Consider the following 72,089-nt stretch of genomic DNA (forward strand, 5'->3'; position numbering starts at 1 on the left):
GCTTTAGTTGCTCACAGTCTGCTGAGAGTGTCAGACACTTAGACAATCTGAACACAATAGAAGGAGGTGCAAAGTGCTATGGAGGCTTGAAAAGGAGTATTTGTTCTAGTATGGAGGTCTGGGAGGTCCTCATACGGGAAGTGAAAACTGTTTGAGCCATGAATGAGGAGTTGGGCCATTTTACAGATGAGGAACCTGAGGCACAGAAGTTAAATAAGTTGCCAAGATCACTCAGCTAGGAAGTGGGAAGAGAGGATTGGAGCCAGGATTCTCTACCTCTAAATATAGAAATCGCTGCTTAACTTCACTGTCTCAGGCATAAGATGAGACCATCTGAGTTTACCTCAAAGAATTGAGGAAGATTTGGTATTAGCTTTGGGTCTATAAAATTTGAGATCCACAGAGTTGGTGATTGTGAACTTGGAGAAGTCTGATAAAGAACCCCAGGACGTGACCTGGTTTTTATAAAGGAAATATTTCAGACAAATAAGGCTTAAAGAATAATAAGATGAATACTTGTGAACCTACTGCCATCAAAAATATATATATTACCAATACAACTGAAGTCCTCTGGGTATCCTTAATCACATCTTACTTCCTGCACTTTCAGAAGTTACTACTACCTGGAATGTGGTGTTTATTATTCCTAAGCATTTTCTTCATACATATGTGTCCATTATATATATAGATATATACAGATATATGGAGACATATATGGTTATTTTTTAGTTTTATTTTTACCTCCTTGGGAGCTCTTATACGATATATATGGTTATTGTTTTACCTGTTTTTAAACTTTATACGTGGTTTTTGATTGAGAGTCTCCCAAACAACCCCTGTGTTCAGGTATTTGCTAGAAGGAGCCACGCGACTCAGCATATATGACTAAGATTTATTCTTCGATATAATAAGGACACATCTGGATCATAAGGGAAAAGGACACTGGCAGAGTCTGGAGGAATCCATTTGCAGGCTTTCTTATGCTCTTCCTCCCATGAGGGATTGCAAAGAGCTTACTTTGCCCCAGCAACAAAAATGCAGCAACACGTGTGTAGTGTTTCTGTCCAGAGAGCCCATTAGAGAGTACCCACAGTTTATTGAGGTTTGGTCATGTGGGCACCATCTGCCTAGCACATAATAAAGACTCCTAGAAAGCAAGCAGGTATCCAGCATAAATCATACTGCATTCAAACAGTCTGCATAGTCAACTACCCTTTTCAGTTAACTGGTGACTGGGAACACTTTGAGAGCCAAGTTTCCAGACACCAGTCAAAAAACACCAACTTTGCAAGCAGACCTTTCTAAGGATAACCTGTTAGGCCTGCTATGGTAAATCTGCACAAGTACCGTTCTCTCTGTATTGTGCAACTTGCTTTTTTGTTCAATATTTTGTTTGTGAAGATAATTTAGATTGATACCTGTAGCTACAATTTATTCTATTTCACTGCTGTATACTGTTAAACATGACAGTTTACCCTATTAATGGACATTTAGGTCTTTCACTATTAAACATTTGCTGCTATGAACATTCTTGTATGGACACATCTAATACAGGTAGTGGGATTCCTTGGTGGGAGAGGATATAAATTTTTACTTTTCTAGGTATTGCTAAATTTTCCTCTAAAGTGACTGTACCAATTTACATTCCTTCTATTAATGAAGGAAATACAAGATTGGAATAATTGGGATAGTTGTGTTATCTTTGTGAATAGATTTTAAAATACTGATTTAGATTTTTAAATAGTTGTAAGACTTCACATTTTCCATATCTTAGTTTGGTAACTTTTTCTAAAACTGTATTAACTGTATCTAGATTTTCAAACTTAATGAATAAAGTTTGTTTAATATTATTATTTCTGATCTCTGTTGTATCCCTGCTTATAGTCTCCTTTTCATTAATATCATTTATAACTTTTAAAAATGAGTTTCCAGAGGGTTTGTCCGTTTTATTAGATATGTCAAGACTAATATTTGCTTTTGTCAGTCCCCTCTATTTTACTTTGCTTCTTGTTTCATTTATTCTGTTCTTATTTTCATCATTTCCTTTTCTACCTTTTTGGGATTTATTCTGTTCTTCCTTTTCTACATTCTTAAGTTAGATCCTTAACTCTTTACTGTTTTGTTGTTCTTATCTCCTGGTATAGGGTCTTTATTTGAGTTCTCCCAGAGGCAAGTTCTGAGACCAGGACCTGAGGGCGTAGTATATGTGAGAGATGCAGGGAGTGCCATAATGAGGTGGGAAAGTAGGAAGGGAAGAAAAGGTGAGCAATAAGGGTGTAGCTTTTAGTAGCTATTGATAATTGCTGTCTAGATTCATTAAATTCATTTTGTCATTAAAGGACAAAATGATGAAATTCTATCATTCATTTGGCATTGGTCAGTTAATTATTTTATGAAGGAGAACTTTTCCCCATCAACTATTTAGTTACCCAGAAATACGGTTTGTACAGGAAAGGCAGAATAAAAAGCTGCTTTCCTTAGCAAACTCTGAGGTGACCAAAGTGACATTTTTCTCCATATGTCAATATGAACTTTCTTTGCAGTCCTTGTTCTTTTTGATGTTCTAATTTTTCCATATTTGGCCAGTGGAATCACCTTCAAATTGATTCTTATCTTCTTTTGACATGACCTGAAATAGTCTTTTATGGCTTTCTTGCTTTCTGTTAAGATGTTCTAGGCTAATCTTATAAATTTTCTTCCCTGCACCTAAAATCAGCCATTTTTTCCATGGAACCCTGGTTCCTTTGGGGACAAAATAGTATTTTAAGACCCATTATTGCCGGGCGCCGTGGCTCACGCCTGTAATCCCAGCACTTTGGAAGGCCGAGGCGGGCAGATCACGAGGTCAGGAGATCGAGACCATCCTGGCTAACACGGTGAAACCCCGTCCTCTACTAAAAATACAAAAAATTAGCCGGGCGTGGTGCCGGGCGCCTGTAGTCCCAGCTACTCGGGAGGCTGAGGCAGGAGAATGGCGTGAACCCGGGAGGCGGAGCTTGCAGTGAGCCAAGATGGCGCCACTGCACTCCAGCCTGGGCGGCAGAGAGAGACTCTATCTCAAAAAAAAAAAAAAAAGACCCATTATTTGGGCTTATTACGACTGAGTTGGTCTCTGGTTCTAGGCCTTTTTTTTTTTTTTAGAAAAATACAACAGGTTGTATTGAGGTTGGCACCTATGTTCTTTCAAAGAACCCTCATCATTTTGAGTTCTTTCCTTATGGCACCACGATATTCCAGGCTCATCTTGTATGTTCCCTGCCTCAGCACAGGATTTTTTTTAATGAGAAAAATATCGCGAATTCAAATTTACAGAAGCTTTACATTTTTATGTCCTCTAAGTTAGCAGTCTGTCTTTCCTTTTATTGGCGTTTGTAAAATTTCTTCTTTTTAAAATTGTTATATTTTAGAGACAGGGTCTCGTTCTGTCACCCAGGCTGGAGTGCAGTGGCGCCATCACAGCTCACCACAGCCTCCAGCTCCTGGGCTCAAGGCATCCTCCCACGTAGGCCTTCCAAAGCGCTGAGATTGCAGGCATAAGCCACCAGGCCCAGCCTGTTTCCTTTACGTTGTACTTAGTCCCAGATAAAAAATGACCTTAGATCAGTCCTTTCCTCTTTGGCTGGGGAGAGGGGGGCTTAAATTCCGGTACTGTGAAACAGAAGAATGGACTCAGTGCTATGTGACAAATCTATGTATGTAAATGTGTGTATATATACACACATAAATTATATATATGAATATATTTTCATTTTCATATTTTGCAAGGAGAGTAGCCAATGCTCTGGACCTCTGGTCCTTTTTATAGGGTACCCTCTGAGGCCCGGAACCTTTGCTCAACTCTCAGGCTGTCCAGGGAAGCTTTAGGCGGTGATACCGAGCTACAGACCAATATAAGAGCTCGTGGCTGTGGCACTGAAGAGAGGAGGCGGCCGTTGGGAACTGAGGTGGGCCCAGGGCTTGAGCTGAGCTGGCGAGGGTGGAGGTAGTGCCGGTCCCACGCTGTGGTGGGGACGGAGCTGCGGGCTGGAGGGAGGGGCAGCGCCGAGGGGGCGGGACGGGGAGGGCTCGCGGAGGAGGCCAACGGTTGGCCCCAACCGCCACTGACTACAGCCTGCGCCCGCCTCTTTTCGTTGCCCTTACTTCTTTCCGGCAGTCGACACGCTCTTCGCTTCTCTGGGCTTGTCTCCGTGTCCTCCGTCTCTGTTGTTTCTCCCTCTGTATCCTTCTCTGTCTCCGTCTCCCCAGCCTTGGGGCCGGTGCCTCTCCCGGGCTTCCGCGAATGAGACCTGCGGACCTGCCCCCGCGCGCCATGGAAGAACTCCCGGCGTCCAGCTCTGCCCCGACAGAGACGGAGGAGCCGGGGTCCAGTGCAGGTGAGCGGGGTTGGGAGACAGGAGAGCTCCCCGAGGAGGACTCAACTGTGGGGACAGGTTGAGCAAGACCATCAGCGCTTGGGAAATCCAGCCTTGGATTATTGAGACAGAGCCACCTAGTCGGCTAGGATCTGACCTGGGCAGAGTATTCTTGACTAGTCCTATTTTTATTCGTTCTCACTGAAGCCGAACTTAAACCTCAGCATTATCACTCCAGAGATGAAAGGGAACTGAAACTGGAAAAGCCCTGCTTACCAGAGGTCTCTGGGCGGCAGCAAGAGCCCTGACTTCAGTTTCAACTTAGGAGACCTAGGTCTTGGTCCAGATTTTACTGTGGAGTGGCGTTCAGTAAGCTTTGTCCCCATCCCGGGCCCGAGTTTTCCCATCTATACCATGAGAGGGTTTAGACTACAGATCTTCAAAGGTCCGGCACGTGGTAGGTGCTCCTTAAATATTACTTGTTAGGAGGGAATAAATGAGATAGGAAGGCCTCCTGGGATTCACTGGAGGCTCATTGGGTTAGTTGGAGGCTGTGGAATTACATTATTATAGTCTGAGAAGTAGGCGGTATTATCTCCATTTTATAAGTGAGGAAACTGAAGCTCAGAAGTAAAGTGACTTGCTAGTAAGTGTCAAAGATAAGTCAGACTTAAGAGTCCATGCTGGGCTATACTAGCCTAGTAAGAAAGCGGGGAGGACTTGATGGGAAAGTGATTATATCGAGCAGCAATTAATCATTTGAATTCTCTGCTTAAATGAACCCCAGAGCAGGCCCATATCTGATTCTTTTCTATCGCCAGTTTCCAGCACCTGATTTGTGTGAAACGGTTTGGGTGGCAATGCCAGAATCACCATCTATGTTACTTCTGTCATCAACACGATCAGCATAATTACAAAAATTAATGGCTCTAATTGTTATAGTGATAATAAAGCATAAATGAAATTGTGAGGACATCAAAATTTATAATTAAAGACACCTATTAAAACAGCAGTTTAAAATTTATAAAGCACTTTTGAGTGGTTCTTCATATTGATCCGCTTAGGTAGGTATTATTATCCATAGTTTACAAGCAAGGAATCCAAGACCTAGAGGTTGAGTAACCATCAAAACGTCATGCAGCAAGAAATGGAGCTGAGACATGAATCCAGCCCATGTGACAAGTTGTGCTTCTCCTATGGTGATTATTTCCCTGTTTCCTCTCCATTTCCTTTTTTTTTGAGACAGAGTCTTGCTGTGTCACCCAGGCTGGAGTGCAGTGGTGCAATCTCGGCTCACTGCAACCTCCGTCTCCTGGTTTCAAGTGATTCTCCTGCCTCAGCCTCCCGAATAGCTGGGATTACAGGTGGATGCCACCATGCCCGGCCAATTTTTTGGATTTTTAGTAGAGACGGGGTGTCACCATGTTGGCCAGGGTGGTCTTGAACTCCTGACCTCAAGTGATCTGCCCACCTCAGCCTCCCAGAGTGCTGGGAATACAGGCATGAGCCACCGCACCCAGCCTCTTCCTTTCCTGTTCTGAGCCCTATCCCGCTCCATGCCTATCCTGTGCTCCATTCTTCTTATCACCTGGAGAATTCCTGTTTAGATTTAACTAATAGTCACATGTTGACTGATGATAGTAGTGTTGGTTTAACTTGTAATTAAGGTGTTAAGAGTTTAAAGTATGTTCTCTTTCAGCAATAAAGAGGGATTTAAATGTTTTTAAGAAAGGGAGTTGTAATTGTTATTATTGTCATCCACAGGATTCAAGGAATAAAACTAGAATATACAGTAATTGGTAGTTTAAAAATAATAACTGTCATATATTGCACTCATACTATGTCATAGGCCTTGTAATAGCCACTGTAGTTAAGCATTTTATTTCTATCACCTACTCTACTGAATTGTATAGGGGAGGATCCTGAAGCATAGAGAAGTTGAATAACATGCCCAAGGTCACATAGTCCTGGCCTGGTCCAAATCCTATGTTCTTAACCATTATACCAGTCTGGCTCAGAGACAGATTGTTTGCTTAGAACAAAGCCTGACCCTCCCAGGGAGGAGAGCCTGAATTGAGAGGAGAGAAGTGTGCTCTAGTATTGGGTGAGAAGATGGCCTCCCCTTGCTTATCTTTTGATTCTGCTGTTGAGAGCCTGGGATTGAAATGAAGGGAGGCTTTTCTTCTGGACTCAGCAAGGCCACTCCCCCAGTTCCCCTCATGATACTGAGCCATAATTCTTTTCCCTTCTTCAAGTTAGGAACAAGTGACTAAATATTCATATGCTATTGATAAAAGTTTGTCTTGATTGACACTAGGAAGCTGTAGCCAAAAGCAGTGCAACTTTGCCGTATAGTTCATTGTCCTGAAAGTTTCCTGGAAGATTGGTCTAAAATCATCATGCCATTCCTCTGTCAAAAATTCTTGAGTGGTCTCCCATCTGTGGAATAAACACCTTAATAAGATATCTAAGCTTCCCAGGATCTGGACTGTGCTGACCCCTTCAGTCCCACCTCTGCCCCATCCCTTGCACTCCACCTTACTGTAGTCACACTAAACTACTGAGAGGCCCCAAAACTCACTGTGTTTTCTGTTGCCTATAGGCTTTTCACATCCTTGTCCTCTGCCCTTCTCCTTTTCACCCTCAGTTGGCTAATCCACTGTTCATTCTTTAAGATCTGGCTCACTGATTCAATCAATCATTCAACAAAAATTTGTCGAGTGCCTATTACTTAATAGGCATAGTTGTAGGTGTCAAGGTGGAGCAATAAGAAAACAGACATACTGTTGCCGTTTCTGGAGCTTCCATTTTGTGGTATGTGTTAAACAAATGTAACATAGGAGACATCAAAGTGTGATAAGTGGTGTGGAGAATAGAACAAGGAAAGAAGATAGGCTGGGGCAAAGGAGTTGACAGAGAAACCTTACTGATTGGATGATGTTTGAGCAGAGCTGAAGAAGGTGAGGGAGCGTTATGTGGCTATCTGAAACGAGTGTTCCAGGCAGAGTCTGTGACTATATGAGGCAGGAGCTCTTTTGGCTCAATCATTCTCTCCAAAAATCCTTCTCTGGTGCCTTGATCTGGATAGATGCCACTTTTGTGTTTTTCTACTTGCTGTTGTGTTTACCTCTAAAGTAGCACTTATTACATCATGTTATAATTGTCCACGTATATGTCTGTTTCCGTCACTTGGATTGGGTTTCTTGAGAGCAGGAACCTCTGATCCTTCTCTGTCTTCTCATCACCTATTTTAGGGCCTGACACAGAGGAGGCACCTAGAAATATTTATTGAATAAATTGTTCTTACAGCCTGATAATATTTACAAATGATTTGTAAAATTGGGTTTGGATGACAGTTGGTTTGAGGAAAAAGTAATTCTAAGGCTGCTTTTTGTCTGTCTGGCTTGATTCCCCTTTTGGACCTCTGAGAAGTGGAACACCCGGTTTTCTTTAAGAAGAATACTTGGAGACTCCATTGTGAGCATTATGGCAGGGTAGCCAACCTGTAAAATGGTGGGTAAAATATAACAAAGCCGGCCGGGCACGGTGGCTCATGCCTGTAATACCAGCACTTTGGGAGGCCAAGGTGGGTGGATCACCTGAGGTCAGGAGTTGGAGACCAGCCTGGCCAACATGGTGAAACTTGTCTCTGCTAAAAATACAAAAAATTAGCTGGGCGTGGTGGCGGACAGTTGCAATCCCAGCTACTTGGGAGGCTGAAGCAGGGGAATTGCTTGAACCCAGGAGGTGGAGGTTGCAGTGAGCCGAGCTCACACCATTGCACTCAAGCCTGGGCAACAAGAGCAAAACTCCGTCTCAAAAGAAAAAAAATAACAAAGCCCTTTATAGCTGAATTTGTGAGAAAGTAAGAGAAATCTCCAGGGACCTAGAAACCAAGAGTGAACTGAAAACCAGAGTGGTTAGCTCCTTAATCTGCCCTCAGCTGCACTGGATGTCTCACCTAGAAACTTGGACTTTAATAGGCCTGTTGTTATACCAAATGAAGCTATAGGTCCACATGGGTTAGACTCTAGTGGGTTTTTTTGTTGTTGTTGTTGGTTTTTTTTTTTTTTTTTTGAGACGGAGTCTTGCTTTGTCTTCCAGGCTGGAGTGCAGTGGGGTGATCTCAGCTCACTGCAAGCTCCGCCTCCTGGGTTCACACCATTCTCCTGCCTCAGCCTCCTGAGTAGCTGGGACCACAGGTGCCTGCCACCACACCCGGCTAATTTTTTTGTATTTTTAGTAGAGATGGGGTTTCACCATGTTAGTCAGGATGGTCTCGATCTCCTGACCTTGTGATCTGCCCACCTCGGCCTCCCAAAGTGCTGGGATTACAGGCGTGAGCCACCACGCCCGGCCTGGTTAGACTCTAGTTTTTCACACAGGATGGCATGTGAAATACTCACATGAAGCTAGGTCCCTTGAAAATCTGCACCCTGTGTAGGGTGTATACCTTCTGATAGGGTGGACTAGTATCTTAATTCATTTTCTGTTGCTTTTAACAGAATACCTGAAACTGGGTAACTTATAAAGAAAAGAAATTTCTCACAGTTATGGAGTCCGAGAAATCCAAGGTCCAGAGGCCACATCTGGTGAGGGCTTTCTTGCTGGTGGGGACTCTGCAGAGTCTGGAGGCGGCATAGGGCATCACATGGCAAGGGGGCTGACTATGCTAGCTCAGATCTCTAGTTTTCCTCTTATAAAGCCCCTAATGCAACTCCCATGATAACCCATTCATCCATTCATCCATTCATCCATTCATGAGGACAGAGCCCTTATAACCCTATCACCTCTTAGAGGCCCCACCTCTCAACACTGCCATATCGGGGATTAAGTTTCACCATGAGTTTTGAAGGGGACAAATATCAAACCAGATCTACTAGGAAAAAAAAAAATTCTCCCTACTGACACAGAGAGAAGACAAAGAGATTGCCTTTTATCCTAGGCTTTCGTACAGAAAAAAAGTTTTCCCAGAAAATTCTTAACCATACGCATTCACTCATACAGATACCCAAATGGCCTAGAAACTCCAAGCCAAGAAGTTGACAATAAAAACCACCTCAGGTTGGTAATACCCCCGGATGCTTGGCAAAAACAAATGCAAAACTGCTGTGCTCCAAGATACATACTTGATACAGGCCACATAGAATTCCCACAGGGTCTGGAGTTAATGAAATTCTCATTTGTTAAACAAGAATGTATATTGCTTGCTTTGTGCTATTGAGAGCATATGTTATTCTTGTATAAATAAACATTTGAATATATCTGTGCCCCTCCTCCCCCTTTGCTCTCCAGAAGTGAAATGATGAAGCAGAATTTATATTCAGGCCAGCATCTGGGTATGGACACACATTGAGCTGCCTTCTATCCTTGCAGAGGTCATGGAAGAAGTGACAACATGCTCCTTCAACAGCCCTCTGTTCCGGCAGGAAGATGACAGAGGGATTACCTACCGGATCCCAGCCCTGCTCTACATACCCCCCACTCACACCTTCCTGGCCTTTGCAGAGAAGCGTTCCACGAGGAGAGATGAGGATGCTCTCCACCTGGTGCTGAGGCGAGGGTTGAGGATTGGGCACTTGGTACAGGTGACTCTTCATCCCAGATCTGAGTCTGGGCCTCAGTTTCTCTTCACAAAGCTCAGAGCTCTTCAGGATCTGTGCCTTTTCTCATCAGTACAGGAAAGCCCTGTGTGGGGAGCAGAGGCAGAAAAAACAGCAAAAACAATGGCTCTCACTGAGTGCTTATTGTGTGCCAGGGGCACATTGGGTCCTCACAGCCACTCTGTGTCGTAGGTACTGTTTTCAGTCATATTTTAACAGACAAGGAAACTGAGACTCAGAGAGGTTGCTATTTGCTCAAGGTTATACAGCTATAATAAAGCAGTAGAAGCTGGCTTCAAACTCAGTCAGTCGCTGACTCCAGAGACCTCCACACTTATTTAGATTCAGCTAACGTATGATGTGCCTTTCATTTATATTCCATTTAATCCTCATAAATCAGCCAGGGAAGTAAGCATTGGTAGTCCAGTTTTGCTGATGGGAGATCCTAGTGCTCCAAGAGGTAAGTAACTTGCTCAGGACCACATTTAGCAGATGACAGGGGGATACCAGTAATAACCACGCTTCTACTACTAAATGCTGTATGTGAGTTACGTTTTATTATCCCCATTTTGCAGGAGGTAACCAGGCCTGAGAATTAAGGTCATTTGCTTTGGTCATGCGTCTAGTAAGTGGGAGAACTGGAGTTAGAGCCCTTCCTCTTCAGTAGAACATTTTGACTGTATTTTTAATGAGGAAAGAAGGGTTACTCTTCTTTGGCCTGGAAGCTACAGGGTTATTTCAGACCCCAAATAGGCATATGTCGGAGATATTGTGGATTTGGTTCCAGACCACCACACTAAAGTGACTATCACAATAAAACAAGACACATAAATTTTTTGGTTTCCCAGTACATATAAAAGTTACATTTACACTATACTGTAGTCTGTTAAGTGTGTAGTAGCATTATGTCTATAAAAAAGTACATACCTTAAAATATTGCTGAAAAGTGCTAATGATTATTTGAACCTTTGGCTAGTCAATCTTTTTGCTGGAGTGGGTCTTGCCCTGATGTTGGTGGCTGCTGACTTATCAGGGTGGTGGTTGCTGAAGATTTAGTGTATTACGATTATTATTATTATTATTTTGTAGAAGCATTTCTTACTTACATAGATAATTTCTTAAAATAAGACAATGGGCTGGGCACAGTGGCTCATGCCTGTGATCCCAGAACTTTGGAAGGCCAAAGTGGGAGGATTGCTTGAGCTCAGGAGTTCAAGACTGGCCTGGGCAACATAGCAAGACCTTGTCTCTAATAAAAATAAAAAACATTGGGTGGGTTTAGTGGCACACACCTGTAGTGGCAGCTACTCGGGAGGCTGAGGAGGAGGATTGCTTGAGCCCAGAGGTTCAAGGCTCCAGTGAGCTGCGATTGTGCCACTGCACTCCCGCCTGGGGGACAGAGCAATACCCTGTCTACCCCCAACAAGAAATAAGACAACAATGAAGTTTGCTGAAACAGTTGACTCTTCCTTTCACAAAAGATTTCTCTGTAGCATGCAATGCTACAGAATTTGATAGCATTTTTCCCATAGTAGAACTTATAAATGAATCCTCTCAAACCCTGCTGCTGCTTTATCAACTAAGTTGATGTAATATTTTAAATCCTTTGTTGCCATTTTGACAATGTTTGCAGCATCTTCACCAGAAGTAGATCCCATCTCAAAAAACTACTTTATTTGCTCATCTATAAGAAGCAACTCATTTGTTCAAGTTTTATCATGAGATTGCAGCAATTTAGTCACATCTTCAGGCTCCACTTCTAATTCTCTTGCTATTTCCACCGTATCTGCAGTTACTTCCTCTACTGAAGTTTTGAACCCCTCAAAATCATCATGAGTGTGGGAATCAACTTCTCAATGTCTCTTAATGTTAATATTATGACCTCCCATGAATCATGAATGTTCTGAATGGCATCTAGATTAGTGAAATTTTTCCAGAAGGTTTTCAGTTTACTTTGACCAGATTCATCAGAGTAATCACTATCTATGGCAACTATAGTCTTATGAAATATATTTCTTAAATAATGAAACTTGGAAGTTGAATTGACTCCTTGATCCGTGGGCTACAGAATGGATGTTGTATTGGTGGCCGTTAAAACAACATTAATCTCCTCATACATCTCCATCAGGGCTCTTGGATGACAAGGTACATTGTCAGTGACCAGTAATATTTTGAAAGGAATCTTTTTTCCTGAGCAGTAGGTCTCAACAGGGGGCTGTAAACAGAAGTGCTTCATCCAGGCTTTGTTTTTAGAGCACTGGCAGAGTAGATTTTGTATAATTCTTAAGAGCCCTAGGATTTTCTGAGTGATAAATGAGCATTGACCTCACTTAAAGTCACCAGCCTGTCCTTTGAAGGTTTGAAGCCAGACATTGACTTCTCTCTAGCCATGAAAGTCCTAGGTGGCATCTTTCAGTAGAAGGCTGTTTTGTCTACAGGGAAAATCGGTTGTTTGGTGTAGCCACCTTTGTCAAGTTACCTTAGCTAGATCTTCTGGATAACTTGCTATAGCTTCTCCCATCAGCACTTGCTGCTTCACCTTGCCCTTTTATGTTATGGAGACAGCTTCTTGCCTTAAACCTCATGAACCATCCTCTGCTACTTTCCAACTTTTCTTGTGCAGCTTCCATACCTCTCTCAGCCTTTGTAGAACTGAAGAGAGTTAGAACTTTGCCCTGGATTAGGCTTTGTCTTAAGGGAATGCTATGGTTGGTCTGATCTTTTATCCAGACCTCTAAAGCTTTCTCCCTATCAGCAATAAGGCTGTTTTGCTTTCTTGTCATTCCTGTATCACTGGAGTAGCACTTTTAATTTCCTTCAAGAACTTTTCAGCCTGGCGTGGTGGCTCACACCTGTAATCCCAGCACTTTGGGAGGCCAAGGTAGGTGGATCATGAGGTCAGGAGTTCAAGACCAGCCTGACCAACATGCTGAAACCCTGTCTCTACTCAAAATACCAAAAAAAAAAAAAAATTAGCCAAGCATGGTGGTGCATGCCTGTAATCCCAGCTACTCAGGAGGCTGAGGCAGGAGAATTGCTTGAACCCAGGAGGCGGGGGTTGCAGTGAGCAGAGATCGAGCCACTGCACTCCAGCCTGGGTGACAAAGGGAGACTCTGTTTCAAAAAAAAAAAAAAAAAACTTTTTCTTTGCATTTACAACTTGGCTGTTTGGCACAAGAGGCCTAGCTTTCGGCCTGTCTTGGCTTTCAACATGCCTTCCTCATAAGTTTAATCATTTCTAGCTTTGATTTAAAGTGAAAGATGGGGGACTCTTCCTTTCACTTGAGCACTTAGAGTCCATTGTAGGGTTACTAACTGGCCTAATTTCAATATTGTTGCGTTTCAGGGAATAGTCTGAAGGAGAGGAAGAGAGATGAGGGAACAGTTTGTTGGTGAAGCAGTCAGGACACATAGCATTTATCAAGTTCACCATGTAATATGGGCACAGTTGTCATACTCCAAAACAATTACAGTAGTAACATCAAAGATCACTGATGAAAGATCACCATAACAGATATAATAATAATGACAGTGTTTGAGATATTGTGAGAATTAACCGAAACATGACAAAGACGTGAAGGGAGCACATGCTCAGTTCAGGGTTGCCACAAACCTTCAGTTTTGTGGCAATATCTGACAAATGCAGTAGAGCAAAGTGCAATAAAATCACTTATGCCTGTATTTCTTATTGTTGCTTTCCTCTCTGCCAGGGCTAGCTTAAGTGAGACAAATGAGACAATGGTTTTGAGAGTTTTTTGTAAAAAAATATATAGCTGTGTCATCTCTCTATATCTATATAGTAGGCACTTTAATACTCCTAACCTACCCTGCTTTTTTACCAACAGATGCCTCAAATCTGTCCATTAAATCTTCATATCCACAGCAGATAACCTTCTTCTGCTGTTAAAGTGCACAGTGCAAATGCTATTCTGCTGAACATGGGCCTTGCCATCAATCCCTATCTTTGCTTTTGATAACATTGGCTCACATTTCTCTTGGTGAAGTTTTTTACTTTGTGGGATTTTCAGTTCCTGCTCTTTCACCTTATCTTCTCATGAGTCTTTCTCATGGCCTCCCAGGATCAGACTTCTGCATGTATAACTAGCCTCCACAGACGCCCAGCCCTACAGCCCAGTAGAACTTGGGATTCTAGCTCTTTCCTTTCTTCTAGGACAAGCATTGCCTGTGGTCATCGGTCATGTTGCACTGTTTTTGACCACAGACAGTAGGCTGTTAAGCATTTTTTAAAAATCCTATTTTTTAGATACAACTTCTATGTTGCCTAGGCTGGTCTTGAACTCCTGGCTCAAGCAATTTTCCTGTCTCAGCCTCCTGAGTAGCTAGAACTATAGGTGTACACCACTGTGTCCAGCCTTTTAAATTTTAACTATCTGTCTATCTGTCTGTCTGTCTAGAGACGAGCCCTCTCTGCGTTGCCCAGGCGGGAGTGCAGTGGCTATTCACAGGCTTGATCATTGCATACTACAGCCTCAAACTCCTGGCCTCAAGCAATCTTTTCACCTAAGCCTCCTGAGTAGCGGCGACTACAGGCAGGTGCCACTGAGCCCAGCAAGCATTTTTTATCAGACCACGCCTGTTGCATAACTTCACTACTCAGTAGTCACACACATTCACAAACTTGTCCACTTTAACTCATTCTCTCTTTATTTCATTCTCTGACCTATTTAATTGTAGAATCTTGAAGTTAGAAGAATCATGAGCCCAACTTCTTTCCCAATATAGAAATCTGTATTCTATTGGTAGTTACTAAAATCTTAGTGATTAAGAGCATGGCTTTGGAGTCAGTCAAGACCTGTCATTTATTGGCTTTGTGGCCTTGGATACTTGACTCTTCTCTGTTTCATCAGCTGCAACATATAATTAATAATAGATGCTATATAGTAAGAACTAAACATTTGTCATTTTCCATTAAGGGTCTCCTTGCACAGCTCTTCAGGTGAGCACCTGATTGCTGTGGCCACTGTTTTTTATGTGTGAATGAGATGATCTCTACTTCTCTATAATTACCCATTGGTTTGTTCTGCCTTCTGGGGCAGTCAATCTATACAAAATGTAGATAAAATCTCTTTTTCAGAGAACTATTCTCTGAAGTACCCGAAAGCTGCATTCATGCCCTCTGAGTATTCTGTTTTCTGGGCTAAACAGCTTCAGTTCTTTCTGTAACTTCTTAGGGGACCGTCCTGATTTGGTTTCTGGCCCCTTGAAAATTGTGATTACTGTCCTTGGGATCTGGTCTGAGATAGCAGTGTCCTTTTTTAAAGTAGGATACTCAGAATTGAACTTGGGACTCCAAGGGTAGACCGGCCAGCTCAGCAATGAGGTGAGCTATCCTATCTTGTATTCCCTTTAATGCAATTGAAGGTAAAATAGCACTTTCTTGGTAGCTACATAGCACAATTGACTAATGTTGAGTAGATGGTCAGCCAAAACCTCCAAGTCTTTTTCACATTTGTTGTTCTTTTTTTTAAAAAAAAAAAATTAATTGTAGTAAAATACATCTAACATAAATTTTACCATCCTAACCATTTTTAAGTGTATAGGTCAGTAGTGCCAGGTATATTCAAATTGTGCACCCAATCTTCAGAACTTTTGATTTTTCAAAACTGAAAGTCTGCACCCATTAAACAGCTCCCCATTTCTCCCTCCTCAGTCCCTGGCAACCACTAATCTACTTTCTGTTTCTATAATTTTGACTACTCTAGATATCTCATGTAAGTGGAATTGTATAGTGTTTGTCTTTTTGTGATGGCTTATTTCACTTATATAATGTCCTCAAGTTTCATCCATGTTGTAGCATGTATCAGAATTTCCTTCCTATTTAAGGCTGAATAATATATCATTGTATGTATATACCATATTTTGTTTATTCATTTTTTTTTTTTTTTATGGCAGGGTCTCACTTTGTTGCCCAGGCTGGAGTGCAGGGGCATGATCATGGCTCTGCAACCTCGAACTCCTGGGCTCAAGCAATCCTCAGCCTCCTGAGTAGCTGGGACTACAAGTGTGTGCCACCATACCCAGCTAATTTATTTATGTATTTATGTATTTATTTATTTATTGTAGAAATGGGGTTTCAATATGTTGCCCAGGCTCCATTCATCTCTTGATGGATACTTTGGTTGCTTTTCCCTGTTGGGTATTGTAAATAACATTACTATGAATAAGGGTGTGAAAATATCTCTTTGAGACCTTGCTTTTAATTCTTTTGGACATAAACACAGAAGTGGAATTGCTGGATCACTTGGTAATTTTATATGTAATGAGAAACTGGCATGCCATTTTCCATAGTGGCTACACCATTTTATATTCCTACCAACAGTACACAATGGTTCTAGTTTTCCACATCTTCACCGACATTTGTGATTTTCTGGTGTGTGTGTGTGGTAGCTGTCCAAATAGGTGTCAGGGTGATACCTCATTGTGTTTTTTAGTTGTATTTTCCCATTAATTAGTGATGCTGAACATGTTTTCATATGCTTGTTGGCCATTACATTTGTTCTTGTTTTTCTTTTTCTTTTTTTTTTTTTTTGAGATGGAGTCTTACTCCGTCACCCAGGCTGGAGTGCAGTGGCGTAATCTCGGCTCACTGCAACCTCTGCCTCCTGGGTTAAAGCAATTCTCCTGCCACAGCCTCCCAAGTAGCTGGGACTACAGGCGTGTGCCACCATGCCTGGCTAATTTTTTTTGCATGTTTAGTAGAGACAGGGTTTCACCATGTTGGCCAGGCTGGTCTCGAACTCCTGACCTCAAGTGATCCACCCACCTTAACCTCCCAAAGTACTGGGATTACAGGCATAAGCCACAGCACCTAGCCTACATTTGTTCTTTAATCAGTTTAGCCTATGCAAATTTTTAAGCCACAACCTGTTTTATCTCTGTCAAGCCTCAGTTTGTTTTATATGTCCCATTGCTCCAGCTAGTTGAGATCATCTTAGATTCCAAGGCTTTCATGCTATGTTTACTCTTTTTTCTACCTTCATGTCAACTGTATGTTAGATATATCTGGCTCAAATAATTTTCTTCTCTCAGCCACTAAGAAGTTTAGAAGACTAAACTTCTGACTTCTCCAAAACTAGACTGCTTAATAAGTAAGCTGACTTGATCACATATCTCTGGCATGTTTAGTGTGCTCAGGGCACTCTGGTATAGAATGGGCTGTCCCAGAGATCTTGAATTCCCTGTTGAACTAGCTTAGTTCAAGGATAGAATGGTCTTTTATCAAGAAGACTGCGAGGGGACTCTTCCGTGGGATGGGAGTTAGCACTAGATAACCCTTATGGTCCATTATGGCTTTGATTTCTTGTTTGTTTTTGAAACAGGGTCTTGATCTGTCACCTAGGGTGGAGTGCAGTGATTGATCATAGCTCACTGCTGCCTCAAACTCCTGGACTTAAGTGATTCTCCTGCCTCAGCCTTCCAAGTAGATAATGTAAAAATTATCTAGACCCAGATCATGTAAAAAAAATTGTTTTGTAGAGATAAGGACCCACTATGTTGCCCAAGTTGATCTCAAACTCCTGGCCTCAGGCAAATGGCTCTGAGAGTCTATGATCTGAGCCTGCTTAATCTGTTTTGTCCATTTATACAGAAATTAATTTTTTAAATTTATTTTTTGTTTTAGGTAGTTAATACATTTCATATAGCTGAAACATAAAAATAGTATAAAAAGATATATATCTCATTTCCATTCCCCTACCTCTTATAGGCAATCACTGTTTCTTGTTATCTTTTCAGTACTGCTTCATACAGAAGCAAAGCAAAACAAGTATGTACTCTTAATAGCCCTTTTAAAAACTTTTAAAAATGTGAAGTTATAACATATACAGAAAACATAAAACATAAATGTCAAATGCATAAAACATAAATGTCAGCTCAATGAGTTATGACAAAGCCAACACTTGTGGACTCATATATAGAACTCACAACTAATATTCCAAGAAATAGAATGTCGTCAGCATCTGAGAAGCTTCTCTTATGGCCCCCCCCTTCCCAAAGGAGAAGTTGATTATATTAAGTTGATTTATTGCCCTAGAGTTTAGTTTTGCTTATTTTTAATCTATGTATTCTTTTGGTCTGGCTTTTTTTGTTCAGTATTCTTGAGATTTATCCAAATTGTTGTGTGTAACCCTAATTTGTTTTTCATTGTTACACAGTATTCTGTCGTATGAACATACCACAATTAAGTGATCCATTTTACTGTTGTTGGATACTTGGGTTAGTTATTATAAGTATAGAGTATACTGCTATGAATATTCTTATACATATTTTTGGTACTGTGGGCATACATTTTGTTGGGTATGTAGCTAGGAGTGGAATTATTGGCTCATGTGGTATGTGTATGTTCTACCTCAATAGATAATGTCAACCAGTTTTCTAGAGTGATGATTTTAAGGGCTGTTCTGCCTCAGTTCCATCCTTATTCCTTGGATTTGGCCCTTTAAGGTTCCATCTCAAATTACATGACAGTTTACCAGGCCTTCAAGTTTTGTCCTGCTCCATAAGGTTGTCAAATGACTTGCTCAGCTTCTCAGCCTTTCAGTTACTTCTTTGAGAATTACTAGGATACCCTAAGGGGAAAAGGGACCAGACAACCTCTCTGAAAGAACTTAGCCTGTAATTCTTCATTCTTTTGTTTGCTCTCTGGTGCTTTCAGATATTTTGTTTTTGTTTAAATATTTTATCTATCTTTTCAAGTTCTTAGTGGAAGGATTGGTCCAATTATTTAGTTTGCTGTAACCAGAAGTCCCTTTCCTCCACATTTCTGATGCAAAAAGTAGCATACTACATACATTATTCTGTATTTTGCTTTCTTTATTTAATAATATATTATGAAAATCAGGCCAGGCGCAGTGGCTCACGCCTGTAATCCCAGCATTTTGGGAGGCTGAGGCAGGCGGATCACCTGAGGTCAGGAGTTTCAGACCAGCCTGGCCAACATGGTGAAACCCCATCTCTACTAAAAATAGAAAAATTAGCTGGACGTAGTGGTGCAAGCCTGTAATCCCTGCTACTCAGGAGGTTGAGGCATGAGAACCGCTTGAACTCGGGAGGCAGAGATTGCAGTGAGCTGAGATCGCACCACTGCACTGCAGCCTGGTTGACAGAAAGAGAGACTCCATCTCAAAAAAAAAAAAAAATTATGGAAATCTTTCCATATCACTATATATGGAAAAAAGGTCTTCCCCCATGTATTGCATGTTCATTTCACCCATCCTCTATTGACGAATATTTGAGTTGTTTGTAGTATTCTGCTACTTCAAGCAATGCTGCATTTGAATAATCTTATACATACTTAATTTGATGAGCAGATATATCTTAGGATGAATTCCCAGAATTGGGCATGATGGGAAAGGATAAATGTATTTGTAATTTTGATATATGTCCTACATACAGGTTGAACCATTTGCACTTCAATCCACATACGAAAGTGCCAGTTTCTTCACATTTGCCAACACAGTATTGTCAAGCTTTATGATTTTGCTAATTTGATAGATGTAAAATGTTATGTCAATTTAGTTATTTTGTTTTATTTTTATTTTTGGAGATGGGGTTTTGTCATGTTGCCCAGACTGGTCTCGAACTCCTGGGCTCAAGCTATTCTAAAGTGCTGGGATTACAGCATGAGCCACTGTGCCTGGCCATTGTCAGTTTAGTTTTAATTTGCATTTCTCTCTTATGAGTGAAGCTGAACTTTTTTTTCTCTTTCTGTGAGTTGTCTGATCTTGCCCTTTGCCCATTTCTGTTGGATTCCTGGAAATTTTCTTACCAATTTCTACTATTGTTTTGAAAATATGTTAGGGAGATTAGACCTTTCTTTATTTGCAATATGTCTGATTAGGCATTATCTCATTGTATCCTTGTAATAACTCCTCTGTGAGGATGTTATTAAATTTTCCATTTAACTGATGAAGAAATTGAGGTAAAGTAAGATTAAGTAACTTGCCCATAGTCACAAAATAAGTGATGAAAGCATGGTTTGAACTAGGTGTCTCTGAATCTATGCTTGAGCTTTCAACAAAAGTTATGAATTGCCTTCCCAGTGTAGTACAGGAAGGAAAAAAATTTGTCTTAAATTTCCCTTTATTTGCTTAAAATTTCTGTATTTGTTTGCCTTGATTTTCTTTTCTTCCTTTTCTTTTTTCTTTCTTTCCTTTCCTTTTTTCTTTTTTCTTTTTTTTTGTCTTTCTTTCTTTGTAAAAATATTTAGCTCCTATTATGTACCAGATGCTGGAGAATCAATATTAGTAACTAATAGTATAAGCCCTCAAAAGGCTCATAGTCTAGAAAAGGAAGACAGTCATAAAAAGTTACAATGTTATACAATAAATTTATTAGGGGAGGAGAGTGAGTTTCATGGAAGGCTTTATAAAGGAGGTGACTTTTGAGTTGGGTATGGAGGATAATTTGGAAATCTAGATGAAATGAGGAAGAGCATTCCAGACAGAGGAGACAGCTTGTACAACATTTAGCATTGTCTCTTTCCAGCTTTGTAAGTTATCCTGTAATATCCGAGAATTTAGTGAGTAGTTAGGCCTTCATGATTTTATAGATTTCAATATCATTTATTTCTTACTTATGAAAAATACTAATACTTTTAATGAGCTTCACGTTTTCCTTTTAGTATCTCACTCCTACTTTCTCCCTTCTTCTTGTCTAGTGGGGGCCCCTGAAGCCACTGATGGAAGCCACACTACCTGGGCATCGGACCATGAACCCTTGTCCTGTATGGGAGCGGAAGAGTGGTTGTGTGTTCCTGTTCTTCATCTGTGTGCGAGGCCATGTCACAGAGCGTCAACAGATTGTGTCAGGCAGGAATGCTGCCCGCCTTTGCTTCATCTACAGTCAGGATGCTGGATGTTCATGGAGCGAGGTGAGGGACTTGACTGAGGAGGTCATTGGCTCAGAGCTGAAGCACTGGGCCACATTTGCTGTGGGCCCAGGTCATGGCATCCAGCTGCAGTCAGGGAGACTGGTCATCCCTGCATATACCTACTACATCCCTTCCTGGTTCTTTTGCTTCCAACTACCATGTAAAACCAGGCCTCATTCTCTGATGATCTACAGTGATGACCTAGGGGTCACATGGCACCATGGTAGACTCATTAGGCCCATGGTTACAGTAGAATGTGAAGTGGCAGAGGTGACTGGGAGGGCTGGCCACCCTGTGCTGTATTGCAGTGCCCGGACACCAAACAGGTGCCGGGCAGAGGCTCTCAGCACTGACCATGGTGAAGGCTTTCAGAGACTGGCCCTGAGTCGACAGCTCTGTGAGCCCCCACATGGTTGCCAAGGGAGTGTGGTAAGTTTCCGGCCCCTGGAGATCCCGCACAGGTGCCAGGACTCTAGTAGCAAAGATGCACCCACCATTCAGCAGAGCTTTCCAGGCAGTTCACTGAGGCTGGAGGAGGAAGCTGGAACACCGTCAGAATCATGGCTCTTGTACTCACACCCAACCAGTAGGAAACAGAGGGTTGACCTAGGTATCTATCTCAACCAGACCCCCTTGGAGGCTGCCTGCTGGTCCCGCCCCTGGATCTTGCACTGTGGGCCCTGTGGCTACTCTGATCTGGCTGCTCTGGAGGAGGAGGGCTTGTTTGGGTGTTTGTTTGAATGTGGGACCAAGCAAGAGTGTGAGCAGATTGCCTTCCGCCTGTTTACACACAGGGAGATCCTGAGTCACCTGCAGGGGGACTGCACCAGCCCTGGTAGGAACCTGAGCCAATTCAAAAGCTATTAATTGGCTTAGGACCCAATTTCCATAGATGCAAATGGCAGTTACAGCCAGGTTAACAGAAGCTACTGAAGTCTACAGAGAATCAAAAAATTTAATATTCTGTTCCCTACCTTTTTTCACTTCTCCCCCTCCAAAGACCAAAATGAAAATTTTGCCTTAGCTACTGCAGTGGAAAGAGCACTGAACTAGGAGTTGGAAGACCAGGATGTGGTCCTGGCTCTGCCACTGGCTTGCTTTTGGACCTTGGATGTGTCACGTGAACTCTCTGGACCTCACATTTCCATCTGTAAAATGAGAGTATTGGTTCTAAGATTTCTCATCTTCTCATCCCTAGGACAAGCATAGTGCCTGCATGCTTCATGATCAGTAAGTCCTGGCTGCATAAAGGACTCTGATGTCAAAATGGAAACCAGGGGACTTATCTTTTCACATGACTTACCCCTCATCCAAGTGTGAGGTTACAAGCAGGTGTCATGGCAGGAAGGAAGACCAGATCTGTATGATTTGTTCCATTTTTAATAACAAAAATATCCACACCCTTTTAATAATGCTTAGAGCTCTGTAGGCTCTCTATCCTAGAGGAATTGAGCAAAACAGAAGAATCATGAAGGCTCCTACCTTCTACAGCTTTGTAGTTCTGCTTACCTTCTCTTCCTCATCCAGAAAGCATCATTTTCTAGGGAGAACAATGAGAATCTCAATGCCAGTAGTACTGGATAATAGCGCCTATTGCTTCTGGTGGCATTACCCTGATGATGGCCTGAAGTTCATTTATTAGGGTGGTTCCCGATGGGAAAAGGACATGGATTAGGACTTTAAAACATTGGACAGAATTTCCCACAGTCTCTGCCCTCAAGGAGTTCACCAGAACTCCTTGAGCTAGAAGAGCTCAAGGGGCTAGAAGAGCGAGAAAATTCAAGAAAATAAATGTAGCTGGTGAGAGAGTTTGTAGATGTTGGGCTATATGTTGGGGTGATGGTAGCTCCTGATGTAATTTTCTTAGTTGCATCTTCAGTATGCCTGGAGTCGTCTGTCCAAGGCTTGTCCAGGCTTCTGGGTTTCCCTCAAGTTTGTTTTTCTTAGGATATTGTCCTGGCCCAGCTACTCCTTTACCTGTGAGAAGATCTTCACCATTAGGAAGATCTCTAGACCCCCAGATCTCAGAATCAGGCCTATTTGTGTAGGCCCATGGAAATCACTACTTGTGAAGTAGGGATGCCTTTTTGTCTAATGGTTTTCGTGCTGAACCTAGTCCATGCTGAGTCTCTCAGATGATACCACGTTGGTTGTTCCTATCTTAGATTGTTTCCCCCATAGCCTGTTATTGCAACAGAAATTCTATCATGAGAGATTTATTTTTTTGTCCCTATTTTAGGAGTCTAATGCTTAAACTGGTATCAACTAAATATATTTGGTGTTGTATAATGACCACAGAGAACAAGTCTTAGTCATGAAATATAGCCTAGGAGGCTAGGGGTTACAGTTGCACTAGTAGGGTAGAGAGAGTCCTACAGGATAAAAGTGGAGATTAACTTTACCTACTTTAGCAGATTGCTTAAGCCATGGCTTAGAGTGGCTTTTAAAAATCCCCTTAGCCTCTCCTACATTTGCCAAGGTAATCTTCCCAATACACAATTATTCACTCATGTATACATTTATCTAAATATTTCTTGAGTGCCTAATACAAGGTACTTTCTACTGCCCTTCCTTGGCTCTAAATCATTTGTGGTTCTCCATTGTCTATTATAATGTAAAGATGTTTACATTTAGCCTGACATGTAGGACCTTCCAGCTGTTGGGTGAAATAATGCACACTTTCCTCTACTTCCTTATATGAGGCCCACTGTCAGGGAAAACCTCTGTCAAGTTGGCAGGTGGAGGGTGGTGGAGGTCTAGGGATGGGCAGGGTTGGTGCAGGGAGGAATTGGGGAAGGGGAGAGGATTAAAAGGGCCGCCCCCTCCTGAGTAGTAGAAACTCCTTGTTCAGCAAAGCTTTCCTGAACACTGTACTGCAAGTGGATAGGAATAGGGAGGATGGGCAAGTCGTACAACCAGGGCTAAAGGATGAAAAGAATGAGAATATCAACTTCTTTTTTTTTTTGAGACAGAATCTCACTCTGTCGCCCAGGCTGGAGTACAGTGGCACAATCTCAGCTCACTGCAGTCTCCGCCGCCTGGGTTCAAGCGATTCTCCTGCCTCAGCCTCCCGAGTAGCTGGGATTACAGGCGCCCGCCACTACGCCCAGCTAATTTTTTGTATTTTTAGTAGAGACGGGGTTTCACCATGTTGGCCAGGCTTGTCTTGAACTTCTAGCCTTGTGATTCGCCCGCCTCGGCCTCCCAAAGTGCTGGGATTACAGGCGTGAGCCACCGCGCCCAGCTGAGAATATCAACTTCTTTAGGACTACTCAAGAAGGGAGTCAAGGCAGGGACCTTGGTCTGTGCCATTGTGACCCAGAGATGTCTAATACCAGTACTCATAAGAGTTCCATCTCCAAATTGCCCTCCTCTTACTTCTTCCCCCTGCCTCATGTTTTTTCTCTATAATGACTAGCATCGAAACTCTTTAATTGGGGCAGGCCTGTGTTCTTATCTCAGGAATAGTAAGAAAAGGGGGTTGGGAACAGGGGAAATCCAGAATAAAGACTTGAGAAAGGAACAGAGTGGGTGATGGCAGCTGTGAAGAAAACAAACAGATCAGAAGAGTCCTGGCACCTTAGGAAGAGAAAGTGTCACAGACACGAGGCCTAGGCTAGAGAGATGTTGTAGGTAGTAGCTGCTGTGAAGAAGAAATGACAACAGGCTGGAGCTGTTCCCTGAAACCTGTGGGAAGGAAGAGAGACCTGCACAAGCCGGCACTTAGCTTGTGGAGAAGGTCCTAACCCAACACTGCAACTTTAAGCTGGCTTAACTTGTCCAAGTTCCAGATGACCAACAAAGACAGCTATAGACACTCCAACTCTGTGCCAATTACCCAAGGCCTTCAGGGCCCTGGGACCTATTCCATGATACTGGTACCCTAACTGAACCCATTTCAGCCACTCAGATTGATAGGGTGGAAAAGACAGGGCAGGTGGTAGCAGCTGTGAAGAAAAGAGGAAAGCAGATGGGTGGCCTATAATCTACAGGCATGTAGAGAGGACTACATAGGCCTCGGTCCTTTGCCCTCAGGAGCCCCCTTTCTGTCCCTTGGACTCTTAGAATGGATCCTTCCAGCACACATGGCCCAACACTGAGAGTGCAGGAAGCATGGGTAGGGGCCTCCTGCTGCTGGTATGTACCCAGGCCAGCCTCCTGCCGACACAGCCTACTGGCTGTGTTCATGTTCTTACTATTCACCTCAGGCCATTGTCTGGGTGCTTAATTTGGACTTGTTTCCCCTGGTCACCAGTCTCCCCTCAGATATTCACAGGACATCAAGCAGCTTCAGCCATGGGTAAGAGGCTTTTCACCCTGCCTGTTGGGTAGCCCAGAGGACCCGCAAAGGTCAACCTGAGTCTCCACAGCCTCCTCCCCAGGGCAGTAGGAATTGATATCTCACTTTCACCAGATTAGGCTTCTCACTCTTCTCGAGTAGGCCATAATCCACCTCTTCAGTAGGCCATGCATCTTGTCTCTGCAGTGCCAGAATTCATAGTCTGGGCCTCCCTTTGGTCCTTACCATAGGCTGTGCCCTCTAGGCCGCTGCTAGGCTGTGAACTCCTTGACTGACTCCTCACTGTGTCCTTTTTACCTTGAATCACGGTGGCTTATCTAAAAATATAAGCTTTTTTCTGTCATATTCTGAATTCCCTGAAGGTAAGGACTATGTCTGATTCCTCTCTTTGTCCTCTGCACCCAGCGTAGGGCCTGAAACAGAGTAGCTAGCAGTAAAGATACACTGAATGAATGAATGAGTCAACCATCCTTGGCCTCTGGAGCTAATTGAGAAGGCTAGGGGGAGTTCTGCTGTAGGGAGAAGGATGTTGCATCCCTTTGTAGATTGTGTAGCATTCAAAACCTGCTGAACAGTCACCCTCAATGTATATTCTCTGTTCTGGCCTGCTCCCAGGTCAGTTACACTACTTCCTGGGATGGGCCTTTCTCTGGCTTAAGCTTGGTTGTCCCTGGCTTTCCCAAGGATCACAGCCCAAAAGGCGCAGTGGGGAAAATTTATGGCCTATTCGAGAAGAGTGGGCAGCCTAATCAAGCCAAGCCTTGATTTGGGGTTCTCACTTCACTGGTATTTTCCCTCTGTCCCTAATTGGATTTTCTATAGTTACTACTTTTCCAGGCCCCCAAAGGAGATTCTGAGGCTCGATGTGTTCTGACTGTGTCTTGGCTTTGTGATGCTGAGTGCCAGAAATACTCTGTACTATAAAAACTACCATCGTTCTTTGAAACAACAAAGAGGAATAAAGAACTTAATTCTGGTGACTATTGTTTTTTTTTTCTTAAACTGTAAGATGACTGTTATACTAATATCTAGTTTGTACCCAACTTGTTTTAAAAAATGAATTTGAGGCAATTTCTTAGTTTTTCATAAGAACTTTTACTCTCAGAAACTTTACTAATGATAATCCTTTGCACTTTTACACATTGTTATTTGAACATAATTACCTATTGAGGGAAGCAGAGCAGGGATTACAATGCCTACTTACAGAACACAATGTCATACACTAGCTTTTAAGAGGAGGAGCCAGAGGTAGAGAGTCACCACTGACAGCAATGCTGGTGCTTGCCACTGCATATCTTACCCTTTTTTCAAAACACCTTGAGATTATTCTCAACTTGTAGCTGAAGGGGCCACAAATATTTATTAACAGCCAAATCAAGTGGAATGATAGCTTTAACTTAACTGCTAATTTTTACTTGACTTTGTTTGTTCCATTGAGACATTTAAGGCACTACTGAATTTGGCCAAATGTTTCAGCATAACTCCTAAGCTCTGTCAGAAGGTCAGTCTGCTCTCTTAATTTCACTATTGGAAAGCTTTCAGGCTGGGCATGGTGGTTCACACCTGTAATCCTAGCACTTTTGGAAAGCTGAATCACAGAAAAACATCCTTGGCTGGTGGAGAATGCCTGTGTCAGTAGAAAACTGAAAGAAGGGAGCCAGGCAGAAACTGATAAGGGTGATAAGGGTTGAGAGGCGGCAGGAGTCCTGATGATAGCCAGTAGGGTCCTTCACTGTTGTGGGAACCAGTGACCCACCAGCCTTTATTTCTTAAGCTAGCTTGAATTAGACATATCTATATATATAGCTTGCAACCAAAAGAATTTAAGTACCCATCCTCACAGAAACTTGATTAATTGTTACCTAAACTTGTTAGTCACTACCTGGAACTGAAATGTAAGCCATGAGGAGTTAACTTTTCTTTTTTTTCCCTAAGTTTGCATGCACTCTCTTGCCTCTATTGCCTCAAGAAGCCTTGATAGAATCCCCACTTGCTCGTTGCCTGGCTTGGGTGTTACAGCTACCTTGATCTCCTCTCTGGTTACGTTGTATGCGGTTTGTAATCCATCTTCATCCTCTTTGCTTATAAGTGCCTTTTTGAGGGGTGGCTTTGAGACTGCTTCATCAACATCATGATCTGGCAGTTTTGACAGAGATTCCTTGGTTGATTGATAGTCCCTGAATGACGTGTCCAGTTTCCATCTGCATGCATTTACAGCCATGCAGAGGTTTGGGGACTTAGTGGGTGGTAATTCCTCACATCCTCGTAGCCTAATACTTTGAAGAAAGGAAATAGTTCCTCACCATGTTCCTCAATCAGGCATCTTCCTACCCTCAGGAACCTCATGATGTCATGACCTACTCCAGGCAACAAAGCTGCATGGTTGAAACCTTCCTCAATGAACCTATGCATTGTCACATATGGTGTCATTTCAGAAAATGTGGCAATGAGTTTAGATTAGATTGGCTTATAAAGGCACACGGGGTCATCCCTAGGCTTGGGTCAGTATCAAGTTTAAAATGAAAGTATGTGATTTTGATGTCAAGGCGTTTGCATGTTAACCATGATGCAGCCTCTTTAAAGTCACGCACAGGATCTAGATCGACTGACAGAGACACCTCCAGGCCTGACGGCAGATAGTAGAGCATTAAACCTTTTGACGATTTGTTGCATTGGATTGCCACTCAGCTTGCACACAATGTAATATCAGGAGACAGCTTTAGCAACTTTGCACTTGTGTTGAAGTTGCTCATTTTGTTCCAGTCAGCCATGAACCATGGAGCATTTTGACCCTCTTTTCCCAAGATTGATCTGTCTGGAGTAATGAATTCTTTAAGCTCTGGAACGAGGGTATAAAGTTGATCAAAAGTAGCAACGAGCATTGTGATAGTAACTGACACAGTACCTCCCAAAGTGAGAGAGTTTGCTTTTGGAATTGAAGCAAGAGCTGTGCAACAGGCAGCGTACACATCTTAAGTGGTAGGCAACACAATCACAGGTTGATCAACTTCGCTAAGTTCTAGTGGCATGTTTGCAGGTTCCAATCACTATGAGCTTTAATGGCTTTGTTAACCTGTTGGTGATGTCGCATGAAGATTGTCTGAGAAATTACTTTAAATACTAAAGTTTGACGAACAGTATTACCTAACAGTACATTACCAGGAGAGACATTGGGCTATAACAGAGAGAGAACTGGACTAGGAGGAGCCAGGAGTTCAAGGTCCTTGTCCTAGAGCTTGTCGGTAACCTGATAGATGACTTTGTGCAAGTCACTGGCCCTCCTGGGAACCAGTTGATTCAGCTCTATCATGAGCACAACCCCTGCCCAGCCCCCTCACCAGAGAGTGGTGTAGATCTGATGAGTTAGTGAATCCTCAAAAGGGTTTAGAAAACAGTGAAGTGTTGTGTCAATAGGAAGAAGATAAATTGCCATCCTCCCTTTGATCTCCATTATCCTTCAGCACTGGCAAGGTTTGACCGTTGGATGCTAAGAATGAGAGTGATGCAGAAAGAGGGGAGGAAGGCAGGGCCCACTGAGGAGGGAACTCCAAGGTGGACGACCATCATGCCTTGCCTTAGTCCATCCTTAGCAACTGCAGGCCTGATGATTTTCACCAACCTTCTGACGGTGCCCCAGACTTTTTGCTCCCCTGCTATGAGGAACAACCCAGCCTGGGTATGGAAGAGGGAAATCTCAGCCCCAAGTGGTTGGGAAGGGACTTGGTCTGAGTGGTCTCTGTCCTCTGTGCCCACCACAAGGCCAGGTATATTACAGTATAGGAAGAAGAGTACAAGGGGAATAACATTTGTAAAGTGCCTACTATGTACTTTGGGTTATACATACATTCTCTTGCTTAATTCAGCAAGCCTGTTTAGAGTTAGGAAAGCTGAGATTCAGCAAGGTTACACAATACGTTCCAATGTCGCACAACCAGTAAGTGTGACAAAAACCTCTGTTTTTGTTGTATAGCAAAGAAGAGGCAGAACTGAGGGGCAATGCTTACCTTGCAGGTTGATATGAGGCAAAGATAGTGCCTCTTAAGTCCTTGGAACATGGTGGACATTCAGCAGCTGGTAAGAGGCAGCTGATGAGGCAACTGTAATAATGTGTCTTACAGTGCACTAGAGTCACCTCTCAAACCAAAGGTTTTTCCCTTCCATTATATCCAAGAGAAATGCATTCATTTCTCTCCTTGGAAGCCCAGACCTAGCTGGAGATTATTTTCCAGTGCCCCCAAGCTTCAGATCAGATGGCTTCCAAGACTCAGAGTCATCCTAAACATAGTTTCTGTTGTCACCAACTAGGAATAGAATCAGAAATGAGAACCTGGATTCTCTTAAGTGGTAAACAGAACTTGATAGCAGATGAAGCTGACTTAGTGCCAGAGGCCTCAGACATGAGGCAGATCTCTGAGTCACAAGTTGGAGATAGATTCTGTTTGGGACTACAGCCAGTAGCCCTGTCTCTGCCTTTCCCCACTATGGGGCAGTCTCTGAAGCTGTACCCAGTGACTAGGTCTCAGCCCACCATTGCAATGTGGATGGTCCCTCACACATCATCCTTAATCCTCACAACAGCCAAAGAAGCAAGGCATTGTCCCCAACCTGCAAATCAGGAAACTGAGCCTTGGAAAGGTTGAGTCACTTGGGAAAATATAGATTTTTCATCTGTAAAAACTAGAATAGGCTGGGCGTGGTAGCTCATACCTGTAATCCCAGCACTTTAGGAGGCAAAGGTAGGTGAGGAGTTCAAGACCAGCCTGGGCAACATGGTGAAACCCTGTCTCAACAAAAAAATGCAAAAATTAGCCAGGTGTAGGGGCACGCACCTGTAGTCCCAGCTACTCGAGAGGCTGAGGTGGGAGGACCACCTGAGGCCCAGGAGGTTGAGGCTGCTGTGAGCTGTGATCGCGCCATTGCACTGCAACCTGGGCAACAGAGTGAGACCCTGCCTCAAAAAAATAAAAAAAGAATAATAAAAATACCTTTTATCTCTGAGTCACAGGTTGGAGATAGATAAAACTTTTTTAGATAAAAGTTTAAACCTTTGGCACATAGAAGATGTTCAAAACATGGGAGCTGCCCTGATATTATTTTTTCCTACAGTAATCATACTAGCCCATAATGTGTGCACAATGTGTATGTGATGGTCTGGATATATGTGTCCTCCACAAATTCATATGTTGAAACCTAACACCCAAGATGATGGTCTTAAGAGGTGGGGTCTTTGGAAGGTGATGAGGTCATGAGGGCAGAGTCCTCATCAATGGGATTGGTGACCTTATAAAAGACCCGAGGAGGCTTGTAGCCCCATTGCCCTTCAGTCATGTAAGGATGCAGCAACAAGGTGCCATCCGTGAGGCAGAAAGCAAGCCGTCACCAGACACCAAATCTGCTGGTAGCTTGATCTTATACTTTTCAGCCTCCAGAACTCTGAGCAATAAGTGTCTGTTTAAAAATTGCCTAGTCTAAGGTGTTTTTGTTATAGTAGCCTGAACTAAGATGTGTTAGCAATACCTTCAAATTTATGTGTGCATATGAATCACCTGAAGAGGTTTTTTAAAAGAAAAAAAAGTTTCCTGGACCCACTGCCCCTCAAGCTTCCCCCTCCACAAGAATTTAATTCAGTAAATCTGGGATGGGACCTGAACATTTGCATTTGTAACAAGTTCCCAAGTAGTGCCAATGCTGCAGGTGCACAGACCACTCTTGGAGTAGAATTATGTTATGGTACTTACTTCTTCATATATTGCCTTACCTGCCTCCTACTCACACTTTTGCCAGCCTCATGAGGTAGGAGGAATATAGACTGTTACTACTACTGTTCCTATGGAATCAAGCTTCACTTCCCAAACAGGTGTCCAACTTGTGTCCCTAGTCTGTCAGTCAGCTGTATCCTTCCTGGGTCAGAAATTTAGCTTTCTCATGACGTAGTAATTACCTGGAATTCCTACTGATATTCTTTCCAATAAAGGTAACATCATAGCATGAGCACAGATCTGGACAAGTGGGCACAGGATGTTTCACCACCCATACAGCAGGTTTGTAAGACTCTGGGCTCAGCCAAGGACTGGATAGTCTGTGGACAAAGAGACCTCGAGTTACTTGGGCTGCCAAGGACTCAGCTGTGTGGAAGGGGCTTTTTATCCTTGCAAAGGGGAGAACAAGGGTCAGAGCACAGAGCATAAGCTATGTCTGGACAGTTGCCAAGCTAGAGATTGCTAAACTCCATGGGTTTGTGGGTCAAATACGAGATTCAAGGGTGAAAAGTGTGGGGCTTCATTGTACCCATCATCCAGACAATAACCTGACCCTATGTCTGATCTGGACTCTCATGTTCTGCCTTTGGTGACCACACTGTGGCCAAAGACAGAGGTCCTCCTGTGTTTCTTGATACCTCTCTCCTTAGCTCCCTCCCCTAAGCGACCCCAGATTCAGGTTTCTTTGGGGTCAAGGCATTGGAAAATTGTCAAGAAGCTGCAGTGCCCTTCCTGCTACTCTATGTGCCTGGTTTGGAAGCTCAGGTTTCTGTTTTGAAGTTGAATTATGGTTATAGGCCATGCATTTTGGGTTAACACCAAGTCCTATGGGCAGGTATGAGTTTTGAGGGGAGGGTGCCAAGTTTGTTTGTTTACCATATTATTTCATCCCCTAGCATAGTGGGACTTAAGTATTTGTTGAATGAATTAATGGCCATTCTATTTTTAATCACTTGGAGAAGCAGAGATCCTTCAAAATTGGAAACCCAAAGGTAGGTCCTGGGTAGGATAGGACACTCTTGCCTTTCTTGACACACTCCTTTCATTTGAGACTTTATGGCATTGAAGTGACCCTAAGGATGATCCCCAGCAGCCCGAGTTAAAGTGAGCCATGGATTCAGGAAGGTGCCATTGACAGAATCCCAGACTGGAGCTGAGGAAGATCTACTTTGCCAGTCCAATCATCCAGGTTCATAATATGTTCTTTGTTGCTACTCAGAAACCTTTTCTAAAGCCTGGTCTGAACACTCTAGCCTGGCATCTGCTGTGTCAATGGCTGTAAGGAATAGTTGGGTGAACACATCCGACCTAGAGCCCTGAAAGTGGAGAGTGAGGCTCCCAAAGGCCAGCATGGTGGTGGCAGTAGAAATCAGTGAGGGAAGACCTAACAGGAAAGATGAATCTTGAGGCCAGAGTCAATCTCCACCCCTCATATGAAGATGCTCACTTGGAGGAAAGCTATAATGTCCTTACAGCTCTTGGGAGAGTAGGCTTCCATGTCTGCTTCCAAGGCCAGTGAGTATCCCAGTGCTTCAGGCATTCCAAATGGGAGGGCATAGGTCTTGTACTAGGCCCAGAGTTGGGGCAGATCCTTGTCAGACTTCCCTGAGCTTGATGGGGTGGCAGACACACTTATACTTGCTAAGGTGCTGAGGCTGATCCCACCAGTTAGGGACAGATGGGTTCCAGATTCAGGGGCTCAGATAGGTGGATGTGTTTGAGCAGGGCTGCTACTGTTGGTGCCCCATACAGAAGTATCTGGCCAAGAGGCAAATGAGGCCTGAAATCCAGCCAAGAGTGGAGCTCCCAGCCCTTGCAGTTATAAGGCTGCAACTGTCAGAAGGGGCACCTTTTCTAATTAGCACAGGGTAGACCTTGGGAAATCCTGATTTGGGGTGTCCGAGGTAGGCTAATCATGGCTGCCTGAGTATGCTGGGCTGAGGAGTCCATGCCTGGCTTCTTTGGGGATACTGGGGCCAAAGGCTGGCTCTCCTTGCACTGTCTGAAAGAGGTTGACCTGGGCCTGTGAGCCAGGCTGAGTTCTCCTCTCTCAGGGCTATGGGGGGATGCCTCTAGGATATGCCTGCTCTGCCTAGAGCACTCTAGACCACTCTCAAAAAAGACCTCTGTACTGAACAATGGGGCCTCTGGTCTTTGGGGTAGGAATTAGTAAAATCTATTTTCTGCGACAAGACTGGGAGGTAGGGAGGAAAACACTTAAATGACATTTAGAAGAATGTCATTTCTTAGTGAAGAGAGAAAAATTAAATTAAGGTTATGCTTGCAATGAAGAGGAGCTTTGAGCAGAAGTGACAAGTGTTCATTCTAACTCAAGTTTTAGCACTTTTTTTAAGCCCTCCGTTCCCTCTCACCTTCCTTTCTCTCCCCACCCACCCACTGCCTTTTTTAACTAGCTGAGTGAGACCTTGGGCAATTCACTAAATTCTGAGCCTACTTTTCTTCCTCAGTAAAGTGGGCACAACAACTCTCACCTCTTAGCTTATTGAGAGGATCTAGAATGCATTTGTGTAATGGGCTTCAGATGGAGATAAGATGAGCTTGTTCTCCCCCTCCCTGCCTTCTTCCCACTTGTGATGGTTAAAACTGACTCAACTTGATTGGATTGAAAGATGCAAAGTATTGATCCTGGGTGTGTCTGTGAGGATGTTGCTGAAGGAGATTAACATTTGAGTCAGTGGGCTGGGAAAGGCAGACCCACCCTTAATCCGGGTGGACACCATCAACTCAGCTGCCAGTGCAGCTAGACTATAAAGCAGGCAGAAAAACGGGAAAAGACTTGACTGTCCTAGCCTCCCAGCCTACATCTTTCTCCCTTGCTGAATGCTTCCTACCCTCAAACATCAGACTCCAAGTTCTTCAGTTTTGGGACTCAGACTGGCTTTCCTTGCTCCCCAGCTTGCAGATGGCCTACTGTGGACCTTGTGATCATGTGAGTTAATAAAATCCCCTTTGTATATCTATCTATTTTATTATTTCTGTCCCTCTAGAGAACCCTAATACAGTAAATTGATACCAGTAGAGTGGGGCATTGCTGAAAAGATACCCAAAAATGTGGAAACTACTTTGGAACTTGGTAACAGGCAGAGGTTGGAACAGTTTGGAGGGCTCAGAAGAAGAGAGAAAAATGTGGAAAAGTTTGGAACTCCCTAGAGACTTGTTGAATGGCTTTGACAAAAATGCTAATAATGATATGGACAATGAAACCCAGGCTGAGGTGGTCTCAGATGGAGATGAGGAACTTGTTGGTAAATAGAGCAAAGGTGACTCTTGTTATGTTTTAACAAAGAGACTGGTGGTATTTTGCCCCTGCCCTAGAGATTTTCAGAACTTTGAACTTGAGAGAGATGATTTAAGGTATCTGGCAGAAGAAATTTCTAAGCGGTGAAGCATTCAAGAGGTGACTTGGGTGCTGTTAAAGGCATTCAATTTTATAAGGGAAGTGGAGCATAAAAGTTCAGAAAATGTGCAGCCTGACAATTTGATAAAAAAGAAAATCCCATTTTCTGAGGAGAAATTCAAGCTGGCTCTAGAAATTTGTATAAGTAAAGAGGAGCCGGATGTTGATCCCCAAGACAATGGGGAAAATGTCTCCAGGGCATGTCAGAGGTTTGCATGGCAGCCCCTCCCATCACAGGCCTGGAGGCCTAGAAGGGAAAAATGGTTTCATGGGCTGGGCCCAGGGTCCCTGTGCTGTGTGCAGCCTAGGGACTGTGTCCTGCGTCCCAGCTGTGTCCTGCGTGTCCTGCGTGCTGTGTCCTGCGTTCCAGCTGCTCCAGCTGTGGCTGAAAGGGGCCAATGTAGAGCTCGGGCCATGGCTTCAGAGGGTGCAAACATCAAGCCTTGGCAGCTTCCACAGTGTTCAAAACATGGGAGCTGCCCTAATTATTATTTTTTCCTATAATAATCATATTAGCCCATAATGTGTGCACAATGTGTATGTGATGGTTCCTGCCCCACGTGGTGTTGAGCCTTCCAGTGCACAGAAGTCAAGAATTGGGATTTGGGAACCTCTGCCCAGATTTCAGAGGATGTATGAAAACACCTGGATGTCCAGGCAGAAGTTTGCTGCAGGGGCAGGGCTCTCATGGAGAACCTCTGCTAGGGCAGTGCAGAAGGGAAATGTGGGGTTGGAGCATCCACACAGAATCCCTACTGGGGCACTGCCTAGTGGAGCTGTGAGAAGAGGGCCACTGTCCTCCAGACCCCAGAATTGTAAATCCACTGACAGCTTGCACCGTGCACCTGGAAAAGCTGCAGACACTCAACGTCAGCTTGTGAAAGCAGCCAGGAGGGAGGCTGTACCCTGCAAAGCCACAGGGGCAGAACTGCCCAAGAACATGGGAACCCACCTCTTGCATCAGCATGACCTGGATGTGAGACAGGGAGTCAAAGGAGATTATTTTGGAGCATTAAGATTTGACTGCCCTGCTGGATTTCAGACTTGCATGGGCCCTGTAACCCCTCTGTTTTGGCCAGTTTCTCCCATTTGGAATGGCTGTACTCCCACTGTATCTAGGAAGTAACTAACCTGCTTTTAATTTTACAGGCTCGTTGGTGGAAAGGACTTGCCTTGTCTCGAATGAAACTTTGGACTGTGGACTTTTGAGTTAATGCTGGAATGAGTTAACACTTTGAGGGACTGTTGGGAAGGTATGATTGGTTTTGAAATGTGAGGACCTGAGGTTTGGGAGGGGCCAGGAGCAGAATGATATGGTTTGGCTGTTCCCACACCCAAATCTCATCTTAAATTCCTACATGTTGTGGGAGGGACCCAGTGGGAGGTAATTGAATCATAGGGGCAGGTCTTTCCCATGCTGTTCTCATGATAGTGAATAAGTCTCATGAGGTCTGATGGCTTTATAAGGCAGAGTTCCCCTTCACAAGCCCTCTCTTTGCCTGCTGCTATCCATGTAAGACGTGACTTGCTCCTCCTTGTCTTCTACCATTATTGTGAGGCTTCCCCAGCCATGTGGAACTGTAGGTCAATTAAACCTCTTTCTTTTGTAAATTGCCCAGTCTCGGGTATGTCTTTATCAGTAGCATGAAAACGGACTAATACACCACTCTCATGTCTGGGCAGGGCCAGTGGGCCCAGGAGGCAGAGTCTGTCAGTGGGATTGGGGCCATAAGGGGTCTCTCTTGTGTCTGAAGGAACCACAGTGACCCACTCAGGGGGCCTAGAGGCAGTGAAGGCTGTGGGCCTGCCACATCTTGTCAAGACTGCTCAAGCAAGTCCTCACTGCTCCTCCAGCTCCCTGCCGCCCTCCAATCCATTTTCCCACATAATGGCTCCTTCGCCAGAAGGATGAAGCCTTTATCTGGGTGTTCAGGGCCTGATCTCTCTACCCCATCTCCCACAACAGTCCTCCATACACAGCCCAATGTTTCTGAACAGGTCACAGTATTTATGCCTCTGTGTACACCTTGCTTTGTCTGAAATGCTCTTTCTCCTTCTTTGATAGAATTCCTCCTTTTCCTCTCAGGATCTAGCTTAAATGTGCCATTCACTGGGGAGCCTGCCCTGTCCCCAGATCAGGTAGGCCCCACTTCTGGCCTTCCACTGTGCACCTTCTAACATTGCACTGCCCATTCTGTGTGCAATGTTCTGTTGCTATATATGGCTCCTTCTCTAGACTGTGAGCTCCTCAAGGACAAGTACCACATCTGATCCTGTGTTCCCAGTGCCCAGCCTAGGGCCTGGCACAGAGTATGGGCCCCACAGAGCTTGTTGAATGAGTGTGTATATAAGTGAAAATGATAGGGTAGGCAGTTGTGGTAAGTGGCGAGTGGCAAGTAGCTTTGTCCCCAAGCCTGAGAGGGTCACCTGAACTGGGTACAGAGTTGAGAACTCATCATTTTGGTCTCTTTTACCAAACGAGATTAGATCTGAATTTGATTAGGACATGTTATCTGTAAGACTGCCTGGGGCTAGCAAGACAAAAGTCTAAAATCTGAGGTATCTGTAAGGAGTAGTCAGAGGAGACCATGGTCCCTACACAGCTCTGTCCAAGGCTTGGAAACAACTTCAGGTGGATAGGTATGGATAATAATACTGTAGTCAGTGCTTCCCATGTGGGAGTGTCTCCCAGCGAACCAGTCCCACAAGTCCCAGAACAGTCCCTCTAGTGAGTCAGAGATCTGGGTAACATGGAAGTCCTCAGATTGTATGCTCCTCCACCCTTCTAGGATCACACTTTCCCTCAGTTTCTTAAGATGTTGCAAGTCATCGGCCAGGTGTGGTGGCTCACGCTTGTAATCCTAGCACTTTGGGAGGCTGAGGCAGGTGGATCACGAGGTCAGGAGTTCAAGACCAGCCTGGCTAAGATGGTGAAACCCCCTCTCTACTAAAAATACAAAAAATTAGCCAGGCGTGGTGGCGGGTGCCTATAATCCCAGCTACTTGGGAGGCTGAGGCAGGAGAATCGCTTAAACTCGGAGGGCGGAGGCTGCAGTGAGCTGAGATCGTGCCACTGCACTCCAGCCTGGGCAACACAGTGAGTCTCCATCTCAAGAAAAAAAAAAAAGATTTTGCAACTCATCATCCTATATTCTGTGTGAAGCATAGAGTCTTTCCCAAGAACCTGAGAGTTCCTGGGAGCTTATATTCTGATCACCTCTAACTCTTAATTCCTGCTGCTATTGCATTCTTGTGACTGTGACTGAGCTGTTTTGCTCCAGGCTCTGATGCTGCCCTTGCTGCCTCTTTCCCCAAAGCACCAGGTGCAAGCATGTGCGTGTAACAGACTTTCCATCCAGAGTTGAGGGTAAGGAAGTGAGTTATAGCACAATGCAGAGCTGAAAGGCAGGGCAGGAATCATTACCTGCTTTGTACAAAAGAGGAAACCAAAGCTTAGATATTACCCAGGTGACTTGACTAAAGCTACATAGCAAGTTAGTGACAGAACTAGGCCTGGAATGAGCTCTCCTGATCCAGACTCTAGAGTCAGCATTTCACGGTTCTGAACTTCTGGAATCCAAAGAGCTGTCCAGATTTAGGTTAAGAACAGTTCCACACACACAGAAAGACGGTCCTGGGTGGCAGGCAGTGAAAGAAACCTGGGGAGCTGGGGATCTCTATGAGCATGGCTCTCCTTCCCCTCTGTCTTCTGGAGCTGACCCTTGCTCATATCCTGCGGGAACAAGACCCAGGTGGATCAAAACTTTACTGAGGCCCTGCTCAAGACAGGCACAGTAGTGCAATAGGTTTAATCTTCACTATGGTTCTGCAAGGCTGGCAACGTTATTCCCCATTTTAGTTAAGAAAACAGTCTCCAAGAGTGGAAGTGACTTGCTCAAGGTCATACAGATAGCCAGGCCTGGCTCTGAGCGTGAGGACTCCCAGTCCCCGGCTCTGCTGCAAGCTCCATGGCATTGCCAACATTGACCACCAGGTGGCAATCTCCCCCAACTCCCTGCAGGCCACAAGCACCCTGGAATTTTAAGCAGTAATGCCTATGGTTGGTGGCAGAACAGCAGTCTCTGCCTGGATTTTCAAAACTGCCCTGAGGCAGTTTTATAACTCTTTTGTCCTCAAGGAGAAATTGATGTCCAAGAGGGATGGTGGCTTTACAGAGGAGGAAGTTCTATGTGTGTGTGCGTGTGAGCATGAGATCTGCTTCTGGTTCCAAGGCTGGTGGACTCTGCTGACCTGTTGTTAGCTGGGAGTTGGTGGGCATGACTTTCCTGGCACAATGTTCAGTTTCTCCTCTGTGCCTGCTGTTGCCAAGCCTCACTCAGAGATGGGCAGCCGAGTTTTCCTTGGACTCCCTTCAGAGGCCCAGGGCCCAACCTCTTGCTGAGGTGGGGTCAGGCTTACCTGGTCTGAGGCCATCTGAACAGCCCTGTGGATCCTTCCCTTATTTTAATCTGTGTGCTTATTTGTATGGAGCCATCGAAACTCCTGTGATCTTCCATGCCTGCCTACAGCCAGGAAACACTGGGAGAGAGTCCTGTGCATTCTTCCTGCAGTACTCACCATGTTCCCTTCAGGCTCTGCTGGATGGACCAGAACCTCTCAGCAGGCTTCCTGCCACTGGATACCCCTTTACCTCTGTGCTGCTCAGTGGCAGTCCCAGGGTGGGCCTGAGTTCTCGGCACAGCAAGCTTTCTGCCCAGATGCCAGGGTGAGGCTCCCTTTCTGGCAGGCACGCCCAGCTTCTATGCAGGGCTTGGGCACACTCTCCATTGCCCATCATGGCAGTGACTCTCAGCACAAACACCACAGTGTTCACAAGGCCACCCCAACATCCCCCCCCTTCCCTCCTATGTCCTTTCTTTGTGTGTGTGTGCATGTGTACGCTCCTTCATGTCTCTCTTTACAGAGTGTGGTCTTTGAGCCTCTTGTCCTCAGCTTTGGGCCTTCACTGCAATTCCACAAATCCAGAACTCAAGGAAAGTCCTGCTGTATGTTCTGTCAGGTAAAGGTAGTGACAGCTCCCTTGCCAGATTCAGAGGAGAGTTCCTGGGAGTTCCCTGAATGCAGGGCTGTCGTTTGAGCTCTGTGTTCCCAGCACCCAGCACAGGGCCTGCATGGGACAGGCCCCAAGGGGAGGGAGGTGGTTCTCACATGAATGAAGGGCCCTGAACTAGAGCAAGTTAGCCTCTCAGAACAGAATGAGTCCCCTTCTTCTGTAGGGCACCACACACCCCTCTGCAGAAACTGAGGGAAGGTGGAGAACAGAGCAAATAGTGATGAAGGCAAGCAGCACACAGTCATTATGTCAACGTTTCTCAAGTTTCTCTCATTCATATGCCTCCTCCATGATTTTTGCTAAATCCATGGATTCTTAATAATTTTCTTTAGCATATTTTATGAAAATACCTAATTCATGGTCTCCTAAGGAATAATATTCATGAAATCATGGGTTTGATATATCTTTCCTAATATACATTAAATTATATATATAGCTATTAAAAAATAGCAAAGACCACTGAAGTAGGTCGTACCTACCACCAGTGAGATGTATACTGCACCTTGGGTTATTTAGGTTTCACAAAACCCTATAAGGTCAATCATGCTTTTTCTGTCTTATAGGTGAAGAAATTGAAGGTCAGAGAATTGACTTGGCCGAGGTCACACAGTCTTCTGATCTTTGGCCTACAGCCTAAAGATGGGAGAGGGGAAGGGAGGAGCAGGTGCTTGGGAGATGATGGGGGAGGGAGGCAGCTGCCACTGAAAAATGAAAGAAGATGGTGAAGATAGGGGGTGGGGGGCAGGACTCCATGTCAGAAAGGCAAATGACCTGAGTCCTAATGTCCTATGCACAGTAATGGCCATGAAAATAGCTGCAGATTTGCCTGCATTTGTGTGACCAAGATTTATTGTGCCAGTAACTCCGGTAATTGGATGATGAAAGCACTGCAGCTGGGACTGTTGGCTGGAGATTAATTATTAGAGAGAGGAGGTAGGATGGGGAGTAGCCTGGATGGTACCCAGCTGTGGAGAGACTGGAACCCACTAGAAGAGCAAGCAGGCAGACCTCAGACATCTAGTAGACCCCCCTCCCCACTCAGCTAAGACCCAGGGAGGGAGGCAACTGGACTGGGCCAAGGCCACAGCCATTCTACAGCAAGGCAGGATGAGAGCTCTTTTCTGAGTGAAGTTGATTTTCCAGAAAAGATGGGCAGCTACAGCAGCAGGAAGGGCCTGCACTTGGAGTCTGAGACCAGAGGGGAAGCCTCAGCTTTGTCTCTTACTGGCTATGTGGCCTTAGGAAGGTGACTTAGCCTCTTTGAACCTCAGTTTTCCCAGCTGTACAATGGAGATGATGGCATTGACTTTACTAGGAAGTCATGAGGCTCCAAGGAGATTATTGGGTCCTATTTAGATCTAGGACCCACTCAGGGACAACTTTCATTCTCACCCCCTCTGCTCAGGTCTGGCCCTCATCCTTCCTGCCTGGGTCCTGTGAACCCCTTCCCTGCTCTCTCATCAAGCCCTAAAACTTGATCCTTAGCCACTGTGGGGACTTTCTGCGTGAATGTCAAGTCTCCCAAGTAGGAACCTAAAAGGGACTGGGAGATGGGGGGCAGGGGTGGATCCCAAGAAGAAGTCATTTTCCCTCTCAGCCTTAGTTTTCTCATCTGCAAAATGGTAATAGGCTTTATTTGGATTTATTCTGTTGCAAAGAACAGCAAACCACTTGAGCCCAACCAAGTGGGTTGGGGAACAGCCAACTATGGGAACTGGAACTGGAACCTGCACATTGGAAGGAACACAGGCCACTTGGGGCTAGCTTCTCCTCCATCTCTTTGTCGATGGGTTTCTGTTGCTATCTGCCCATCTTCCACTACTCATAGGTGGATTCTTTCCCTCTCTCCTCTCTGTCTCAAACTTCTGCTTCCTCAGAATCTCTGTTCTAGCACAACTTTTTCTTACATGTGACTGCTCATGGCTCCATTTCAACTCCATAGTTCGTTCCTCGGGGCTCCTTTGTAGAAACTAGCAGTTTCTCCCCATCCTGGTCAATTTACATGCATAATAGAGGGAATCTGATTGGCCCTCTGATTCTTCCTGCCCAGTCTTGCCAGAGATTTGTAGACTGGTTTATGGTCTGCAAGGCCCTCATAGATTTGTGGGAGTGACAGTCCCTGGATGGGCAGCGGGGAGGGGTTGAAGTTGGATTACCTCATGTATATAAAGTGCTGCAATAGTGCCTGTCATACTATAGGACTCAGAAAACTTTGATTGAATGAAACTCAGAAATCTTCCTCTCCCACCATAGACCCTTCTCCTAGCCCCTCCCCTTTCCCTCACCTTTGCACAGGCCTCCAGCCTTGGATCTCTCTTATTCCTGCAGATTTTCTTGGCCTCCGTTCCTTCCCTGGCCAGCCTCGTCTTAGGGTAGGGTGATCTTCCTGCCCCGATCCTCTATAGCACCCTGCACTTCAAAAAACTTTGCACTTAAGTCTCCCAACCTCAGCTCTGCTATCCCCATCAGCAGACTCCCTGCCAAGGTCTATGTCACTGGGAAGGGAGTAGGAGAGCTTTATAAGTAGCTATCATTCACTGAGCACCTCTAAGTACCTGGCCCCATGTTCAGTGCTTTACCCATTTATGTTAAGAACTCTTTGTATTCTTCCCTTGAGTTGGAGCTTTTTCCAGATGAGAAAACTGAGATTGAGCATGGTGAAGTGATGTGAACCCAGCTCTAACTCCAAATCCATGGCTCAAGAGCAAAGCTGTTGGTGTGAGCTCTATCATCATTTCTCCCTTCCAAATAGAGTTGCCACAGGCCACACCAATATTTTCCCCTTTCTTTCTGGTTTTACAAAATGAATTAGCTAACAGCTGATTTTTATTACCACTAACAGATAATTTTTGTTAAGAACTTAACGTGTGCTAGGTGCTGTTCTGAGCACTTTACCTGTATCAACTCATTCAATCTTCATAACAGCTCTATAGGATAGGCACTATCAGGATCCCTGTTTTGCAAATCTCTGCCTTAGCTTAAGGCAGGACCAAAGTCACATGATCCTGGTGGAGCCAGGATTTAAAGCCTCACTCCAGTTCAACGCCCGGGAGCCCATTTTCTACCTACTTCCTCTAGGAACTCCTTCCATCAATCCCTCCCTCACCTCTTTAAGCTACCTCTCTCCCCTGGCTCCTTAGCATTTAATGTGTTTACAACTTTCCCATCTCAAAAGTGTCCTCAAACCCATGTTACTCTGAAGTCACTACTCTTTCCTTCCTCCCTGTCTTAGCCCAATTTCTTGAGTTTCTCTACTTGCTAGCTATTCTTCCTTACCCCTCTTCAAACCAGCCTCCACCCCCTGCCCCTCTGCCTAAACTGCCCTAAGCATAGGAAGATTGTGCCGCCACATTCCCAAAGGAAAAAAATACTCCCTTCAATAGCCGAAAAATACTGTCAATCAAACTTGAAATCAGCTTTCTAAATTGTAAGACATGTCACAGCTCTAGTAGTTCTGAAACAAATTTTTTATCAAGAGTAAAAAACGAGCAAAGATAAATACTGAATGCTTTGGTATAACTCAATTAGTGATGACACCTCAGTTGAGCCTTCTCTATGCAGCTGGAGTTTTGCTTTTCTGCTCAAATGCCCTCTAATATTATATCCAGCCAAGGTATCATTCAAGTATAAAGACAACAGCTAAAGTGTCCTTAAAGGCAACAGACCAATACCTGCGCTGTTCTGTTTTGCTTTGTCCACACAGTTTTTATTCTTCTTCACTCATTTAACATTTCAGCCATGGTGGGCTATGAGTTCTTTCTTGGTAACTAAAATTATTTGTAAACGGTATTAAAAGAAGTCTCCTTTTTACCTTCTTGGTGGTTTCTCAGTTGTCATACCCCCATCTCTCCTCTGTTTCCGTTCCTAATACTGGTACTTCCCTTACTTGGCTAAGGATTTCTGGGAGAGGTTGGATAGGAGTTACTAGTGTCCCAGTAACACTGTTCAAAACTCTCCCCATGCCCAGAGCCCAGAGATAATTCAGGGCCACAGGTAGAGTGTGTATAGGTCCCTCCAGCTGTTTGTTAACACTGTGTCCATGAAGACTACCTTGCCAAGGTTTCCAATGACTGCTGCATGGAGCTCTTCTGCCCCACTGCTGCTTGCTGATCTCTAAACCCAGGTGAAGTTTTTAGCTTTCACCTTACTGACTACTGGGCAGCATCAGGGACCGTTTACTCCTTGATCTTCCTGAAGCAATTTCATATTGCACCACTCTACTTTCTCATCTGCCTTGTTAAGCTCATCCTCTAAGGTCTGGAGTTCTCCAAGATCCCAGCCTTGATCTTCCATTCACCATACACACTCTCTTTAATGACCTAAACCACTCACACAACTGTGAGTACTCATTTGTCAGCAATTTCCAAATCTCTATCTCCAGGCAGGTCCTGGCTCCACACCCAAATATTCAATTGCCCTCCAGTTCAACTGGCCAAAACCAAACGCATCTGTTTCTCCCAAGCCTGCTCCTCCTTTTGTGCTCTCTCTCTCTCTGTCCACCCAGTCTCCCTGCCCAGAAGCTTGCACATCATTTTTAAACACTCTTTTGCTTTCCATTTCCAAAGATTCACAAAAATCAGATGGAGTCTGCCTTTGTCCAATTTGTGTTGTTATAAAGGAACATATGAGGCTGGATAATTTATAAAGAAAAAAGGTTTATTTGGTTCACGATTCTGGATGGCTGGAAAGCTCAGCATTCATCATCTGCATGTGGTGAGGGCCTCAGGCTTTTTACACGCATGGGTGAAGGTGAAGGGGAGCTGGTGTGTACAGAGATCATATGGAGAGAGGGGAAGCTCTCAAGAGGGAGTGGGGAGGTGCCAAGCTCTTCTTAACCAGCTCTCATGAGAACCAATAGACTGAGAACTCACCTCTAAGGGAGGACATTCATCTATTCATGAGGGGTCCACCCCCATGACCCAAACACCCCCCATTAGGCTCCACCTTCAACACTGGGTATCAAATTTCAACATAAGTTTTGGAGATGACAAATATCCAAACTATGGTAGAGTCTGTGCCCCTTAGGCTCTCTAGAAACTGTGCCTTCCTTTCTAGGAAGTAGAACACAGTAGAAAGACCTGGGTTGGACAGGTATAGGCTTTAGGGTTGGACAGACCTGGGTTGAAATCCTGCCTCTATCACTTATCGGCTGTATGACTGTGTATTAAGGGCAACTCTCTTAATACATTCAACTCTTAATTTCCTTATCTATAAAATGGGGATAATAATCTACTTTGAAGAGTTATTGTGAGAATTAGAAACAATGATATACATACTTAGGACTGTGCCTGTCCCTAGTAACACTTAGTGATAGAATTCATTATAATAATGATGATGGTGATTTCTGGCTCCACTGTTAATGCTTTATCTAGGATATGGTCTTCTCTCTCCTGAACCATCACATGAGCTTCCTCACTGGACTCTCTGTCTTCACTCTCTGTTAACTGCCAAATCTGCTTTTCACATAGTAGTCAGAAAAATTTTTCTGAAGTGCAAATCTGATCATGACATTCACCTGCTTAAAACTCTTTTCTCCCCCCATTCCATCTACCCTGTGCCCCAACCATACTTGCAGGTCTCTGAGCACACATTGGTCACGCACTCCCTTCTGCCATGCTTTATTCAAGGAGTTCTCTCTGCCTAAGCCTAAATGTATTCTCTCCCTCCCCTCCCTCACGTCCTACCTGACGAATCCTCATCCATCACACCCAGTGCCAATGAATGCCACCTCTCCTTGGGATGTCTGTTTACTTTGAGTCAACTGCTAGCTCCTTGAGGGCAGGGATCAGGTTTGATTCTTCTTTGTGGCCCCCTGCCTTCCTGCACAGGGCTTGACATAAAGAAGGCCTCATCAAATATTTTCAGACACTTGCTCAAGGTTGCACATGGGGTCAGCAGCAGGGTTGAGGCTTGAACCCAGGTCTCTCATCTTCCTGCTTAGGATTCTCCTCTACACATTCCATTTTGCCCCAGTGGAGAACAGGAGTGCAGGGTTAGTGGGTTGGGGGTGGGGAACCTCCCCATGTGAGGGCAGCAGGCAACCTGAGGACATCCCACACTCCATCTCAGTGCTGCATCTGCTACACGGGGGAAGGATAAAATTATCCACTGCCCACATCATGTATCTCCCCATCCGACAGGGACTAGAGATAAAAAATGAATGACACAAAATCCATTCTTGCCTGGTGCAGAAGCTGGCGGGGGTGGGGGTGGAGCTGGCGGCCCAAGCAGCCGCTCATTGCACAGGACATCTCATATTTATTGACTCATAATTGAAGGCAGCCTGGAGATGTCCCAGCATTGGCCCCCGACAAGACAGATGAGGGCAAAATGACTGTGGAGGCAGAGAGTCAGGATACAGGCTTCCTCACAGGACTGCAGCCACAGAAGGGAGCCAATGGTGAGGAGTGGGGACAGCTAACTGGCTGTTGCACTGGCCCCCGGGATCTGACTCGGGTTCTAGGTCCTGCTCTGCTACCCACTTGTGATTACCTTGAACGAGACCCTCCCCTCTCTAGGCCAGTAATTTTAGCCTTCTTGACTTCATTACTAGGGTTTAGGAAAATCATTCTGGGAGTTGGGAAAATCTGGGCTGCTAACTTGCTCTGTGGCTTTAGGTGAGTTTCTTTACCTCTAAGGGTTTTGTGCTTTCTGTTTGTAAAGAGGAAAGGATGCCTCCCTCTTCTATATAAAGATTGAGGGGGTTGGGTCAGCCTAGGAGCAGCCAGTTTGTGCATTTTAGCAACTGGAAAGCTTCTGGTTGGGGGAAGACAAAGAAACAAGAAATGCTGCCAAGTATTAAGAACCTGCAATGACTCCTAATTGCTCACAGAAATGGTCCAAATTCCCAGGCTTGGCATTCAAGGCTGTGAAACCTGCATAGTCCTACCTCTAGTATTTGTGTCATTATGGGGAAAGTATCTGGGGCTGGCAGCCAGGAAGCCTGGGTTCTGGACCAGTCTCAACACTATCTAGCTCTGTGATCTTTGGCAAGTTCTTGATCATCTCCAGGTCTCAGTTTCCCCATCTGTAAAATTTACATAGGTGATCTATGAAGTAATTAGGGTCCCCAAGCCCAGAGCAAGTCAGTTGCCAAGTTCTATCCTCTCTCCCTCTCAGTATTCCCTAAATCCATTCCTCCCTTGCCCCCATTCCATTCTAATTATGACCACTGTCTCACCTCAGTACTCCTTTCTCTCTTCCTGACCAGTGCAGTAGCCTCTTGTCTCCCAGCCTCCAACCACCTGCTCCATACTCCAGTCAGAGTGACTCAGAAAGCATGTGACTGACTATGCCCCTTGCCTGCATCAAGCCCTTCCTGTGCTCTCCACACAGCTCTCAGCCGAGCTCCTGAGTGTCACATGGAAGATCCTGCATGATCTGGCCCAATCTTGTCTCTTCTCCCACTCCTCCTATGCCCCGACTAGCTGTACCATTCAGGCTGGCCTCTTCACTGCCCTTTCTCCAGCTCAGATTCCAGGATGAGGCTTCCCCAAGCTGGCCAGGAGGAGGCCCTGTGGCCCTGAACACAGTAGTAGGTGGGGTCAGTGTCGTGCCTAGACTCCTGTTCTGCCTTTCCAGAAGCTTCTGGAGTTCCAAGCCCCATAGGGGTCCTGCTCCATGGAGTCCCCAGAGCATCAGGTGTGAATGATGCTGCCTGTTTTCCCTCCTGCTGCTGACAACCAGAGAATGTCTGAGCCAAAAGGGCCCCAGAGGTGACCTTGACCTCCTAAAACCCCACATTGTATAGATGGAGAAACTGAGGCCCAGGGAGGAGCAGTAGTCACACAGCAAGTCAGTGTTCATCAGGGCTGGAGCTCTGCCTTGTGCCTGCTCCATGGGGTGGGGGACACAGGGCTGGAGTAGGGTAGCCATAAAGAGAACACTCCACGCACTGGGGCAGGAGGGGCCATCAGCCCTCCCTTCAGTGGTGGAGGTGAGATACTCAGCAGGAGACTCAGGGCAGGGAAAGAGGCTTCTGCTGGTCTCATTTCCATCCTCACCGCGCCCCCTGCTGGTTCTGTTCTATTAGGGCTTCCAGGTCTCTATACTTTACCTCCTGGCCACATGTCCAGCCTTCCTGAGGTGGGATGGGGAAAGGGAGGAATCAAGGTAGCCAGGGCAAGCATTTGCGAGCATTTACAGTCAGAGCTGTGAGGACCTCTACAACATCCTGCCAAGTGCCTATCTAGTATGTTTCATGCACGCCAGTGACAGAGACTCACTTTCTCCTAGAACGGCACCACCCTTTGGGAGACATTTGGCCCAGGCAAAAGAGACTTCTCAGGAGAGGCTGGGGTTATCTGCAGGGTGTGCTTCTGGGCCCAGCATCAGGTGATGCAGAAAATGATAGAGAGATGGCCCACCTCTAGGACGGCTTTTTTCCAGGCCTAATCAATTATCAGATGTTGTGGTTTCTGGCCCCTTCCCAGGGCACAAGGTCCCTTCCAGAGCTTTTATTCCACTGAATCCAGTCCTCAGAGAGTGCAGAAGGGAAGACTGAGGCCCAGGGTAGGGGCAGGATTTGCCTAGTTCCCCCAGCATATTAGGGCTGGGCCTGAGACCAGAATCCAAGGCCCCAGCTCCTAGCTGGGAGCCCTGCCAGCATACTATGTTCCCACTCTATGGCATGGAGTGTGGGGTGTGGGGGACTTGCACAGAGACATAGAGGAGTAACTGCTGAGAAGGGCTTGTGATAGATGAATAGAAGCCTTCCCTGAAGGAGCTCAGAGTCCAGGGAGAGGGCCACAGGCAAGGGAAGGCTTCCTTGTCCCTCCCTACAGGATAGTGCATGCTCCATCTGGGAGACAGCAACAGTTGTGCACAAAGGCCACCATTTAGCCCTTGCTCACCCAGGAATCCCTCTCTGTGTGCATGTGTGTGTGTCTGTCTGTGGACTGCCTCTGCCCTCAATGGACACCATTTCTAATTCATTCACCAGGAAAGTGGGCTTTTTTGCTATCCATCTGCTATGAGGGGATTTCATAAATCTTCACTTTTTTTTTTTTTTTTTTTTTTTTGAGACGGAGTCTCACTCTGTCACCCAGGCTGGAGTGCAGTGGCACGATCTCGGCTCACTACAAGCTCCACCTCCCGGGTTCATGCCATTCTCCTGCCTCAGCCTCTCTAGTAGCTGAGACTACAGGCGCCCCACCACCACGCTCGGCTAATTTTTGTATTTTTAGTAGAGATGGGGTTTCACCATGTTAGCCAGGATGGTCTCTATCTTCTGACCTCGTGATCTGCCCACCTCGGCCTCCCAAAGTGCTGGGATTACAGGCGTGAGCCACTGCAACTGGCCTAAATCCTCTCTTTGGCTGTGGTATAGGATAGTGGTGGCTTGGGCCATGGGAACACCTGCAGATTAGTAGTTTGAAGCCAGGAGAGACAGGACGTTGAATGCCAGACCAAGGACCTCAGACTTTGTCCCACAAAAAATGAGGATGCAATGAAGGTTTTCAAGTACAGAATGTCATGGTCACATGTGTTCTAGGAAGATCTCTGGTGTGTAAAAAGGAAGGTGGGTTGGAGGGAGCCACAGAAGACAGATGGTCAGGAAGGATGCTGGGGCCATGATGCCAGAGAAGGATAATGAGGTTCAGTGTGGGAAGAGGTCAGGAGGATGGACTTGAGAGATCTTCTGACAGTTGAGTCCAGCCCAAGGTGAATAGCAGATGGGGTAAGAGAAGAGGAGTTAAGGTATGGCCTACGTTTGACCTGAGGGATTAGGGTGGTAGCTAGGAGAGTGCTAGAAAGTAGGCTTTCCTATAGGGGAGTGCTCTGGGCCCAACCTTGAGGCCACCCCATTCACCTCTTTACGTATTCATCACTCATCCACCTTCCCACCTACCTACCCACATCCATCCATATCTCACCAAAGCCTTCCCCTTTGCCAGGCTTCCATGTGCCAAGGACTCAGAAAATAACCAGTCCAAATCTCTGCTCCTGTGGGCCCAGAGAGACAGATTGGCTCTCATTCACCCGAGTAGTACGTCTGGTTGCTGGCCTCTGCCCGTGGAGAAGGTGATGTATATAACTGGCTGGCATTTCTTCCCAGAAAGTTATTGCTCATGCAGGCTTGGGGCTGGGAAGAGAGTCTCCATCCTGATGAGATCAGTATTAGAGTTGCAAGTGTTAGCCATTAACAGCTTCATGGCATTGTATAGGTACCAGTTCACTAGGAAGAGGCTCAACTTCCTTCCCCATCTTGGGCCTGCCCTTGCTGAAGTTCCCAACCTGATTTCCATCTCTGATGAGGACTTTCCCCTGCCAGGTTCAGCCACCCACCCATTCAGAAACATGAGCTCCTCTGCTGGGTATCAGGAACACTTGATCTTTGACCTCTCATACCTCACAGGCCAGGAGATGGGAGATAGAGACCCTTAAGCAGGGAGCAGACGAGGCTAAATCACTGCAGTGATGTGGGTAGAGAGGAAGGCAAGGATGCTGTAGAGGTAGAACTGGCAGGAATTCATGGCCAACTGCAGATAAAGGACATGACGTATTCAGGTTCCTGGGTACCCACAGGTGAGGGTGGCCAGTTAGGACCTTAGGATACATCTGACCTCATGGGTTGTTTCTGAGGCCCAGGCCCACAGGACCTTTTAAGAGGATGACTTCTTGGTCAGAAAGACTGGCTTCTGCCTGGGGAAGGGCCTGTGTGAGTCTCCATAGGTCCCTCTCCACCTCCCAGCCAACCATCAGAACCATGGACTCAGGTCTGAAATCACTGCTTTGAATGAAAGGCTATTTCATGCCTCAGTAGTAAAGAGCAGGCACAATTGATGGCCACATTAAGTCACACCATTAGGGAGCTTTTCCAAGTACAGGTTATTAGTTTCTTAGATGCAATTTCATAGGAGGAATTTGGCCAAAATGGAAACTTGTTCATCTAAGCTAAAGCAGCCTATTTAAAAAGCAAAATTGGCCGGGCACGGTGGCTCACGCTTGTAATCCCAGCATTTTGGGAGGCCAAGACGGGAAGATCACCTGAGGTCAGGAGTTTGAGACCAGCCTGACCAACATGGAGAAACCCCATCTTTACTAAAAATACAAAAAAATTTAGCCGGGTGTGGTGGCACGCGCCTGTAATCCCGGCTACTTGGGAGGCTGAGGCAAGGGAATCACTTGAACCCAGGAGGCGGAGCTTGCAGTGAGCCGAGACTGTGCCATTGCACTCCAGCCTGGGCAACAAGAGTGAAACTCCATCTCAAAAAAAAAAAAAAAAAGCAAAAATGAATGTTACCTACATAGCGTATCCATCAGTGACATAATAAACCCTGTGTTTATTCCATGAATAATTATCAAGCACTGTGGCAAGGCTCAGTGCCAGGCTTGGGAATCCAAAGGCCCTGCTTACATTTTCCTTTCATTTTTTTGCTCGTTTAGTTTTCATAGTTTCATTTTCACATTTAATTATTTAACTCATGTTGGGTTTGTTCTGGTGTATGGTATGAGGTGAAGCTCTAAATTTTCCCCCAATTGGTCTGGGTACATATGAGTTGTAATCTAGGTCAGAATTTCCCAGAATGATTCCATAGAAAACTGATCCTATAAGATGCTCAGGAATAAAAAAGATTCTATAGTCAAAAAAAGTCTAGGAACTGTTGCATACCCCATCACCTTCTTAGAGATTCACAATATATATTAACAAGTAGTAAGGAAACTTTCATGTCTTGGTTCATAATTTTATTTGAGTACAGACCCCATTTTAAAATAACAGCTATGAGCACAGCACAGAACTCTCCACTTTGGAGTAAAGACGGCACTACAGCAGAACTGACATTGAGGCCTCTGCCTCAGATCTGGCGTCCGCACGCTTATGGGTCTGCGATCTGGCCAGGAAGTGTAATACATACACTGCCAGTTCTGCTCCAGAGCCTGTAGTGCTAAGAACTCTGCCAGGAGCCACAAACCATGGATGCCCTCAGGGAGGGTGAGGCAGCTTGTCTGGCACTTGGCCAAGACTTCAAAGAGGAGCAGTTGCCCTGGGCCTTGAAAGATAAGCAGGGTAGGTGAGGTGGCCCTTGTGAGGGCAGAACCCTCTCCAGCAGGGACACTCTGTCACGGCAGTGACCAAGACCACACCCCCAGAACTGCAGGACATAAAGAGCTGCATGAACAGAGATGCCTGTGAGGAGCTAGGTGAGAGCAGAAATGCCTGTAACGTGGGGCAAAGGTGGCTGTGGGCGTGCTGCTGGAACTCTCCTGCAGGTGTGAGGGAAGGGCACTCAGCATTCACTTTCAAGTGGTGGGCCCCTGGTGAGGCAGGGCCTCCTGGGGCCTCATTACAACACCCAGCACAGACCATACATGTGGCCCTCTCCTAAGGCTTCTCTTTCCTTGGGGAGTCTACAAAGTTTTTTTCTTGTCTGGAACAAATAACTGGGAAGTTGGGGTGGTGTGAGAGGAGAATGTGTGGACCCAGATTCCTAGGGATTAATTAGGGCCCTTCAATGAAATGTTTCTCTTTTGGAGGCCAATTAAGACAACTGGAAGCTTGGGAGGTGGGAAGGGGGGAGGTAAATATGTGTGTTGTGCTTGAGACAGGCCCATTTTCCTCTGCTGGGCTGGGCCCCTCGGGGATGGGCAGACCTTGGGGGCACCCTGTCCATTTGCAGCAAAAGTACTAGTGCAAAGATAATCACAGATTGTTTTTATCATCTAAGAGGAGGATTTTAGTGGTGCAGGACTTTAGTGGTGCATTGTTATGAAGTGTGTTATCTCAGAAATTACCCTCGCCTCTGTAGTAACTGTATTATACTGAGCATTCACTAGGGGCCAGGCCTTAGGCTGGGCCTTTACAGTCATGATTTCATTTTTAAAAACAGCTTTACTGGCGGTGGCTCACGCCTGTAATCCCAGCATTTTGGGAGGCCGAGGCGGGCGGATCATGAGGTCAGGAGATCGAGACCATCCTGGCTAACACGGTGAAACCCCATCTCTACTAAAAATACAAAAAATTAGCCGGGTGTGGTGGCGGGTGCCTGTAGTCCCAGCTCCTCAAGGCTGAGGCAGGAGAATGGCGTGAACCCGGGAGGCAGAGCTTGCAGTGAGCTGAGATCACTCTACTGCACTCCAGCCTGGGCGACAGAACATTACTCCATCTCAAAAAAAAAAGCTTTAATGAAATATAATTCGCATATCATACAATTCATTCATTTAAAGTGTACAGTTCTATGGTTTTTAGTATATTCACAGAATTGCACAACTATTGCCAAAATCACTTTTAGAATGTTTTCATCACCTGTTAGCAGTGACTTTCCTTACCCCCTCCCCAATTCCTCCCAGCCCCAGGAAACTGTGGGCGGCAAGCCACCCAGGTGCCGACGCAACGACGCAAGAGACTGAGGACACGAGCTGTTCCAGTATAATAAAATACAAAATAAGAATAGTTATACCAGATATAGATCCTAGTACCAGATATAGATCCTAGGTTATGATTATAGAGCAAGGATTATTATAATATTGGAATAAAGAGTAATTGCTACCAACTAATGATTAATGATATTCATATATAATCATATCTAAGATCTATATCTGGTATAACTATTCTTATTTTATATTTTATTATACTGGAACAGCTCGTGTCCTCAGTCTCTTGCCTTGGCACCTGGGTGGCTTGCCACCCACAGGAAACCATTAATATATGTTCTGTCTCTATAGATTTGCCTATTCTGGATATTTCATATAAATGAAATAATATGTGCTCTTTTGTGATTTGCTTATTTTACTTAGCATAATGTTTTCAAGGTTCATCCATGTTGTAGTAAATTCATCAATATATGTCATTCCTTTTTAAAAAATGGCTTTATTGAGTTATAGTTCACACACACAATTCACCCATTTAAAGTGTACAATTCAATGGGTTTTGATATATTAAATTATAACTTTTTAAAACTATAGTAAAATCAATATAATATTAGCCATTGTAACTGTTTTAAAATGTACAATTCCATGGCATCAATTACATTCACAATGTTTTGCAATCATCACCACTATCTATTTCCAAAAACTTTTTCATTATTTTAAACAAAAGCTCTATAAACATCAAGCAGTAACTCTCTATCCTGTCTCCCCTTAGCCCCTGGTAATTTCTAATCTAGTTGCTGTCTTATGAATTTTCCTCTTCTAGATACCTCATATAAGTGGTGTCACACAATATTTGTTCTTTTATGTCTGGATTATTGCACTAAGCATCATGCCTTCAAGGTTCATCCATGTTGTAGCATACATCAAAATTTCATTTTTTATGACTGAATAGTATTCCATTGTATATATACTCTACATTTTGTTTATCCTTTCATCAATGGACATACATTTGGGTTGTTTCCACCTTTTGGCTATTGTGAATAGTGCTGCTATGAACATTCATGTACACATTTTGTATTTTGGATATATACCCAGCAGTGGATTTGCTTAGTTATATGGTAATTCCATGTTTAACTTATTTGAGGAAATGCCAAACTGTTTTTCTAAAATGGCCACATCTTTGACATTCCCCTTAGCAATGTATAAGGGTTTCAATTTTTCCACATCCTCGCTAACACTTGTTATTTTCACTTTTCGATTATAGACATTCTAGTGTGTGTGAGGTGGTATCTCATTGTGGTTTTGGCTTGCATTTTCCTAATGGCTAATGATGCAGAGCATCTTTTCATGTGCTAATTGTACATTTGTATATCTTCTTTGGATAAGTGTCTATTCAAGTCCTTTGCCCATTTAAAAATTGAAAGCCGGGCATGGTGGCTCATGCCTGTAATCCCAGCACTTTGGGAGGCTGAGGCGGGTGGATCACTTGAGGTCAGGAGTTTGAGATCAGCATGGCCAACATAATGAAATCCCATCTCTACTAAAAAATACAAAAATTAGCTGGGCATGGTGGCACACGCCTATAATCCCAGCTACTTGGGAGGCTGAGACAGGCAAATAGCTTGAACCTGGGAGGTGCAGGTTGCAGTGAGCTGAGATTGCACCATTGTACTCCAGCCTGGGCAACAAGAGTGAAACTCCATCTCAAAAAATATATATAAAATAAAAATAAATAAATAAAAATAAAAATTGAGTTGTTTGTTTTTTGTTGTTGAGTTTAGAAATTCTTCATGTATTCCGGATACTAGTAACTTATTAGATATACTAATTGCAAATATTTTCTCCCATTTTATGGGTTGTCTTTTTACTTTCTTAATAGTGTCTTTTGGAGTATAACATTTTAAAATTTTGATGACGTCCAATTTATTTATTTTTCTTTTGTTGCCTGTGCTTTTTGTGTCATGTCTAAGAAACCATTGCCAAATCCAAGGTTATGAAAATGTACCACTATGTTTTCTTCTAAGGATTTTATGGTTTTAGCCCTTACACTAGGCCTTTGATCCATTTGGAGTTAATTTTTATATACAGTGTAAGGTAAGGAGCCAGATTCATTCTTTTGCATGTGATTATTCAGTTGTCCCAACACCATATTTTGAAGAGACTATTCTTTCTTCATTTAATGGTCTTGGCATTCTTGTCAAAAACCAATTGACCATAGATGCATGGGTTTATTTTTTGGAGTCTTAATTCTATTCCATTGACCTATACATTTATATTTATGCCAGTACCTCTCTGTATCTCTCTCTCTCTCTCTTTCTGAGATGGGATCTCGTTCTGTCACCCAGGTGGGAATGCAGTGGCAAAATCATAGCTCACTGCAGCCTCGAGCTCCTGTGCTCAAGCAGTCCTCCTGCCTCAGCCTCCCAAGTAGCTGGGACTACAGGCATGCACCACCACATGGGTTTGGATTGTTCTTGTTTCTCTAAGGGAGGAGACCACCCCTCATATTGTCTTATGCCCAATTTCTGCCTCCAAAGAAAGAAGAAGTAAAAACTAAAAGGCAGAAATGAAATCCATAGGCAGATAGCCCGGTGTGCACCCTGGGTCTGGTAGTTAAAAATCAACCCCTGACCTAACTGCTTGTACTATCTACAGATTCCAGACAATGTATGGAAAAGCATTGTGAAAATCCCTGTTCTGTTCTGTTCTAATTACCGGTGCATGCAGCCCCCAGTCACATACTCCCTGCTTGCTCAATTGATCACGACCCTCTCAAGCAGACCCCCTTAGAGTTGTAAGCCTTTAAAAGGGACAGGAATTACTCACTCGGGGAGCTTGGTTTTTGAGACGCAAGTCTGCCGACACTCCCAGCCGAATAAAGCTCCTTCATTCTTTAACCCAGTGTCTGAGGAATTTTGTCTGTGGCTCATCCTGCTACATTTCTTGGTTCCCTGACCAGGAAGCGAGGTGATTGGCGGATGATAGAGGCAGCCCCTTAGGTGACTTAGGCCTGCCCTGTAGAGCATCCCTGTTGGGGACTCAGACCAGCCTGGGCAATGCAGATCCAAAGAGCACTCCCAGGTAGGCAATTGCCCTGGTGGGATGCCTTGCCAGAGCAGCATGTGGCAGGCCCCTGCTGAGGATCAATGCAGTGGCTGAACACTGAGAAGCAACTGACATTTGGAATCCAGACATCTGAAGTTTGGTAAGACTGGTCTTTGGAACTTGCTCACTCCATTTAAGTGGAAGCGTGGCCAGATCACCCATGGTGTGCCTGTACTGGCACTTTGGTTTTGGTTTTGACTTGGTTTGAATTGCTTGACAGGATTGGTCTTGGGAACTTGCCTCCTCTATTTGAGTGGAAGCGTGGCCTGATCACCCATGGTGTGCCTGAACCGGCACTTTGGTTTTTGTTTTTGACTTGACTTGGATTGCTTGATACTTTCGTTTTGGTTTTGACCTGGCTTGGATTTATTGATACTTTGATTTTGGTTTTGATTCTGGTTTGGTGTAAACTGTAAAAGTGTGTATGTGCCCTTTTTACCCATTCTTTGTTTTGTGGTGTGCATGTGGTGTAAGTATGGTGTTTTGTCTTGAGGAAGCATGGGTCAGGCACAAAGTAAGCCCACCCCACTAGGAACTATGTTGAAAATTTTCAAGAAAGGATTTAAGGGAGATTACAGTGTTACTATGACACCAGGAAAACTTAGAACTTTGTGTGAAATAGACTGGCCAGCATTAGAGGTGGGTTGGCCATCAGAAGGAAGCCTGGACAGGTCCCTTGTTTCAAAGGTATGGCACAAGGTAACCTGTAAGCCAGGGCACCCAGACCGGTTCCCATACATAGATACTTGGTTACAGCTGGTTTTAGACCCGCCTCAACCTCCCATAGTGGTTGAGAGAACAGCAGCATAACCTGCTGGCAGAGGCAAGGAAAGACCAGCAGAGAGAGAGAGAGGAAAGAGACAGAGAGGAAAAGAGGCAAAGAGAGAGAGGAAGATGCAGAGAGATAAAGAGGGAGTCAAGGGGAGAGAGAGAGAGAGAGAAAGAAAGAGAGAGGCAGAGAGAGAGGAAGAGACAGAGGCGAAAGGAAAGTCAGAGAGAGAGAGACAGAAAGTCAAAGAGAGAAAGAGAGAGCTATACAAGTAGTTAAGTTAGTTAAAAACAGTTACCCTATTCCTTTAAAAGCAAAGGTAAATTTAAAACCTATAATTGATAATTAAAGGTATTCTCCATAATCCTTAACCCAGTAACCGATGGATGGCCCAAATGCATTAAATCTGTTGCCTCAACTGCTTTGCTAACCGAAGAAAATAGAAAAATAACTTTTAGAGGAAACCTCATTGTGAGCACACCTTACCAGTTCAGAAGTATCCTAAGGGGAAAAAAAAGGCAAAAAGGTAGCTTACTAACTTAAAAATCTTAAAGTATAGGGCCATTCTGTTAAAAAAAAAAAAGAAGAAGAAGATAATTTAACATTAACCACTGAAAATTCCCTTAACCCAGCAGGTTTCCTAATAGGGGATCTAAATCTTAATTACCATACAAAGGTCTGACCAGACCTAGGAGGAACTCCCTTCAGGACACGATGATAGATGGTTCCTCCTGGGTAATTGAAGGAAAAAAAAAAAAGAAGCTATCTATACCAATTCTTAGTTAATTTGGACTAAACAAGTTCTTATTAATAGCAAAGGATAATGGAAATCTCAAACTTACAAGGTTTTCAACAAAAGTAAAGTTTGCTAAAAGTTAATAGTGTGACATGTGTTATAGTAACTTGTAATCTTGTGGCCTTAGACAGTCTAGTCCACAGACATAAAGGAAGTTCGCTTTGGAAAAGAATGGTTATCATCTTCGAAAAAAAGGGGGAGCAGAATTTATGTAAAAAGAATGTTATCTGGTAAATTCTTGTCCTGAAATAAATTAACTGGTTGTTTAAAGAAAGAAATGTTTGCAATAAATCAGAAAGTTGAGACATGTTGAAGAATTGTCTGCAAAAGTCATAAAAAAAGTTATAAAAAAAGTATGAAAGAAATGTTGGATAATTTAAAAGTAATTAGGCCTCCTGAATGTAAAAGTATTGAAAAAACAGTTTATGTGCAAGGTGTGTAAGGAAAGTAAAATATACCTCTGGTAAAAGGATTATAAGGAGGCATAAGAATGTGGATTTTTACCTACACTGAAAGGTTAAAAAAATTTGTTTTGAAGGTTTAAGCAAGTTTTAAAATATTAATTATAAAGGAAATTATGTGTATAAACATATTAGCTAAAGTTAAAGGGGTATCATCCAGTTTTTCTGTGAACTGGACATTAAACTAAAAACACAATAGGTTTTTCCTAAAGCACTAACCTGCTCTTTAACAAAAATTATAAAAGGTTAAAAAGAGTTTATAAAAATCTTACCTTATGGTCAGACATTAAAAATTGAATAAACATGTCTACAAAGTTTTATTGAAACTGAGTTTAACATTAATAGCACACTAATATAAAGGTGAAGTTTAGCTTAGCTGGCATAAAAATCATACAGGATGCATTGTCAAATATAAAATGGTGTTTGGCTTTCTTTGGTCTAAAAACTAATAAAAATAGGTGCTAAAGGAAATTTCTCAGTAAGAAAGCACCAAGGACTATAAAGTCCACTGCTGATGTCCCTACATTTAAAACAAAAGGTCAATTTCTTAAAAATTATATACTTGGTTTATCTTCCACTTTCCCTCAAAACTAAAAGTCTTTTAGCACATGTACCACCCCTAGAATTTCCAGTAAACCAGCACCAGCCTGAAGATCACATTCTCATCAAAGGGTGGAAAGAAGGAAAACTTGAGCCAGCCTGGGAAGGACCCTACCTTGTGCTGCTAACCACCAAGACTGCTGTTCGTACAGCAAAGAAGGGATGGACTCATCACACCGGAGTCAAGAAAGTGCCACACCCTCCAGAGTCGTGGGCCATAGTCACAGGGGAAAACCCTACCAAACTAAAGCTAAGAAAAATTTAACTCTTTCATCTATTCTATTACTCTTTCTTCTTTCCTTGCTCTATTGCTGACCACCTAGTTATTAACATAACCAAGTCAATTTCATCTCAAACTATTGCATTTAATGCTTGCCTTGTTATACCCTGTGGGGACTTGCCAAGTCAAAGACTGCTCACTTCAGAGAAGTACCTCTGTCCCTCCTGACTCTGCTCAGACTAGGCATTAGTAAATTAGGACCATTTAATCTGAGGAGATTTTGATAAAGGCCCCAGTGTCAACCAGGAGTCTTTTCCCCAATGTAGAGCTTTTATGCTGTAGTTGGTCCAACGTTCTGTGGACCACTAAAGAGCAAGGATGGACTGCCCCAACCAGTTTTTGTAATTTCCTAAAACCATACATTCATTTTACTAGAGGATCATAGAAGTTATAGACTTAAAACAAACCTCGACAATTAAGACAGGATACCAAGATGTAAATGCCTGGTTGGAATAAATCAAATGTTCCATCTGCACGTTAAACAAAAGCAATTGTTATGCTTGTGCACATGGCAGGCCAGAAGCCCAGATTGTCCCCTTTCCACTAAGGTGGTCCTCCAGTCGACCAGGCATGGACTGCATGGTGGCTCTTTTTCAGGATTCTACAGGCTGGAGTAATAAGTTGTGCCAAGCTCTCTCTGCTATATCCCGAAGTTCGACACCCTGCGGGTCAGCCCCCGAGGACCATCCAGCTTCCATCTCCCAACACTAAGTTCACTTCGTGTCTCTCACGACAGGGAGGAAACTTAGCACTCCCTGGAGACCCGAAGGGATGCCATGAGCTTAAGAATTTTCAAGAGCTTATCAATAAGTCAGCCCTTGTTCATCCCTGAGCAGATGTGTGGTGGTATTGTGGTGGACCTTTACTGGACACTCTGCCTAATAATTAGAGTGGCATTTGTGCTTTAGTCCAGTTGGCTATCCCTTTCACCCTGGCATTTCATCAACCAGAGGGAGGGCAGGTAGTAGAAGAAGGATGGATCCAGCGATCAGACGGAAGAATAGCCATGCCACAACTGCTAGGACCCACAGTCGTACTGGCTGTGCATGAGACCACCCACCCAGGCCAAGAGTCACTTGAAAAGTTGTTAGGCCAGTACTTCTACATCTTGCATCTGTCAGCCCTTGCCAAAACAGTGGCACAGCAGTGTGTCGCCTCCCGGCAGCACAATGCTAGGTAAGGTCCAACCGTGCCACCCGGCATACAAGCTTATAGAGCAGCCCCCTTTGAAGATCTCCAAGTAGACTTCACCGAGATGCCCAAATGTGGAGATCTCATCCCTAGGTTTGGACTGCCCTTACAAACTGGCTCAGACAATGGGCCGGCATTTGTGGCTGACTTGGTACAGAAGACAGCAAAGGTGATCAGGTGCAGATCAAGGATTAGAACGTAGCCCCCTTGCGGCCATGGTGAAAAGGACCCCAGACCGTCATCTTGACCACTCCCACAGCCGTAAAAGTAAAAGGAATCCCAGCCTGGATCCACCACAGCCGCGTGAAACCCGCAGCACCTGAGACCTGGGAGGAGAGACCAAGCCTGGATAATCCCTACAAAGTGACTCTGAACAAGATGACAAGCGCTGCTCCAGTCACACCCAGAAGCTGACTGGTCCACGCATGTCCAAGGCATGAGGAAACTCACCATGGGACTTATTTTCCTTAAATTTTGGGGCTTCAACTGACCTTCCTCAAACTAAGGAATGTTCCCAGTGTATACATCAGGTCACTAAGGTAGGGCAAAAAGTTAAAACTGTCTTTTTATTCTATAGTTATTATAAATGTGCTGGAACTCTAAAAAGGACTTGTTTGTATAATGCCACCCAGTACAAGGTATGTAGCCCAGGAAATGACCAGCCTGATGTGTGTTATAACCCATCTGAGCCATTTGTGGTTTTTTTGTTTTTTGGTTGTTGTTGTTGTTGTTGTTGTTGTTTGAGACAGAGCCTCGCTCTCACTCTGTCGCCCAGGCTGGAATGCAGTGGCGCGATCTCGGCTCACTGCAAGCTCCGCCTCCCCAGTTCACGCCATTCTCCTGACTCAGCCTCTCGAGTAGCTGGAACTACAGGCACCCGCCAACACGCCTGGCTAATTGTTTTTGTATTTTTAGTAGAGACGGGGTTTCATCATGTTAGCCAGGATGGTTTCAATCTCCTGACCTCGTGATCCACTGCCTTGGCCTCCTAAAGTGCTGGGATTACAGGCGTGAGCCACTGTGCCTGGCCAGTCACAGTTTTTCAAATAAAATTAAAAACGGTCACCTGGTGAGGTCTAAACCATACTAAAAATAATCCATTTAGTACATTCCCAAAGTTGCAAACCGTGTGGGCCCACCTGGAGTCCCACCATGACTGGACAGCCCCCACTGGAATATACTGGATATGCGGATATAGAGCTTACGCCAAATTACCCAACCAGTGGGCAGGTAGTTGTTGTGTTATTGGCACTATTAAACCATCTTTCTTCCTACTGCCCATAAAAACAGGTGAACTCCTGGGCTTCCCTGTTTATGCTTCCCCCAAAAAGAGAAACATAGCTATAGGTAATTGGAAAGATGATAAATGGCCCCCTAAGAAAGTCATACAATACTATGGGCCTGCTACTTAGGCATAAGATGGCTCATGGGGATACTGGACCCCCGTTTACATGCTCAACCAAATCATATAGTTACAAGCTGTCTTAGAAATAATCACTAATAAAACCGGCAAAGTCTTGACTATTCTGGCCCGGCAAGAAACTCAGATGAGAAATGCTATCTATCAAAATAGGTTGGCTCTGGACTGCTTGCTAGCAGCTGAGGGAGAGGTCTGTGGGAAATTTAACCTTACCAATTGGTGTCTACACATAGATGATCAAGGGTAAGTACTTGAAGACATAGTTAAAGATATGACAAAACTTGCACATGTGCCCGTGCAAGTGTGGCATGCATTTAATCCTAGGGCCATGTTTAGAAAATGGTTCCCAGCACTAGGAGGATTTAAAACTCTTATAATAGAAATTATAATAGTAATAGGAACCTGCTTACTATTCCCTTGTTTGCTACTTGTACTCCTTCAAATGATAAAAAGTTTCATTGCCACCTTAGTTCACCAAAATGCTTCAGCACACGTATACTATATAAATCACTATTGATCTGTCCTACGAGAAGGCATGGGTAGTGAGGATGAAAGTGAGAACTCCCACTAATGAGTGAAGTTCTCAAAAGTGGGAGAATAAGGGAGGAGGCCACCCCTCATATTGTCTTATGCCCAATTTCTGCCTCCAAAGAAAGAAGTAAAAACTAAAAGGCAGAAATGAAATCCACAGGCAGATAGCCCGATGCAAGCCCTGGGCCTGGTAGTTAAAAATCAACCCTTGACCTAACTGCTTGTGTTATCTATAGATTCCAGACATTGCATGGAAAAGCATTCTGAAAATCTCTGTCCTGTTCTGTTCCATTCTAATTACCGGGGCATGCAGCCCCCAGTCATGTACCCCCTGCTGGCTCAATCGATCACAACCCTCTCACATGGACCCCCTTAGAGTTGTAAGCCCTTAAATGGGACAGGAATTGCTCACTTGGGGAGCTCAGCTTTTGAGATGCAAGTCTGCTGAAGCTCCCAGCCGAATAAAGCTCCTTCGTTCTTTAACCCTGTGTCTAAGGAGTTTTGTCTGCGGCTCGTCCTGCTACATCTCCAGTTCCATGAGATGTGACCTTAGATTATCTATTTGTGCTCTTTCAGACTTTTTGATGTAGGCATTTAATGGTATGAACTTTCCTCTTAACACTGCTTTTGCTGTACTCCAGAAGTTTTGATAGGTTATGTCACCGAGGCAGGAAAATAGGGTCTGGAGGCAGGGAACATAAGGCTGATTCACACTTCAGCTATGACAGGAAATATCCTCTCCATAGGGCGTATGCCATAAATGACTTTGTAACTTTACTTCATTCTCTCCATTTACATAGGGTGTACCCAAAGTAACCAATGGAATCCTCTAGGGGGTATTTAAACTCCCCAAAAAACGGGGTATTTGAGCTCCTATGCTTGGGCCCACTCCCATGCTGTGGAGTGTACTTTCATTTTTTCAATAAACCTGTTCATCCCTTCCTTGCGTTGTTTGTGTGTTTTGTCCAGTTCTTTGTTCAAGATGCCAAGACCCTGGACACTCTCCACTGGTGACATCACTATTATCATTCAGTTCAAAGAATTTTTAAATTTCCATCTTGATTTCATTGTTGACCCAGTGATCATTCAAGAGCAGGTTATTTAATTTCTATGTATTTGCGTGGTTTTGAGGGTTCCTTTTAGAGTTGATTTCCAGTTCTAATCTACTGTGGTATGAGAGAGTACTTGATACAATTTCGATTTTCTTAAATTTACTGAGACTTGTTTTGTGGCCTATCATATGGTCTGTCTTGGAGAATGTGCCATGTGCTGATGAATAGAATGTATATTCTGCAGTTGTTGAGTAGAATGTTCTGTAAATATCTGTTAAGTCCTTTTGTTGTAGAATATAGTTTAAGTCCATTGATTCTTTGTAGACTTTCTGTCTTGATGACCTGTCTAGTGCTGTCAGTGGAGTATTAAAGTCCGCCACTATTATTGTGTTGCTGTCTATCTCCTTTCTTAGATCAAGTAGTTATTGTTTTATAAATTTGAGAGCTCCAGTGTTAGGTGCATATATATTTAGAATTGTGATATTTTCCTGCTCGACTAGTCCTTTTATCATTATATGATGTCTCTCCTTGTCTTTTTTAACTGTTGTTGCTGTAAAGTTTGTTTTGTCTGATATAAGAATAGCTCCTCCTGCTCACTTTTAGTGTCCATTTGCATGGAATGTCTTTTTCCACCCCTTTACCTTAAGTTTATGTGAATCCGTATGCATTAGGTGAGTCTCCTGAAGACAGTAGAAACTTGGTTAGTGAATTCTTATTCATTCTGCCATTCCGTATCTTTTAAGTGGGGCATTTAGGTCATACACATTCAATGTTAGTGTTGAGATATGAAGAGCTATTCTATTCATCATGCTTTTTTTTGCCTGAATACCTTGGGTTTTTTTTTTTTTCTCATTGTTTTTGTTATATAGGTCCCGTGAGATTTATGCTTTAAGGAGGTTCTGTTTTGGTGTATTTCATGGATTTGTTTCAAGATTTAGAGCTCCTTTTAGCAGTTCTTGTAGTGCTGGCTTGGTAGTGGCGAATTCTCTCAGCATTTGTTTGTCTGGAAAAGAATGTATCTTTCCTTCATTTATGAAGCTTCGTTTCACTGGATACAAAATTATTGGCTGATACTTGTTTTGTTTAAGGAGGCCAAAAATAGGACCTCAATCCCTTCTAGCTTTTAGGGTTTCTGCTGTTAATCTGATAGCTTTTCCTTTATGGGTTACTTGATGCTTTTGCCTCACAGCTATTAAGATTCTTTCCTTTGTCTTGACTTTAGATAACCTGATGACTAGGTGTGTAGGCGATGATCTTTTTGTGGTGAATTTCCCAGATGTCTTTTGAGCTTCTTGTATTTGAATGTCTAGATCTCTAGCAAGGCTGGAGAAGTTTTCCTTTATTATTTCCTCAAATATGTTTTCCATACTTTTAATCTTCTTCCTTGAGAACACCAATTATTCTTAGGTTTGGACATTTAACATAGTCCCAAACTCCTTGGAGGCTTTGTTCATTTTTAAAAATTATTTTTTCTTTGTCTCTGATGGATTGGGCAAATTCAAAAGCCATCTTTGAGCTCTGAATTTCTTTCTTCTGCTTGTTCAATTTTATTGCCGAGACTTTCCAGTGCATTTTGCATTTCTCTAAGTGTGTCCTTGATTTCCAGAAGTTGTGATTGTTTTTTATTTATGCTATCTATTTCACTGAAGAATGTTCCTTTCATATCCTGTATCATGTTTTTGATTTATTTAAGTTGGACTTCACTTTACTCTGGTACCTCTGTAGCAGGATGAGCCACAGACAAAACCTCTCAGACACCAAGTTGTAGAAGGAAGGGCTTTATTCAGCTGGGAGCATCGGCCAGCTACTATCTCAAAATCCGAGCTCCCCGAGAGCACAATTTCTGTCCCTTTTAAGGGCTCACAACACTAAAGATTTCACATGAAAGGGTCGTGATTGATTTGAGCAAGCAAGGGGCACGTGACAGGGGCTACAGGCACTGGTGGTCAGGGAGGAACAGAACAGGGCAGGAAGTTTCACAATGTTCTTCTATACAGTGTAAGGAATCTATGAATAACATCTGCTTCTAAATCATAAGTTGATTTTTAACTACTGGGTTTAGGCCAGGTGGGCCCAGGCCTGGTTTTGGGCCTGGCGCCAGGCTGCCTGTCTTTGGTTTTACTTCTTTGTTTTTACTGAATATGAAACAATATAAAACAATGTGAGAAGGTCTTTCTCTCCTCTCACCTCCTTGATTAACTTAATAATCGACCTTCTGAATTCTTTTTCTGGCAATTCAGAGATTTCATCTTGATTTGGACCCATTGCTGGTGTGAAAGGAAAATAAATCTTGGGGCCCCTAAATCACTAAGCTAATGAGAAAAGTCAAGCTGGGAAATGCTTGGGGCAAACCTGCCTTCAATTCTATTCAAAGTCACCCCTCTGCTCACTGACATAGATGCATATCTGATTGCTTCCTTTGAAGAGGCTGATTAGAAACTCATAAGAATGCAACTGTTCCTCTCACCTGTCTGTGACCTGGATGTCCCCTCCCCACTTTGAGTCTTCCTACCTTTGCTTCAAGTTGTCCTGCCTTTCCAGACTGAACCAATGTACTTCTTACGCATATTGATGAATGTCTCATGTCTCCCTAAAATGTATAAAACTAAGCTGTGCCCTGACCACCTTGGGCACATGTCGTCAGGACTTGCTGAGGCTGTGTCACGGGTGCATCGTCAACCTTGGCAAAATAAACTTTCTAAATTGAGACCTATTTCAGATTTTCTGGGTTCACACTGGTAAGCTGGTATGATCTTTTGGGGGTGTTAAAGAACCTTGCTTTGTCATATTATCAGAATTGTTTTTCTGATTCCTTCTCATTTGGGTAGACTATGTCAGAGGGAAGATTTGGGATTCAAGGGCTACTGTTCAAATTCTTTTGTCCCACCAGGTGCTCCCTTGATGTGGTGTTCTCCCCCTTCCCCTAGGAATGGGGCTTCCTGAGAGCTGAACTGTAGTGTCTGTTTTTGCTCTTCTGAGTCTAGCCACCCTGTGGAGCTACCGGGTTCTGGGCTGGTACTAGGAGTGTCTGCAAAGAGTCCTGTGATGTGATCTATCTTGAGGTCTTAGAGCCATGGCTACCAGCACCTGCTCTGGTGGAGGTAGCAGGAGAGTGAAGTGGACTCTGTGAGGATCCTTGGTTGTGTTTTTGTTTGGTGCACTGGTTTTGTGTTGGTTGGCCTCCAGTCAGGAGGTGGCACTTGCAAGATCACATTGGCTGTGGTTTTATAGGAAGGATGCAAACCTGGTTAAGTATTCTGGTTTCTCAGGCAGTGGACAGGTCCATAGAGATCCCAAGATATTATAACTTTTGTCTTCAGCTAGCAGGACAGGTAGAAAAAAACCACCAGGTGGGAGCAGGGATAGGTGTGTCTGAGCTCAGCCTCTCATTTGGCGGGGCTTGCTGTGGCTCCTGTGTCAGGGGGTGTGGTTCCCAGTCCAATGGAGTTATATTCCCAAGGGGATTGTGGCTGCCTCTGCTGAGTCACCAAGGAAGTGGGGGAAAGTTGGCAGTCTAAGGCCTCACCTTGCTCCCATGCAGCCCGCAGTGCTAAAGGCCAGCATCACTCCCACTGTGCCCCCACAACAGCACCACATCTATTTCCAGGCAGCCAGTGACCTGGGCTGAGAACTTGCCCCAGACCACGAGCCTTCCTGTTGAGAAACCAAGCAGACTCACAGTTTTTTGGCATCTCAGGGAGCCTGCATTGGTGATCCAGTTCCTTCAAAGGCTCTGTAGATTCTCTTGGCTTTCCTGGTATGTTCCTGTGGTAGTTCTTGGAGCAAAAGTCTCCACATGCTGTTCTGTCCATCCGAGTGGGAGCTGCATGCTAGTCCTGCCTCCTATCTGCCATCTTTCCCCACATGAGATATATTTTGATATACTTTCACATTCAAGGTATTTGTCTTTGGATCTAAAATGAGTCTTTTATTGATAGTATATAGCTGGATAATACTTTTTAAAAAATACATTCTTCTAATCTCTGCTTTTTAACTGGAGAACATAATCCATTTACTTTTAAAGAAATTACTGGGAAAGAAGGGCTTGTTTCTGCCATTTTGCTATTTGTTTTTTATGTTGTATCTTTTTTTGTTCCTTAATTCCTTTACTACTGCCTTCTTTTGTGTTGATTTTCTTGTAGCGTGCCATTTTGATTCCCTCCTCATTTTTTTTTCTGGATATCTTAAAGATACTTTCTTAATGGTTACCCTAAGAATTACAACATTCTAAATTCATAATAATCTAGTTTGAATTGATACCTGCTTAGCTTCAATAGCATACAGAAACTCTGTGCCTGTACAGCTGTCTTCTCCTCCTTTATGTTATTGTCACAAATTACATCTTTAGAAATTGTGTTCCTGTTAACATAGATTAATAATTTTTCTTGTATTCTTTTAAATCATATAGGAAAAAGAAGTGATTTATATACCAAACATACAATAATACTAGATTTTTATATTTATCTGTGTAGTTATCTTTACCAGAGATCTTATCTTTTTTCTTTATATGGTATCAATTTATTGTTACTGTCCTTTAATTTTAACCTAAAGAACTTTCCTTAGTATTTCTTATAGAGAAGGTCTGCTGGTGATGAGCTTCCTCAACATTTGTTATCTGAGAATGTCTTAATTTCTATTTCATTTTGAAGAATCATTGTGCCATATATAGAATTATTGGTTGACAGACTTGTTTTTCTTTTATCACTTTAAATATATCAGTTCACTGCCCTCTGATCTCTGTGGTTTCTGATGAAAAATCATCTGTAAGACTTCCTTAGGATCCCTTGCATGTGACTATTCAGGTCTCTCTTGCTGCTTTCAAGACTCTCTCTTTGTCTTTTGACAATTTGATTATAATGTATATTGGTGTGAATGTCTTTGAGTTTCTCCTACTTGAGGTTTGTTTAGCTTCTCAGATGTGTAGATTGATGTCTTTCAGCAAATTTGGGAAATGTTTGGCCATTATTTCTTCAAATATTCATTTTATACCTTTCTCTCCTCTCCTTCTGGTACTCTCATAATGCATATGTTGGTATGCTTGATGTTGTATCAGAGGTCTTTTAGGCTCTGCTTATTTTTCTTCACCCTTTTTTCTCTCTGCTCCTCCAATTTGGTAATCTCAATTGACCTATCTTCAAATTCACTGATTCTTTGTACTGCCTGCTCAAATATGCTGTTGAACCCACCTAGTAAACATTTTCATTTCAGTTATAATTTTTAACTCTATAATTTCTACTTAGTTCCTTTTTATAATTTTTCTTTCTTTATTGATATCCTTTATTTATTGAGACATCTTTTGGTTTTATTTCTTTGTTCATAGTTTCCTTTAACTCTTTGAACATACTTAAGACAAGTGTTTTAAACTTTTTGTCTAGGAAGCTCAATGTCTGAGCTACCTCAAGGATAGTTTTTGTTAATTGTTTTCTGTAAATGGGCCATATTTTCCTGTTATTTGCATGCCTTATAAATTTTTGGTTAAAAACTAGACATTTTGAATATTCTAATGTGGTAACTCTGGAAATCAGATTCTCCTCACCCTCCCCAGAGTTTGCTGCTATTGTTTGTTATATGCTGCCGTCGTCTTTTTCTTTTGTGACTTTTTCAAACTGTTTTTGGCAAAGACTGTATTCTTTGTTGTATATGGTCACTGAATTCTACATCTGTTAGCTCAGTGGTCAGCCAGTGTCTTGAAAGAGATTTTCTTAAATGCTAAAATGTAGCACCTCTTTCTTCATAAAATACTCCATGGTTGTTTTAGGTTTTTTTCTTAATTGGATCCAGGGTTCTAAAAAAGTTTGATTCTATTAGTTTTTGCCAACTCTATGGTTGCTTCAGTAGAGAAACAAATTCTTGGCACTCTCTATTTCATCATTCTCAGTGATGTTACTTGGTTGATTTTTTTTTTAAGCAAATTACTTGATTGGACTCAAACTATAAGTTTGGTGTTGCTTGCAGTCAGTTGTAACTAAAATATCAATTAAGTTTTTTTTGTTTTTGTTTTTGTTTTGTTTTTGTTTTTTGTTTTTTTTTTTTGAGACAGAGTCTTGCTCTGTCACCCAGGCTGGAGTGCAGTGGAGCAACCTCGGCTCACTGCAAGCTCCACCTCCTGGGTTCACGCCATTCTCCTGCCTCAGCCTCCCGAGTAGCTGGGACCACAGGTACCTGCCACCACACCCGGCTAATTTTTTTGGTATTTTTAGTAGAGACGGGGTTTCACCGTGTTAGCCAGGATGGTCTTGATCTCCTGACCTCGTGATCCACCCACCTCGGCCTCAAGTTTTTTAAGACTTAGCTACATGCTGCTTTGAGATTTCCCCCAGACACTTGTGGTTCAGGGTCATCCCAGGAATATAGGAAGAGTTTATAGATGGAACTCAATCTTCTCTCTGGTTCTTTCCTTTCTGGATGCCCTCTGGTCTCTGTGATTTCTGATGAGAAATCAGCTGTAAGTCTTCCTTAGGATCCCCTGTATGTGACTATTCAGGTCTCTCTTGCTGCTTTCAAGATTCTGTCTTTGTCTTTTGACAATTCGATTATAACGTATCTTGGTCTACCCTGACTTCCCTACCCCATCCTACTCCTGACTTTTCAGACATGATGGTTGTTCTCATCTGTCTTCTGGTTCTTCTGGCTTGAGGGATGCAGATTTTCTATTAAAGTGTTAGTCATTGTGCTTGGCATTATAACTGTAGCCTGTAAAATCAGGAAAATCATTCTGCGCTTATCTTGTCTTTCAAGTTTTTTACATCTCTTTAGGCTCTGTCTGATTTTTGTTGCTCTCCAGAATCTTCAAGTAGTTAAAAAAAAATCCCCCCAGAGTTAATAATTGTTATCTGTGGGGAAGGGTGGAGAGGAGAGGAAGTCTGTTAGGAGCTCTCTCTACCATACCTTATAGCAGAATTGATTAGAACAGGTTTGAAATCCAGTTCTGGTGCTTACTTGTTTATATGGCCAACCACAATTAGTGCTTTCCTAAGAGAACAGGAATTTTTAAAATTTTTAATCATTTTCAAGTGTACAATATAGTGGCATTAAGTACATTCACATTGTTGTATAATCATTACCACTATCCATCTCCAGAACTTTTACATTTTCCCAAACTGAAACTCTGTACCTATTAAATAACTTTTATTTTACTTAACGGAAGAAAAAACAACTGAGGTGAAACTGAAGAAACCAATGAACTTCAGATAAATGTATCTTCGGCTCAAGAGATGTTAACTCATTAAAGAAGCATAAGGATTAATAAATTAAAAGAATTATGAAAAACACTGAGGTTGGAGTCATTATTTTTTAATTTCTCATTTCGATTTTAGAAGAAACACTCATACATGTATAATGTTTCTGTCAATGATGGACCACATATACAATGATGATCCCATAAGAGTATAATGGAACTGAAAAAGAAATTTTTTTGGAGACAGGGTCTCACTATGTTGCTCAGACTAGAGTGTGGTGGAGAGATCGCAGCTCACTACAGCCTCAACCTCCCAGGCTCAAGCAATCCCCCCACCTCAGACTCCCAAGTAGCTAGGACCACAGGCACATGCCACCATACCTGGCTGATTTTTAAAAATTTTGTAGAGACTGCGTGTCACTATGTTGCTCAAGCTGGCTTCAAGCGATCCTTTTGCCTCAGCCTCCAAAAATGCTGGGATTACAGGCATAAGCTACTGCGCCCAGCCAGTAAAATTCTTATTACCTAATACCAGCACTTTGGGAGGCTGAGGCAGGCAGATCACCTGAGATCAGGAGTTCCAGACCAGCCTGGGCAACATGGTGAAAACCCGTCTCTACTAAAAATACAAAAATTAGCTGGGTGTGCTGGCATGTGCCTATAATCCCAGCTACTTGAGAGGATGAGGCAGGAGAATCACTTGAGCCCAGGAGGCGGAGGTTGCAGTGAGCCGGGATTGTGACATGGCACTCCAGCCTGGGTGACAGAGCAAGACTCCATCTCAAAAAAAAAAAAAAAAAAAATTCTTATTACCTAGTGACATCATAGCCCTCATGGTACAACGCATTACTCATGTGTTTGTGGTGATGCTGGTATAAACAAAGCTACTGTGCTGCCAGTCATATAAGAGTATAGTACATACAATTATCTATATTATACAATACTTGATAATAATAAAGGACTATGTTACTGGTTTATATATTTACTATCCTATGCTTTTTATCATTATTTTACAATGTACTTCTACTTATAAAAGAAAGTTAACTATAAAACAGTCTCAGGCAGGTCCTTTGGGAGGTATTCCAGAAGAAGGACAGCTCAATGCATGTTATTGCCCCCTGAAGATCTTCCAGTGGGACAAGATGTGGAGGTGGAAAACAGTGATATTGATGATCCTGATCCCACATAGGCCCAGGCTAATGTGTGTGTTTCTGTCTTAGTTTCTTTTTTTTTTTTCTTAGTTTCGAGCAAAAAAATTTAAAGGTAATACACATACATATATATATATGTATTTCTTGAGACAGAGTCTCACTTTGTTGCCCAGGCTGGAGTGCAGTGGTGCGACCTCACCTCACTGCAAGCTCTGCCTCCTGGGGACACGCCATTCTCCTGCCTCAGCCTCCTGAGTAGCTGGGACTACAGGTGCCCGCAACCACGCCTGGCTAATTTTTTGTTGTAGTAGAGACAGGGTTTCACTGTGTTAGCCGGGATGGTCTTGATCTCCTGACCTCATGATCCGCCTGCCTCAGCCTCCCAAAGTGCTGGGATTACAGGCATGAACCACCACACCCAGCCAGTAAAAAATATTTTTAATAGAAAAAAATTATACAAGGATATAAAGATATTTTTGTACATCTGTACAGTATGTTTATGTTTTAAGCCAAGTGCTATTATGAAAGAGTAAAAAAGCTTTTAAACATTTAAAAGTTTATAAAGTTAAAAAGTTATAGTAAGCTAAGGTTAATTTATTATTGAAAAGGAAAATATTTTTAACAAATTTAATGTAGCCTAAGTATACAGTATTTTTAAAGTCTACAGTAGTGTACTGTAATGTCCTAGACCTTCACATTCACTCACCACTCACTCACTGACTCACCCAGAGCAACTTCCAGTATGGCAAGCTCCATTCATGGTAAGTGGCCTATGCAGATATAGCCTTTTCATCTTTTATATCATATTTTTTACTGTACCTTTTTTGTTTAGATACATTTAGACAAAT

At 43.7% G+C, this 72,089-nt stretch overlaps 1 protein-coding gene across 13 annotated transcripts; it reads left to right on the forward strand.

Annotated features, from left to right (window-relative positions):
* The first annotated feature begins 3,859 nt into the window (after positions 1–3,859).
* Positions 3,860–52,766, forward strand: NEU3 (neuraminidase 3). Of its 13 annotated transcripts, none has more exons than XM_054523552.2 (5): positions 3,860–3,944; positions 4,246–4,373; positions 9,729–9,940; positions 20,634–20,846; positions 35,473–39,697. In XM_054523552.2, the coding sequence occupies exons 2-5, from the start codon at positions 4,280–4,282 to the stop codon at positions 35,530–35,532; spliced, it is 579 nt and encodes a 192-aa protein (XP_054379527.1). In that variant the 5' UTR covers positions 3,860–3,944; positions 4,246–4,279; the 3' UTR covers positions 35,533–39,697.
* The last annotated feature ends 19,323 nt before the right edge of the window (positions 52,767–72,089 follow it).

The sequence above is a fragment of the Pongo abelii genome, chromosome 9 (genome assembly GCF_028885655.2).
Source record: "Pongo abelii isolate AG06213 chromosome 9, NHGRI_mPonAbe1-v2.0_pri, whole genome shotgun sequence".
Lineage (NCBI taxonomy): Eukaryota > Metazoa > Chordata > Mammalia > Primates > Hominidae > Pongo > Pongo abelii.

Bases quoted from the DNA above. Each gene is read 5' to 3' on its own strand.
- NEU3 (XM_054523546.1), top strand. From the start codon at position 4,280: ATGAGACCTGCGGACCTGCCCCCGCGCGCCATGGAAGAACTCCCGGCG. The intron at 4,374-9,728 runs GTGAGCGGGGTT...CTATCCTTGCAG, and splicing joins GGAGCCGGGGTCCAGTGCAG to AGGTCATGGAAGAAGTGACA. The intron at 9,941-20,633 runs GTGACTCTTCAT...CTTCTTGTCTAG, and splicing joins GGATTGGGCACTTGGTACAG to TGGGGGCCCCTGAAGCCACT.